The 72,089-nt window shown below is 40.6% G+C and overlaps 4 protein-coding genes across 17 annotated transcripts in view; 2 read left to right on the top strand and 2 right to left on the bottom strand.

Annotated features, from left to right (window-relative positions):
- The first annotated feature begins 18,686 nt into the window (after positions 1 to 18,686).
- Positions 18,687 to 20,690, top strand: LOC139471034 (melatonin-related receptor-like). Its single transcript, XM_071253336.1, has 2 exons — positions 18,687 to 18,693; positions 20,332 to 20,690. Exons 1-2 carry the CDS (start codon positions 18,687 to 18,689, stop codon positions 20,688 to 20,690), a joined length of 366 nt encoding a protein of 121 aa, XP_071109437.1.
- A 3,231-nt stretch (positions 20,691 to 23,921) lies between these two features.
- LOC139470878 (uncharacterized) lies at positions 23,922 to 26,127 on the top strand. Its single transcript, XM_071253198.1, has 3 exons — positions 23,922 to 23,946; positions 24,054 to 24,133; positions 25,735 to 26,127. The coding sequence occupies exons 1-3, from the start codon at positions 23,922 to 23,924 to the stop codon at positions 26,125 to 26,127; spliced, it is 498 nt and encodes a 165-aa protein (XP_071109299.1).
- Positions 26,128 to 26,500: 373 nt separating this feature from the next.
- On the bottom strand, positions 26,501 to 52,653 carry LOC139470776 (uncharacterized). The gene is made up of 12 exons (XM_071253066.1): positions 52,546 to 52,653; positions 45,854 to 45,977; positions 45,018 to 45,145; positions 44,606 to 44,725; positions 42,990 to 43,069; positions 41,354 to 41,954; positions 40,585 to 40,658; positions 39,914 to 39,997; positions 37,439 to 37,571; positions 36,590 to 36,712; positions 35,529 to 35,659; positions 26,501 to 34,725 (listed from the first exon to the last, which is right to left on the bottom strand). Exons 1-12 carry the CDS (start codon positions 52,622 to 52,624, stop codon positions 34,612 to 34,614), a joined length of 1,791 nt encoding a protein of 596 aa, XP_071109167.1. The 5' UTR covers positions 52,625 to 52,653; the 3' UTR covers positions 26,501 to 34,611.
- A 3,053-nt stretch (positions 52,654 to 55,706) lies between these two features.
- The window catches only part of LOC139470697 (chromodomain-helicase-DNA-binding protein 4-like), a 47,281-nt gene continuing 30,898 nt past the window's right edge, over positions 55,707 to 72,089 (bottom strand). For 5 of the 14 annotated variants that reach the window (XM_071252939.1, XM_071252940.1, XM_071252945.1 and 2 more), the window contains 12 exons: positions 71,514 to 71,879; positions 70,989 to 71,157; positions 70,423 to 70,632; positions 69,986 to 70,244; positions 69,420 to 69,552; positions 68,829 to 68,929; positions 68,187 to 68,281; positions 67,155 to 67,508; positions 64,625 to 64,660; positions 61,783 to 61,863; positions 59,371 to 59,478; positions 55,707 to 57,643 (listed from right to left, as the gene is read on the bottom strand). In XM_071252939.1, the coding sequence (XP_071109040.1) occupies positions 57,522 to 57,643; positions 59,371 to 59,478; positions 61,783 to 61,863; positions 64,625 to 64,660; positions 67,155 to 67,508; positions 68,187 to 68,281; positions 68,829 to 68,929; positions 69,420 to 69,552; positions 69,986 to 70,244; positions 70,423 to 70,632; positions 70,989 to 71,157; positions 71,514 to 71,879 (2,034 nt within the window). In that variant the 3' untranslated portion in view covers positions 55,707 to 57,521. Of the gene's footprint in view, positions 57,644 to 58,243; positions 58,275 to 59,370; positions 59,479 to 61,782; positions 61,864 to 64,624; positions 64,661 to 67,154; positions 67,509 to 68,186; positions 68,282 to 68,828; positions 68,930 to 69,419; positions 69,553 to 69,985; positions 70,245 to 70,422; positions 70,633 to 70,988; positions 71,158 to 71,513; positions 71,880 to 72,089 lie in introns of all 14 variants that reach the window. The other 9 variants (XM_071252947.1, XM_071252949.1, XM_071252951.1 and 6 more) reach the window with 9 other exon arrangements.

Here is a 72,089-nt window from a genome sequence, read left to right as displayed (position 1 = left end):
GGTCACTGGGCATCCCGTGTCAACCTCAAACGTCACTGGTGTGCCATTAACATCCACTGTAATGTAGTAGGGGTTTGGGTAGTTTGAATCACCTTTAGCCGAAGGCTGAGTACTAACATGAAATAGCGAGTTCTCAAACAAGTCTTCCACACTAGCACTGCAGTTACCTGGGCCACACGAGTTCACCTCACTCACTACAGCATTCACTTTCTGTCTTCCCTTGAATTTAGCCTTAGAATTCTGTTTCTGCGGAATTGATTCCTCTGACCTGCAGACTCTCACAATATGGCCACGTTTTCCACACTTATGACACTTCTCATTCTTATAAAAACACATGTGTGGAGCATGAGTAGTTTTTCCACATCTAAAACAAGGTTTGTTATTTCCAGATCCAACATGAGGCCTCTGGTCTTTGGTACATTGTGCTGATGGCTTACTGTGAAACTTGTGTACCGAATGTCCCACAGTTTTATCACCGTGAAGATCCTGTAGATTCTTGTCTGCCGCCTCAATTGCGTTAGCAATTTTCAATGCACTACTAAATGTTAGAGCAGTCTCTGACAACAACTTTTTTTGAATATTGTCATCACAAATACCACACACTAACCTGTCTCTCAACATGGCCTGTAAAGACGTTCCAAAATCACACCCGTCAGTCAACTTTCTTAATTCGGCGACATAAGCAGCTACACTTTCACCAGCCTTCCTATTTCGTGAATGAAATTTAAATCTCTGTACAATTTCCGATGGTTTTGGCGTGAAATGCTCTTTCAATAAAACCACCAGCTGGTCAAACGTTTTCTCGCTAGGTTTCACGGGCTAACCAATGCTCTTATCAACTGGTAAGTTTCAGTTCCACATGACGCTAACAGTATGCTTTTCTGTTTGTCTTCGTCTGTAATTCCGTTTGCCACGAAAACATGTGTCAGTATCTCACACCATTCCTCCCATGTCGACTTCTTTGGATTAAATTCAAACAATCCACAAACTAAACCCGTGGTAGCCATAATCTCTGAGCTGAAGATAGTGACGGTTATAATGCCTCAAGAAGAGCGAAACAAAAGTCAATGTTCATCTATACCGCTTCTCCTACTTCACACTGACGGGTGAAACAAAGGTCAGCAGACCACGTGCTCTTGGCTAACACACTCGTCGCAACGAACACACCTCGCCAATGTACCGTCAAACAGCCAGATAACCGTACAACAATTCCTTTACATATACTTCATAGCTACCTTGGATCCCATCCTCGTCGCCAAAATGTTGGGTTCTCAGGGAGGAACGACAAACGCGGGAGTAGGGAGACGAGCCTGCCACTTGACCGGCTGTTTATTCCGACTGTCGCATGTTACATAACAGCACGTGATTGCGCTTACCTGCAACTAATCACATTACAAGAGCGGACATCTGTTGGCCTTTCATAATATAATACACTAGCTAGTTTAAAGCTACTGCGTTTCAATTACAGATATTACAGTGCACAAAGCTGTAGTAGGCATAGGTACAATAGCTATGACACTCCAGGCTCCAGCACTAATATCAGCACTGTAGAGTGGGTGCACAAAGCTGTAGTAGGCATAGGTACAATAGCCATGACACTCCAGGCTCCAGCAATAATATCAGCAATGTAGAGTGGGTGCACAAAGCTGCAGTAGGCCTAGGTACAATAGCCATGACTCTCCAGGCTCCAGCACTAATATCAGCACTGTAGAGTGTGTGCACAAAGCTGTAGTAGGCATAGGTACAATAGCCATGACACTCCAGGCTCCAGCACTAATACCAACAATGTAGAGAGTGCATGGACAAAGTTGCAGGTGATATAGGTACAATAGCCATGTCGCTCCAGGCTCCAGGCTCCAGGCTCCAGGCTTCTGTATGCGCAACCAAAGCTCTCCAGACTCCAATAGGGACAGGAAAAGCATGACCCAGGGACTGTCTAGACACGCCTCAGCACAGACAACACAGGCTTCTACAAGCACAAACACTTCACTGCTGTGGCAGCCATGTTGAAAATCAGATTCAAACCTCTTGAACGAATTGGGGTGTCATCATTGTGAGAACAAGTATGTGATTTTTCAGCTTCATTGGTCCAGCGCTTTCTGAGATGTTGACTAGGGACAACAGATGATGAACGATGGGCGATAGACAAACAGGCCATGACATGACCTCACTTGACTTTCTATCAAACTGACACAAAACCCAACTCCCCCAAACAATATAACCATGCATGTATCATCACCAACAACAACACTGTTGTGAACCATCCAATATATCAGAATATGTTTCCATAGGAATATTATTTTTATTTTGGTGTGTGAGACACTGTCACAGACACTATTTGTTTCAAATTATATAAACTAAGTTTTGAATAAATACAAGATGTGAATCAAAGGTTTATATTGACATCATTTCACAAATATATATCCATTTCCAAATAAACAATTTCTTTAGTAACTAAGCACCAGCCATAAACCTATACAAAACATCTGATGATTCATGCAGATTGATTAAAAAAACCTTCAGCTTCCTTCCTTTTTTCATGTACTAATTGAATAAAATGTCTCACAAACAACAATTAATGCAAAAACTCAGAAAAGCACCAGATATCTACCATATTAAGAAATCAGGGTATTTAATTACCCATGCACAGTCTCTTCCAACTTTTTCTTACCAAAACACTTGAAAACAACAGATACACCTTGGCGCTTCCATTCCTAAGGTTAGTGTATGGTGGCCAGACTTCAGTTATCAAGTCAGCGGCAAGCAAGATGGCTTTGAGGTTATGTCCGTTGCTGCAACTTCTTGTGTATGATGTTATGTAAAGAACTTTTTGTGCAGTTCTTGGGTGTAAAATCTTGTGAAACAGAGTGGAATCTCTCTTGGGACTATTGCAATGAGTTAGGCCTTGAGTAAAAGCATTAGTCTGCACTTGGGCAGTTCTTGGGTGTAAAATCTTGTGAAACAGAGTGGAATCTCTCTTGGGACTATTGCAATGAGTTAGGCCTTGAGTAAAAGCATTAGTCTGCACTTGGGCAGTGAAGTGGTACTTTATCATTGCGACACCCTTACGCAATTAAGTGTTCAACTTGCAAAAAACAACAACTGTGATTTAACATTTACAAATGACAGTGAACAGAAAAACAGAGTGCCTGACGTCCTTTTGTAATCTTTCCAAAAGTTACTTTGTTGATTTTGTATTGAAACAGTATGTTCAATTGTTTTCAAATCTTTGTTTTCATATTGAGATCTTTTTGTAATGAGACTACTTTTAAATACAATTTTAGTCATTTTCATTTCTTTAAAAATACAAAAAGACAAAACAGAATATACATATGTTAAAATAACAAAATATAAGGTAAAAAATAATACCAGATTATTCAATGAAATAAAACAATTTAATTCAACATAAATCAAACAAATCTTGCAAATGTTCATGAACCCACAAGAATTATTAAAAGAAAACTTGCCATGACTTTCAAATATTTTAATGAAGTGTATGAAGATAACTGTTTGATTGGCATTCTTGAAGTTGGTGAGTAAGTAAGAAAACGTAAAACTTTATGGATAACAACTTTGGTTTATTGCATCTGTGATGTTTCAAATAGATACTTACACCGCCTCTTTCCAGCTGGATAACAGTGTAAGAATCTACATCAACACATCGCTACCGCAATAAACCAGAAGTTGTTATCCATAAAGTTTTTACGTTGCCTTATATATAAAAATAGTTTACATAAAGGTACATAAGTAAGAAAAAATTAAAATTTTGCAAAAGACTGACAATATTTCATGTATATGTTGAATGCATACTACTTGGCTTCTGTCTAAAGGAACACTGAGCTTTGATGGAGATGAACTCAAATCACTGTTACACAAAGGCTTTAACAAAACTCTGGAAACAATGACAAATTAGGTTCTTGGTTTGGTAGCACATACTCAAGTTGACAGCACACAGGTCACAAATCAGCCAAAGTTCGTTTGTTTGTTCACTGTTTAACGCCGCACTCAGAAATATTCCAGCTACATGACTGGTCTGTAAATAATCGAGTCTGGACCAGACAATCATGTGATTGACATCATGAGCATTGATCTATGCAATTGGGATAGGATGACATGCATCACCCAAGTCAGCAAGCCTGACCACCTGATCCTGTTAGTCCCCTCTTACGACAAGCAAAGTTAATATTGTTGCTAGCGGAGAGTTGGTGGATAGGGTAATTGTTTTATTCATTTCAGAAGGATGTGACTGTTCCACATGGTTAGGTATATTTATTGTCACGTACATTGTCAGCATGAGTTTGTGGTAGTGTGATACAGTCAGACAAATTAAGTGCAAGTGTCTCACAGAAAAATAGTCATATTTCTTGACATATTGATAAGGCATGTATATTGGGCAGAGCATGAATATAAATGCATGTATTTACATACCTAGCAACTATTTCTTACTTAAATATTGCAGTACATGTAGTTGCATCGGCAATTTTCTTCAAACTTTGCAATACAGCTGCACTTTCTGGCAATGAAGTGCTCCTGATGGTGTCTAGGGCTTCAGTCCTGCCCCACACTGTTGTGACATCATCATCATCATCGTCGTCGTCGTCTTCATCATCATCATCATCATCATCATCATCGTCATTATTATAAATTGTTCGGCAACATTTGTTTATTATGAATATGATGCCCTCTATCACCCTCAAAGTATGATCCAAATGTCCTTGACAAATGCTATTGAAAATGATCTGAACTGATTTTGACAACTTCAGCTTATTGCGGCATAAGAATAACACAAATTATTACCCTGACTCTTGATGAACACTGCACGTTGTGATTCAGTGCAGCTGCAGGGAGGAAAGTTGTAGACCACACTTGTCTGACCCATTCCAGCAGCAAATATGTCCCTCCGTCAATTGATAAGAAAATTTGCAAAATTAATTATTTTCGACATGTTTATAAAATATTTTGTCACATACACATACAAATGGACGCAAATAAGCCACAGTGGACGGGATGCAACAATATTTGGCTGCTTGCATCAGATAAACGGATGTTGCAGATTGCACGTCACATATTACTGCCACTACTTCTACTCTGGTAAGTGTTCAGAGGCCAGTGGTGGATCTTCTTCAATCCAACACTGAAACCTTCTCGACTAAAGGCTTCTGAGCACTAGCGATGACATGACAATCAGGGAGGGGAATGCAGTATCCTTTCAGGTGAAGAAGGCATTGCTGTTGCGAACTGGAGAGAACAAACTTGTCAAAATGTCAATGTTGCTCTACAATTTAAGTTTTTAAATGGTTAGACACATTTATTTATTTATTTATTTATTTATTTATTTATTTATTTATTTATTTATTTATTTATTTATTTATTTATTTATTTATTTATTTATTTATTTATTTAAATTTACTTTTTCTCTTCTTTTTATTTGTGTGTGTGTGTGTAAATAGATCAAATGTGACTTTCAAATTTCTTACATCATAATTAGTTTGGTCAGCCCTAATGACAACTTCACTGAAAAATCTAGGGAACACTACATTTTCCTCTATTGATAATAATCTGAAGAAAATTCAAGTTTGGTCCAATAGTTTTAAGCACTTTCAATCTCTACGGCCTTTGTTTCTATTTAAGTCTAAAAATTAAAAGTAAATCTAGATTTCACATTTTACTAAGGCCAACCACAAATCCTTCTTTTCTAAACAATTGAAAGAAAAATTAGAAAGGAATTTGGATTTTCTTATGTTTACTCCAATTAACAAAATAAATACTTCATGTTCCCCGAGGGACAGTTTTGGTATTCCAAGGTTTATTTGCAAATCCTGAAAACAGGGAGTCAAGAAAAAGATTTGACAGCAAAAAGGTAAGAGACATCTCTGTGAAGGAATACTGTTGATGTGTGATTGCATTATTTTTGTCCAAAAATAAAAAATACAAATTATTTTTGCAATCATTTGTGTTGTGACTATTTTATTTTTTAATTTATATTTACGTTTCAACTGCAGGTCCCACCTGAATAAGTCAGTGATCCAAGAAATGGTTGGAAATGTAGCAAGAGAGTTGAGTGTTGTATTGGACAAAAGGAAGAAATGAATTCTTGTTAATCTTCAGAATATAATGCATGTATAAAGCTAAAGTATAAAGTCAACTAGGAAATTTTGGGATCCTATGAATTTCTACACTGGTCATATGAGGAAATGATATGAACATCAATGAATTTTGGTCAATCATATTCACATGAAGCATGAGAAAATATATCAGTTATGATATTTGGGGATTTATGACTTTGGACGCTGGTCATATCAGAACCCAGAATGTATCGCTACAATAATGAAAAGTCCTCCTGACTTTTATACAAGAACAAAATCACAACTTCTACGCAAGTTAGAAATCTACCATATTTCAAATAAGAAAACTTGTAATAAGAATTGACACATTTATAACTTAATTTCCAGTAAAACAGACATATAACAGATGGTTTCATATTATTCTAAAATATTGTGTAAAATAAATGTTTTTAAAAAAAATATATCAAAATTTCAAATTATAAAAAGAAAAATTGAAGAAATCTTATAAACAAATCCAGACATTTTCGAAACATGAGTTTACATATACATCAATGTTTCTATACATTTAAACAATCTCAGAAGTTGCTATATCTTGATAAAAACCACATGTTTTTTTTTACATTAATCAAATTCTCCTTCCAACTTAAAAAGGATATTAAAATTACATTTTTGGTGCAAGGCAGTCCTAACTTTGAGGTAAAGTTCCATGAGGCAAGTGACACACTGTTGAGCTATCCTCCAGTGCAATACCCCTCCTGCTGACAATTTTATCTGAATGTACCCCAGTGTTACTAGTGAAGATGTTATCAGCGTCATTTAAAAAGTCGTTTGTGAAATGTTAGCCAAATGCACTGTAGGAAGTTGTTGTGAGATGGAAACTTTGTGGAAAAATAAACATACATCGGCTAAACTCACAAAGTTTGACGTCTTCGCTGGTGATAATGGACTGGCGCTGCCAATCGTCAGTTCGTGGAAAATCACACTGGTTGGAGAATAAATTTTAATCAAAAGTATGTCATATGTTCGAAGAACCATAACAAATCGTTTTTTAAAATGATTTGTGAAGATTATAAAAATGTTGAGATAAAAATTGGATATATATCCATTTCATCAGGTACATAAACTTTTTAAACGTGGGAGTTTTTGTGGCAGAGCGAGTTGAACTTTAGGTGTTCTACAGTTCATTACACAGTAATGAGAATATATTTGCCAGTTCTTCCCAACCTGCTGAAAAATGATAATATATGAGTTAGTGAAATTTAACATACAGACAACATTTGATACAAACAAATTCAGAAAAAAACTCCAACTGTATTAAAGAAGACTGTGATAGGACACCACAAAATTCACAGTGTCAGAAGGTGATTTTATAATTAAGTAATTTTTAATATTGATGTGGTTGTCATGCTAACTCTTTTGAGAGTCATCACAAAATGTTCCATCATTGTGTTAACTGAAACTGAATTATTAATTATTTCACTTTCAAACCTGAGAATACATCTTGAAAGTTACTAATGTATGTTTCAGAAAATAATACCAATGCTCTCCTTCTATGGGGGACAACAGGGTCTGACCTGAACAATTTTGATGAAATATTTAGAATATTGTACAGGGATTTATCTAGACCTGCTTTGAGGCTGATATTTGGCATCAAGTCTCCAGCAAATGTCAATAAAATTCCCAATTTGGAACTAAACATTTCCCATTTCATATAATTTCATGGTACAATGTGTTAATATATAACTAACAACTAATATTATGGCTTTGTACAGGTAGCCTGTATTCACTTACAAGAAGACCAATGAAAAGGAACTGGTTATAATGCATTATTTTATATTATTGCATTAAATGCAATCTCAAATACCTCTGAATTTATGAAAATGTGACTTTCTTAAAAATCCCAATTTTGAACAAAATAACAATTTTTCCAAATTTGCCCGTCGGGGCACTGAGCTAAGAGTCCTAGATAAATTCCTGCATTGCCTTATGTGAGCATATATCTGGCACCAGACACCAGATTGAAGTGTGTGAGGGTGGGTGATTCTGGTGAAACAGCAAACTGTGGCACCTGTAGACAACGACCCACCCACCCTTCTGTCACAACCAGAACTAAATGTATTTCAAGGAACATATCGTCATGGTTACCAGATTTATGTCACGCTGTATACAAAATACAGTTTTACATGTCAGTCAAAAAGCTATACTCTCAACCTCATTATTAAGGAAACCTCACATTGATAACCTCAATCATAAACTTTTGAAAAACATGAAATAACAATAAATCCTGGATTAACAAGATTTCACCTTAACTGCCATCTAAATATATTAATTTAGACCCAAAAACTGAACAATGTGTTACAGGGCCTCTATAGTTGATGAGGAAGTTAGAACTAGTTTATGGGAACATATTTATCTTAACAGTTAAAACATTGAAGGACCGACCCACTTGATAGGTAATTACAACATTTTAAAGAAAGGGAAAGAACTCATAATTTATCCCCATTCATACCTCTACAGAAAAAATATTGATGGAAACATCACCAAAAACTATTCCAATAAGATAAAATGAACATAATTATAAAAAAACATAAGTTATGTAGCATATCAATGATATTCAAAAACTTCAGTTTTTATATTTATTATCCAATTTCCAAAATAACATCCACGTGTATCATCAATATTTATGATCGTAATAGAAGCATTTTTCACACATATCATGTAGCACATAATCAAGTTTACAGCTAGTTGTGTTGTGTGGAGACAAGACACTTTGGTCGACCTCAGATATACACTGTTCATCCTCACTGCATCAACTCGTTACTCTGGAACCGATCGATATGCTCTGAGATATCACAAACAGTTCATCATATTAACATGTATTTTGTGAGCCACCCATTATTAGCCTCTCCTTTTTTGCATATATCTATGTAATCTTAATTAAACCACCCCTGGTACATACTCTTATTATTAATTACTCTCATTTGTCTCAATATTCACAAAATATATGAACTGACAGTTCTTTAAGAAACTTTGCCGCAACATGGTAAGGGAGGTAACTCCATATAACAGCCACACAATCATTTTACAGCCTCATATTTCAATAAGCTTGTATATAAGATTGTTAGTCTATTATTCAATTCAAATTGAAATATATCCAAAATAAATACATTCACCATTATTCTGTTAACAGAGGGGAATGTTAACCGACATATCTACAGCCCACGAAATGAGCACAAGTTTAACAAAATGGTGTCCATCATTTCAGAAGAACTTCAAACATTCAAAACATCTTTCGTACAAACTTTAAATATATTTTTTATGAATCTCAACCATTATCTAAAGGCCCCACTTATAATCCTTAACAGTCGCTTTTTTCTGGATCATTAAAATCAAGCTTAAATTGATGAAAGTGTATGACCCTTCAAAAACAACTTAAAATCTTTATAAAAGCTTTGCTTAATTGAAAATTTACAAGCTGCATGATATTCATGTTTCTATGCAAAATTGATGTCTAATACATTTTTTCAATGACGTCAAATAGTCTGTATACCGTATTTGTCCCAATGGCTGCCGCCATGTAAACCCGCTACTATTAACAATTGTAAAATGAATGGGAGTGAATGGTTAAACTAACTCCAAAGTGATACTGGTTATAGAATATTCAATAGCACCTGCAAATCTGGAATGTTGGTCTTGTTTTTGTTGTAGGATTTCATCATCTTACGATTTAATCTTCGTATCTGGATTAATTGTTTTGTATGTTTGTTTGTTGTTTAATGCCACACTCAGTAATATTCCAGCTATATGACTACGGTCTGTAAATAACTGAATTTGGACCAGACAAGGCAGTGATTAACATCATGTGCATCGATCTACGCAATTGGGTTGCAATGACATGCATCAACCAAGTCAGCGAGCCTGACCACCCGGTCCAGTTACTTGCCACTTACAACAAGCATAGTCACCTTTTACAGCAAGCATGGGTTGCTGAAGACCTAGTCTACCTCGGATCTTCACAAACCCTCGGTAAAACCTCCTCCCATAAGTTGCTAACCCTGTCTTGAATCCTTAAAACATTATAACCCCTGGCTGGATTGGGTTGGTGTTGGGGTTGTGGTTGGGGTTGGTGTTGGGGTTAAGGTTGTGGTTGGGGGTTGAAGCAGGGGACAGTTGGAAATCTTTCCAGGCCCACTTCTCAACCAATGAAATGACTACATACTTCGTTTGAGGTAAGCAAGGCAGATATTTATGCATTCAATAAGCAAAATAAGATTTAACATTGAAATCATATTCTTACACAAATTGATGTAATTCTCATCCTTAAGAAACACAATTTCCCCAAGTTGGTACATTCATAGTTAGTAAATTGATAAAAACTGTTAAGTTGCACTTAGAGAAAGTTCAGTTTTCAGCATGAAAAATGGTCAAACGTCACGGCAACCACTAAAGAAGGATCAGAGCCCTGACGTCATGACAAAAGAACAGAGTGGTTCAACATGCAATTGCTTTCGACATAAAAAACATTGTCATCCAAAGCAATTAGGTTACTTGTCTTTCATGATCTTATTCTTATTTTTTATAATTCCTGGTACATAAATCAATGATGTGTCGACAACGTTTCCTTGTGGGGCATGTGGGTTGGAATAGTCACTACTCGACTGGTTATAACAAATGACTGCAATGTGGATTAGGTGGTCAGGCTTAGTGACCTTCTGATTGCTTGTTATCATACCCCAACAGCTTGGGAGGTTGCTCATAATATCAATTATCGGTTTGCCTGGTCCGGACTGGATTATTTACAGGCCACGGTGATATAGCTGGAACATTGCTTCCTGCACCTTTAAAAACAAACTTCACATAGGTTGTGTTGATTATTATATAAACAGTGGTTAAATTTGTGCAGAAACCTGCATATCAAAACAAATACTGACTCAAATATTACAAATTGTCTACATATTTCTATTCCATAAATAAACACAAAAATATTTTCTTTGTGACTTTGTATACAATAAATAAATCATTTAAGAAATTACACAAATATCTAATCTATAGTTTATTGCATTTTATCCTACAAATATTGTTTTAGTCTCAGTGAATTTTCAAGATCCATGTGATTACACAGGGAATGGATTAACATATACATTAAAGAAATGCCATTGCAACTTTTTCTCAATAATTCTATAAAGAAACAATGTTTAAAAGACTTTCCTGTGCCATCTTTTTACATTGCATCACGATTCTATATGTAATAGTTTTTCATATTACGAAGGTGAGGTGATTTTAATTGAGATTAAGCGAGCATTTGACATACCTGGGTCATAAACACTGTTAGCATTTGATACAATACAGCTACCAGCTGTGAACAAATTAGGCCCATAAAATTTAACTATCCTAAAAAGACCACTCCACTCAAAATGGCCACAGTTGCACTCAATTCATTGCGGCCTGCATGCCTGCATGCTCTCTGTCGTTGCGTGACCCATTACGGGGGCTCCCATACCACACACAGTCGATAAATCTGCTTGACTTTTGACAATGCTATCGCAATGACATACTAACATTAGAGAACCCTATTGATCATAAATTACCTGCTCGTTAATTTGCTTAACGAGATAACAGAAACACCACCTGTTGGCCAGGTATCCTGCCGAGAATTGCGATGAGCCAACTAGCTTCTATATGGACATACAGCCCACACCTGAGTCTCGTAATTTCAAACAGGTAAAAAGTTAAAACATCAGATAATCCAGTAAGTGTATCACTACTATGAATGTCCCACAGCGATCTCCTGGCATCGTCTATTAGAAAGAATAAAATCATGGGGTGATTTTTATCATTTCTTTAAAATTTAATCAGAAATAATTATCTTTCAATGAGTAAAACATTTGTATTCTGTTTTGAGGCTCTGGAATCATCAGCTGGTGTCATCAGTTGGGTTAGTTTGATGTTATTATAACCATTTATTTTGTCCATTTAGTTATAGGAATGAGAGTGAACATTATTTTCACAGCTACTCTGGAATATGTGTATCAATTTCTCTTGTCTATAAATGATAATAACTAGGACAAGAAGCAAAATGTCAATAAATATGAGCTTTTTACTTATTATTTTCATGTTAACCCTTTGACATTCAAGTCAAGTTAAGTACACTGAGCATCTCTATACAGTATCATGTCATGGTAAGAGGTACAGTATGTCATGGTCAGAGGTACAGTATGTCATGGTAAGAGGTACAGTATGTCATGGTCAGAGGTACGGTATGTCATGGTAAGAGGTACAGTATGTCTTGGTCAGAGGTACTGTATGTCATGGTCAGATGTACTGTATGTCATGGTCAGATGTACTGTATGTCATGGTCAGAGGTACAGTATGTCATGGTCAGAGGTACAGTATGTCATGGTCAGATGTACTGTATGTCATGTGAGAGATACAGTATGTCTTGGTCAGAGGTATAGTATGTCATGTCAGAGGTACGGTATGTCTTGGTCAGAGGTATAGTATGTCATGTCAGAGGTACGGTATGTCATGGACAGAGGTACAGTATGTCATGGTCAGAGGTACAGTATGTCATGGTCAGATGTATAGTATGTCATGTCAGAGGTACGGTATGTCTTGGTCAGAGGTATAGTATGTCATGTCAGAGGTACGGTATGTCATGGACAGAGGTACAGTATGTCTTGGTCAGAGGTACAGTGTGTCATGTCAGAGGTACAGTATGCCATGGGCAGAGGTACAGTGTGTCATGGTCAGAGGTACAGTATGTCATGGTCAGATGTACTGTATGTCATGGTCAGAGGTACAGTATGTCATGGTCAGAGGTACAGTGTGTCATGTCAGAGGTACAGTGTGTCATGTCAGAGGTACAGTATGTCTTGGTCAGAGGTACAGTGTGTCATGGTCAGAGGTACAGTATGTCATGTGAGAGGTACAGTATGTCTTGGTCAGAGGTACAGTGTGTCATGGTCAGAGGTACAATATGTCATGGTCAGAGGTACAGTGTGTCATGTGAGAGGTACAGTATGTCTTGGTCAGAGGTACAGTGTGTCATGGTCAGAGGTACAATATGTCATGGTCAGAGGTACAGTATGTCTTGGTCAGAGGTACAGTATGTCATGTCAGAGGTACAGTATGTCATGTCAGAGGTACAGTATGCCATGTCAGAGGTACAGTATGTCATGTCAGAGGTACAGTATGTCATGTCAGAGGTACAGTATGTCATGTCAGAGGTACAGTATGTCTTGGTCAGATGTACAGTATGTCATGGTCAGAGGTACAGTATGTCTTGGTCAGAGGTACAGTGTGTCATGGTCAGAGGTACAGTGTGTCATGTCAGAGGTACAGTGTGTCATGTCAGAGGTACAGTATGTCATGGTCAGAGGTACAGTATGTCATGGTCAGAGGTACAGTATGTCATGTGAGAGGTACAGTATGTCTTGGTCAGAGGTACAGTGTGTCATGTCAGAGGTACAGTATGCCATGGGCAGAGGTACAGTGTGTCATGGTCAGAGGTACAGTATGTCATGGTCAGATGTACTGTATGTCATGGTCAGAGGTACAGTATGTCATGGTCAGAGGTACAGTATGTCATGGTCAGAGGTACAGTGTGTCATGGTCAGAGGTACAGTGTGTCATGTCAGAGGTACAGTGTGTCATGTCAGAGGTACAGTATGTCATGGTCAGAGGTACAGTGTGTCATGGTCAGAGGTACAGTATGTCATGTTCAGAGGTACAGTATATCATGTCAGAGGTACAGTATGTCATGGTCAGAGGTACAGTGTGTCATGGTCAGAGGTACAGTATGTCATGGACAGATGTACAGTATGTCATGGTCAGAGGTACAGTATGTCTTGGTCAGAGGTACAGTGTGTCATGGTCAGAGGTACAGTGTGTCATGGTCAGAGGTACAGTGTGTCATGTCAGAGGTACAGTATGTCTTGGTCAGAGGTACAGTATATCATGGTCAGAGGTACAGTATGTCATGGTCAGAGGTACAGTGTGTCTTGGTCAGGTGTACAGTATGTCATGGTCAGGTACATGGAAATTGTCCATGTGGGGAATGTTCATGTGGGAATGTCCATGTGGGAATGTCCATGTGGGAATTGTCCATGTGGGAATTGTCCATGTGAGAAATATATGTGAGAAATTTCCTGAGGGGAAATGTCCATGTTGGAATTGTCCATGTGAGAAATGTCCATTTGAGAAATGTCTTGTGGGAAATTGTCCTTGTGGGGAATTGTCTGTGGCAAAGTGTCCATGTGGGTAATTGTTTGTTGGGAATTGTCCTTGTGGGGAATTTTCTGTATTAATTATTGTTTCAACACTAACACTGGTCCGCTGGTCCGAGTCTAGCATATTTTCTTAAGGACCAGTAAAGTTAGATAGATGCTGGTCCAGTGTACTAGTGCTATTTTGGAGATGAACAAGTAATTTTAGTTTGTATGTTTTTTTAAATCAGCAACAGATCAACTCTAAACTCTACACAACACCAGCAACCTAAACAACCCTGTGTGGTACAATTGGTTCTCATTACACAAAGAAATCATACCTTTTAATATATTTTTTGGTCAGCACCATTGTGTCCAGTAGAGATCCAACAGGACCAGTAGATGTTTCTGATATGCTGGTCCTTTGGATCACTGATGGTTTATGGTCCATGTTAAACACTGTTTATATTTAACATGATGTTACTTGGGGATAGTTCTCTTTGACATTATTACATATTATAGCTAAATGGATACAATTATCATTAAATCGCCCACCTGTTATCAGAAATGAGTGGGCCACTGTAACATGATATTGACGACGGGCCATTATCACGCCCATTGTTAGGTGACGTCATAGGATAGGGATAGATGACGTCACATTCAATAGTGACGTCATCTGATTTGTTCTGTGACGTTTCCATATTTGTAAAAATGGGTCAGTGACATTCGTGTTGATTGCAGTAAATGTTTCAAAAGCAATATTGTTGTTTCTTTTTATTTGATAAGAAATTCCATCCATGTTAGCTATAATAACGGTAACGCTATTTTTCAGGGCATTATCATTTGCAGAAGCCCTCGGTCTTTTCAAAAACCCTCTTTCGTTAGGCAGTTAAGAGAAGACCTAAGGCTTCTTCAATTGATTATGCCCTGAAAAATAGTGTTACCCTTATAACAGGAGCTACACTGAGCCAAACATTTTTTAATATAGATTAACTGTATAAATAATTTCCTTTCTCAAATATTCATAAAGTTTGTGTGCAATACGTAAAGGTTATCAGTTTGTTGCCAGGGATTTGATTTTCCAGATACGTTTGCTTCATTCTAGGTACAGAATTAAGTTGCTTCATTCTAGGGCTGCAACGATACAGGAAGGTCACGATACGATACGCATCTCGATATTCTGGTCACGATACGATACGCATCTCGATATTCTGGTCACGATACGATACGCATCTCGATATTCTGGTCACGATACGATACGTATCTCGATACGCAATGATAAAAAAAGAAGACTTAAAGCATGTCAAGAGTGAGCCTTTCATGATTTTGGAACAGTCAAAATTATTTTATAATAACAAGACTACTGAAGTTGTTAAGCTTCAATGTGGAACTTTCCCTAACTTTCCTTCAAAACATTTCAAAGTTCAAACACCAGAAAATAATTAATGTACTTCACCAGTGATACAACTTCAAAGAATTTTGATGCAATGGTCGAAGAAATTGTATGAATTTTAAGGGGTCAAAGTATAGCATTTTTAATATATGTATCCATTCTCTAGCAAATGAAGTTCGTTTCAATGCATCAAAACCGGTAATCTGACCGTGGCTGCTGGTATTTCCTCACACCCGATTTCACCTAACTTAATGAAAACAATATTAAATGAAATTTTGAATAAAATTAATAAAACATATTACAAACACAAGTCCTTATATACAATGAACACGTTTTAATAACAAGATAGTATAATAATGGTATTGAATTGCGTACTTCAGTTCGGATTTGCTGACTGGTATTTCCGGTGTTATGTGCTTGCGGAGATCAGCTGATAATGTTTTTTGAGATGGGAAAAAACATCTGTCAGTGTAAAATCTGAGCTTATTAAAAATGTAACTACGATTTTGGGAGCCATGCGTTACCGCGCGCTATAACTAAGTTAGCGGTTTATTGAAAGGCGCAATAGCGAGGAAATGCTGTACTTGAGATTTGCGTTCCGTATCGTGGCGTATCGATAAATGGGTCCACGTCTATCGTATATCTTATCGTGGGTCAAGTATCGCGATGCATCGGAATATCGGTGTATCGTTTCACCCTTACTTCATTCTGGCATCAAAGTTGAAAAATTTAAATGGCTGACATCTCAAAATGATGTCATTGTGGCTTGGCATCTATGGTTTCAAGCATTATAATCCTGCTTTGATGTCATCCCATTGTTCTCCAAGAGGGTTAGATCTGTAACAGGATGTAACAATATCATAACATTGTGTCAATTCCCCAGGATTTTATATAACATCATTGGGATGTCATCTTTTCACTAACTGTTCTCAAAAACATTTCCAATGCTGTGATTTGAACCCTACATCACATGACATTTCACTGATGACTCCCAACCAGCCACCATTTTGGCCACTGGGGCCTCATGAACAAGGGGAAATGTCATATTGTGGAGCAATATAAATTTTAACAGGCAGTGTGTGATCAAATATGTTGTCTTTCTAATTACTGATATGTGCAATGGTGTCAGATTTAAAACTGTACATTGTTGAAAGCAGATATTAAGAGAGTCTTGTGTCGCACATGCAACATTGACAATGGCGCCAGTCGACTCCAATCCTGTACTGACGACCAACAACTCAACTCTCGACCACTGCATGGAGCTTGTGTATTGTATGCAGGGGATTGTTTTTCGGGAACAAAAGTGTGAACATGGTACAAAGACATCCTTCAAGTACATCTAAAAGTATTTTTTAAAGTCGGTTTATTCGGTGGATAAAGCACTTTCCCTCTTCATTTTATGACATTTAAAACCCTCATATTCTTCAAATAAAACATGTGTCAGTTTCTCATAGCTGTGGCTGAAGTGTTTCTTCTTCTCCTTACACTTATTTTGTATTTTGTATGCATTTCATGTTCTATTTCAGTTCTGTCCAAAGATTTTATTGATGTCTCGGGTTCACTCGGAATCTAATCATCCCAGTTGCCAGAAATGTGGTCACCTCAGCTGACCGATCTTCACTCCTGGTTCATCATCAAACACAAAATAACCATGAACTTGCCCCAAGAGATTTTACTACTACTTCTTCTACTAACAGGGGGACGTATATTTCATCCATTCACACAGGTAAACATGTCTCTCTGTCACACACGTTTCTAACCTCTGCAGTGGGGTTCAACAAGTAAGCAGGTTTCTGGAAATGACCTTGTGATTATTTTGCAAGTCCCTTTGGACGATGGTGCTCTGTTCGAAGAAGGAAGTATGTTATCAATCCTGCCATTGTCAGGAACTTAGCACATAACAATTTGCGTTTCTTGCCAAACACTTGTCTTTATTGAAAAGGTTTCACTACATGATTTTGAGGTTTGTTTTTTATTCGCCAGCAACGTATTATCATGATATTAGTATGCTTCAAGAGTGGGGAGGGCGTGCGTATGTCCAAAGGTCCAAAGCTCTTTCAAAATGTGTCAAATAGCGACCTTGTTCTGCTAACTTGGTGTGGTGTAACGTGGGCATGGCCGGGGAGCGCCCAATAGTTCTCTCGTGTTCTTAAATATTTAGTTATCCACTTACCTGGCTGTGGAAGTCACAAGATCCAGTATGAATGCGAGGTTCTTCACGTCGCGAAGCAGTGCACCCACATGCATCACGACTTGTGGTCAGTCAAAGAGTTACGACAATGTCGAAAACATACCTAACCTGGGCAAGATTCTTGTTGATGTGTGGTGCTTCCAAACTTTCTCAAAGCGCTACTCAATCAGAGATTCTCATTAAAATCATACAATCATACACACGGCCATTAACTCATTAATCGTAAAAAACACACCCGCACGAAACATGGAAACGACAAGCTTTGCACATTTGCTTCAAGCTACCGCGCTCTTTTGACAGGCATCATTTACCATCAGAATAATTTTCTTCTCTATTCCCCCATTGTGTTGACATATGAGGCCGAAGGCAAGTATTTGTCAAACTTTAATGCCATGAAGAATATATTTATGAATGTATTATTTTGATCTTCTTGAAATTATTCATATGTTAACGTACTCATCGATTAATTACAAAGTTTTGAGTTGATTATGTCTGTAGGTACTGAGTAAGTGTTTGTTTGTTGTTTAACGCCGCACTCAGCAATATTCCAGCTATATGACGGCGGTCTGTTAATAATCGAGTCTGGACCAGACAATCCAGTGATTGACATTATGAACATCGATCCATACAATTGGGATCCATGACATGCATCAACCATGTCAGCGAGCCTGACCACCCGAACCCGTTAGACGCCTCTTACAACAAGCATAGTCGCTTTTTACGGCAAGCATGCGTTGCTGAAGACCTCTTCTACCCAGGATCTTCATGGGTTTATTGAGTGAGTGAATTTGATTGAATAATATTTCAATTTTATGACGGCGTGTCAGCTTGATATGAGAGGTAAGCCCAAAGATTTAGACGTTTACTACCTAAACTGACGTACAAAAGAAAATACACTTATTTTTTATTGTGGCTAAAAATTGGTTTCATAGTTGTGTTTTGGACCTTATGTTTGCAGCGTTCCGACGACTGTTTTACAGCCCAGAAACGTTTTGATAACGTTTGTATTTTGGAGGTCAAATCCAATTTTCAAGTGTTAACTTTTTTTTGCCCTGCAGTTTTGTTAGTTGTTAACAGAGTTCGCTCTTCACGACCAGGTTTCGATTCCACCCATTGTGTGTGGTCATGTCTGGCGTCCTGTCGTGGAATATTGCTCAAAGTGGCTTGAAGCCCAACTTGCAACCACGGGTATGGTGGGAAAAAAACTGGAAACATTACCAGGGCGAACTGGGATTTGAACACACGAGCGAAGGACTCTGGAGTCCACGAATTCATTTTAGAGAGCTGGGGCAATCTAGACTTGCTCAATCATTCTAGACGCCTTTTAAAAATTTATTCTCTAGGGTCTGGGAGACGGACTTCCATGCCATAAACCCGCACACTTAACTCTTGAGATAAATCTTTCGCCAAAGCTGTGAAATGCATTCGTCACCACTCGCCCCTTTCCGTAACCTGCAAGAAGACTCGTCCCCACATCGATGAATGTTATGTGCGAAAATACGACAAACCAATCAGAATGTGCGTATGATTTCAGGTTCTTCTTCAAAGAATCCCTCAGATATGATTTATGATTTTACATATGTATAAAAATATACCCAAGACACAGTTAAATGTGTTCAATCATACTGTATAATACCTTAAGTCCTGATGTGTCTTAAATAGCATCTGGAATTTATATGACCTATGGGAAATTTGCGTGAATCATTACGCAACGAGTTGACAATTTATTTAGGTATGCCCGTTTGCGCTTAGACGGAACCCAGTCGCAAAAAATGGCCACGAGAGGGGCACGAGTCGCTATTCGGCTTGTCCCGGAATACCACGAGTTGGTCACGAATGCTGTGAAATGGACTTCCGAGTCACATTCAAAACATCTCAGACAGCCCAACGTTCAAGAAAAATTTCGGTGGCACGGGTGGCCCTGGCGCTGCTATACGCTGTGCAGAGTTGCGTCCCATGGATATGCCAGAAAGCTATGATTTGGGGTTCGAATCCCGGTTCGCCCCGATTGTGTTTCTAGGTTTGTCAGCACCAAACCCGTGCTCCTGGGTTTCACCGAAGTGGTAAACGTCGGAGACCTGCATCACTTCGGGCTTTCCTCCCACATTAAGCTGACACGCCGTGATATAACTGGAATACTGTTAAAAGCAGCGCTAAACCCAACTAACTCATTTACTCAAGAAAGATCTCAAAACACTTCTCTTCTGCACAGCCTTTGACCAAGCAGCTTTTTCCGGGTGTTTCCTACCGTGATATTGCTGAAAAATTGCTAAAAGCGGCGTGAAACTATACTTACTCACTCACCCAAGCACCTTTGAACAAATGTTAGAACAATACGCTTTATAACAATGAAATCTATTTTATCTATAATGTGAGCAGCACATTTTAGAAATCGTTGTCAACGTTATAACACTTTGTTCGTTTAAAAATGTCCAATCTATTCACTATGATTTATGTCACTAACTTTTCCCACACCAGGACTCTACCGCCCCACACCAGGACACTACCGCCCCACACCAGGACACTACCGCCCAACGCCAGGACACTACCACCCCACACCAGGACACTACCACCCCACACCAGGACACTACCGCCCCACACCAGGACACTACCACCCCACACCAGGACACTACCACCCCACACCAGGACACTACCACCCCACGCCAGGACACTACCACCCCACACCAGGACACTACCGCCCCACACCAGGACACTACCGCCCCACACCAGGACACTACCACCCCACACCAGGACACTACCGCCCCACTCCAGGACACTACCGCCCCACTCCAGGACACTACCGCCCCACTCCAGGACACTACCACCCCACACCATGACACTACCGCCCCACTCCAGGACACTACCACCCCACACCAGGACACTACCGCCCCACACCAGGACACTACCACCCCACACCAGGACACTACCACCCCACACCATGACACTACCACCCCACACCAGCACAATACCACCCCACACCAGGACACTACCGCCCCACACCAGGACACTACCACCCCACACCATGACACTACCGCCCCACACCAGGACACTACCACCCCACACCATGACACTACCGCCCCACTCCAGGACACTACCACCCCACACCAGGACACTACCACCCCACACCAGGACTCTACCGCCCCACACCAGGACACTACCGCCCAACGCCAGGACACTACCACCCCACACCAGGACACTACCGCCCCACGCCAGGACACTACCGCCCCACACCAGGACACTACCGCCCCACACCAGGACACTACCGCCCCACACCAGGACACTACCGCCCCACACCAGGACACTACCGCCCCACACCAGGACTCTACCGCCCCACACCAGGACACTACCGCCTCACACCAGGACACTACCGCCCCACACCAGGACTCTACCACCCCACACCAGGACACTACCACCCCACACCAGGACACTACCGCCCCACACCAGGACACTACCGTCCCACACCAGGACACTACCGCCCCACACCAGGACACTACCACCCCACACCAGGACACTACCGCCCCACACCAGGACTCTACCGCCCCACACCAGGACACTACCACCCCACACCAGGACACTACCGCCCCACACCAGGACTCTACCGCCCCACACCAGGACACTACCACCCCACACCAGGACACTACCGCCCCACACCAGGACACTACCGCCCCACACCAGGACACTACCGCCCCACACCAGGACACTACCGCCCCACACCAGGACACTACCGCCCCACACCAGGACACTACCGCCCCACACCAGGACACTACCGCCCCACACCAGGACTCTACCGCCCCACACCAGGACACTACCGCCCAACGCCAGGACACTACCACCCCACACCAGGACACTACCGCCCCACACCAGGACACTACCGCCCAACGCCAGGACACTACCACCCCACACCAGGACACTACCACCCCACACCAGGACACTACCGCCCAACGCCAGGACACTACCGCCCAACGCCAGGACACTACCACCCCACACCAGGACACTACCACCCCACACCAGGACACTACCACCCCACACCATGACACTACCGCCCCACACCAGGACACTACCACCCCACACCATGACACTACCGACCCACTCCAGGACACTACCACCCCACACCAGGACACTACCACCCCACACCAGGACTCTACCGCCCCACACCAGGACTCTACCGCCCCACACCAGGACACTACCGCCCCACACAGGACGCTACCACCCCACACCGGGACAGTACCGCCCCCATACCGATCTTGGTCATGAATAGTTCCCTATCAAACTGCTCGCTGCTACAGATTTGAATCTATTGGGTTGTGCAATTAATGTAATGATATAATATTGATGCCACACGTACCAAATGAACTTGTGGGCAAGTCTTACAAGGTACCGAATGGGGCAAAAGAAACAAGAATTGACTTTCACTGTGTGCGAGTGATTGGTTTTACGTCGCTTTTAGCAATATTCCAGCAATATTGGAGACGCCGGGAAATGGGCTCCCCACCTTGAACCCATGTGGGGAAACGAACCCGGGTCTTGAGAGTGACGAGTCCTTAACCCTAGGTTGTGCGAATTCATTGCAGTGAGAGCATTCATAAATAGGGGATACACATTGTTTGAACATCGCTATTTTGTGGTAATACCCAGATACATATAACAAAGCAAGTCATTTAGCCCGAGAAAGAATCAAACATGGCTGCAACTGGTAGCTACAGTCCTCTTATAACCAAATTCAAGATCAGACGGACGTAATAAATATTCAAACCTGAAAACGAGTCGCAATTAGTAGACTTAATTTGTATGAGCCTCATGAGAAATATCAAAACTTTCGTTTCTGGTAACTTTTAAATATGTATTCAGTGGAGGAATATTGTCAGACATGTTCAAATGGCGGATAACTAGGATGTATTTTTCTTTCTTAACTTGATTTGGTTTTGCGAGTTTGGGACATTTTTGACATGACTAAATATATAGTCAGTGAAAAATGATTGTGCGATTTTCGTGAGAATATAGGGGGCAGATCAAAACGGCATCATGTCAGAACGGCCTCAAAAGGTGGGGGTGTAGACTTCTGTCCGTATTTCGATTCTGAAGCGTAACTTGAAAACCGTGAAAGATTATTCATCAAACTTGTTACATGTACTAACCTGGGGCTGAAGTGGTGCCTTTTGCTATTTTGGATTTTTTCAAAATTTGATTTTCCCCTCTTTCATCTAAACTTGATACATGTATTAATCAGGGGCTGGAGCGGTGCTCTTTCATAAAACTGTGCACACAAAGACCTGTTGCTATTTAGGTATTTTCAGAATATATATTCCGTTTCCACGGCAACAATTTTTACTTTGACTCTGTTCACATTGGTGTGTACCTGATATAAAAATACGAAGTTCAGAATCCAAATTCCTTGTCATTGTTTTGATAGGTCAACAACTACTCACGTGTTCGGACAGACAAACTAGATAGAAATTCTCTCAACTTTGACAAAAGGTAACAGTCATATGATTTGTTTTTTCGAATTTGTTGGGGGATTTGTCATCTTCTGATAATTTACCTCGTCCTTTGTGTAGTTGGAATACAGCCGAGTGCGGCGTTAAACACCACACAACAAACGTGTTCCTTTGTCTCATTTTGTCTCTCTTTTCGTGTGGTAACATTGCTATCTTTGGTTGGAAGTGAAACAGATACTATTATTCGTGATCACCAATACTGCGACATATCAAATGTATAAAAACATATTCATTGAATAGCTTGTAATGAATGCATGTGTACCAATGTGCAAATGCGTGTGAATGACTTTTTTCCCTCTTAACTTTTGACATAATGTTTGATTTAAACAGATACATCGATATGTTTAGTACATGGGAACAAGAAAAGCGAAACGCCAGCTGGGCTCGGTCTCTTCATATCACGAACTTGCGCAAACTGCAGGGGTAACCATGAACTTGTTAACGTGTTGTCTTCTCTTACGTCCGCGCGTTTGTCAGGTGTGACGTCACAACACATCAGCTTGAAGACATCATATTGGGTTATTACGTCACAATATTGTGACGTCACAGAACGAATCCAAGCTGTCTTTAGCCATGCTAGAAAATCCCTCAGCAGATGGTAAGTGACTTACTTTGAATTATTTGGCGTGTACGTATTTCTTTCCATCCACTTTACTCAATCGTGAAATGTTGGCCTGTTTGTGTATTTATTTTATTTTCGTTTAGTTCGGCAAGAAATTGTTGATTTTTGGGACCGTCTTCTGCATACAGATAAAGACTCTGGTATAGCCATCCAAACAGGCAAGGTAGGACTTTTATTAAATATATTGTGAATGAAGATAGCATCAATATTCAAGCTATATCACGGCGACGATAAGCCCCTCCGTCGAATGTCGTAATAATGTTGCAGTCAACGAAAGATGCATGAAGTATTTGCAGGATTATGTTCCAGAGGCAAGGGAGTTAACTGTCTATAAAATCCACTGGCATCCTCAGGAATTTGTTGCAGGATCTCCTTCAAATAAAAGAACCACACTATGTGTGGTCTAGTCAAGACACGATTATTTTCAGGCAGCCGTGATATAGCTGGAATATTGTTGAGTGCAGCCTTACACAACAAACTTTACGACTCACATGGTCAACTAACCTGGATAACATTCAGAAATGTTACACACGGGTTTCTTAGGTGGCGATAAACTTGTTCACATGTTATGGCACAATTTCCAGTACGAATCCGTGCTAAGTAAAACTATTTTGTTAAATGCCAGGATTGTTTTAGAGTTTAAACCATTAAAAGAATCAACACATGCATTCAGTTTCGATGCATTTCTCATTTTGTTTGTCCCATTTAACATGACGAAGAAAGAATTTTCTAAAATCAATTTTATATAAATTCCAAAATTCATAATTGTTAATTTCATGAAGCGAATATTATATTACAAAGTTTGAAGTGTTGCAAAGTGAGGAAAGTGTTTTGGTCCCATAAAATATTGTAAACCATGTATGAGTGAGTGGTTTTACGCCACCATTGACAATATTCCAGCAATATTATGTGTTACAGGTTGTAAAGTTTATGTAGTCGATTTATAGCCTGCTTTGTAATCATGTAAAAATTCCCGTTGCCTTTAAGTGAGAAGATAAAACATTACATTATCACAGCGGTCTGTATAATTTGCCTCTTTGCAAACCAGTGGTTGATAGCATGAGCACAATCCACAAATCCCATGCTTTAACTATGACTTAAAATAATCGTGGTTGTAACATCACTTTGTGAACATGGTCCGGGAGCCCGTTTCATAAAGCCAGTTTACCTCAAACTCGTAGAGCTAAGACTGCTTTGAAGACCCTGGACACACATTGTGTCGACTCTTATTGGTCGGTTCCAACAAGAACGGGATCTGCTTTGGGACATCAGATTAGAGTTTATCCCTGTCGCGACTAAGGATTGACTCTCTTCCTCATATTTATAGATATGAACATGGAAGCACTTAATATTTTAACCCCACCCGACACTAATTGCAATGTTCATCCCTAATCAACACTTGAGTTAACATTAAGTTCATCTCTCTAATGAGCTGTTAGCGTAATAAACAAAGGTGTGTTGGGCGCACCAGAAACCTATGATTGTGGGTTCGAATCCCGGTTCGCCCCGATTATGTTTCAAGGGTAGACTAAAAACCTCATATGGGTGCAATTTGTGGTGTCGCTAAAATTGACTTAAAACCATACTCACTCAAATATGTTTATTTAGGGTAAAATATAAACTTGAACTTTAGATTGTAAAACTCATGATTAATATTTTAGTTTTGTCTCTCGTAGCAATTTACGTCTGTAAAAGTAGGAGATATTTTTCAGCTTATCGGGGTTTCACTGAAAGACTAACACTCTTATATCGTTTCTTTTACAGGGCTACAAGTCACTCTCGCAGTCACTGCACACGGCTCCTGTCACTATTGGTCAGACAGTGGCCAGATCCACTGACCACAAGCGAAATGCAAGGGAATGCTTCCATCAAGACACTCGGAGACCATGTAACGTTCCCCATCAATCACAAAGCAACGAAACGTTTACTGCTGCGTCTTCGACTCGCCTACGACCACCTACCCCGATCTGGATCGAGGGTAGATACACCCCAGTATTCAACACCTCCCCAAAAGAGGTCAAGCTGGAGACCCCAACACGGGTGGTAGTCTCGAAACCAAAGCCAAAGAAGGCATCGAAATTGACCAGATTTTTCAACTGCGTTAGCCGCCATTTTCATGTGAGCCGCCAGGCCAGGAAGGGATGGACCCAGCTGTAGCCACCCTGGAACTTATGCGCCAAATTGATATGAAGTATATTTTCTGTTATTGTCTCAAAAGACAAATGATACAAATTGTTATCGAGTTTTCAGATCATTAAACTTTGTATGAAAAGAAATTGTTCAGTCATCATTGTGGGGACCCTTGAAGATCCAGGTTAGATATTGTACATTTCTTTTGCTAGCTGGAAATTGCTTTTGCGGGTCAACTAACGGGTGGTCAGGCTCGCTGACTTGGTTGATGCATGTCATCGCTCATGTCATTCCCAACACAGACCACAATCAAAGCGTGGTGTGGAATTCTGCCACATTGATCCACAGCTTGTTAATGCAACCTGGTAGAATCCACAACACAAGGTTTAAAGCATTTTATTAGTGATTGACTCACCTGAATACGTTCGTAATAATGTACACACGTTTCAACCTCACTAACAAGAGTTCCGCGTGTGGCAGGCAGCACAAATAGGTTTTCCTTGATAAACCGTCTGTATGAATATTTGAATCCGACATTTCTAAGTACAGATAATATGGATAAAAGTACACAAAATATAAAAATATACATACGGAAAGAACATTGTTTCTGAGTTAACAAACCAATATATAATACATTCTGAAAATATCACAGAACATCAGGCAATCATTACACTTTGTGTGACTGACAAAAATGGAAATAAGGTTAAGTGGTCATACATAGATTCAATGTCTGCTTGCCCGATAGGCTCAGGGCGATTACGTTGACATACATGCCTGCAAATTATTGGGCCCTACTTAATAAATGGTGTAGTACACTCAACCACTCGTACAGTTTCTAAACATGACATTTATACAACGTGTGATAGATATTTATTAACCTCGTGTTTCTCTATTGTTAATAAAAAAAAAGGGCACATTATACTATGGCCGCCTATATAAGTGAAATAATTTTGACTCGCATAACTTTTATTCCCAATATATTTACAAAATGAAAACTAATCCTTATATTTCATCGCCACTGTTTTAATTCACACATGTCCAAAGTGGTAGTAAAACACTGGTGTTTCACACGTTCAGAGTGAGTGAGTGAGTTGGGTTTGACGCCGTTTTTAACATTGTGCCAGTTATATCACGGCGTGTCAGCTTAACGTGGGAGTTAAGCCCGAAGTGATGCAGGTCTCGGACGTTTACCACTTCGGTGAAACCCACGAGCACGGGTATGGTGCTGACAAACCTTGAAACATAATCGGGGCGAACCGGGATTCGAACCCACAATCATGGGTTTCTGGTGCGCCCAAGGGACACAACTCTGCACGGCGCCTTGGACGACTTGGCCACCCGTGCCCCCCGTGTAATTATTACCACGTGTGAAACTGAATCAGTTTGTTTAATTGGGGACAGTAACTATTAAAGTGGTACATATAAAATGTGCACTAGCTTACAAAGAAAGTGAAGTTTGAGCGATGCATGTCTCTGACGTTAACCAGGAACCCAGGACCACAGTATGAAACTACCAAATGCTTCCAGAGAACCGAATTGGAGTTTAGGCCAAGGGATAAAACTGATGTCATCATACCCTGATGAACCACCACCACCAACGCCTTCAATCGCCGGACCTTGATTATTTACTGGCCACTGCGACAGAGCCAGAATATTGCTGAGAGCAGCGTAAAACAACATTTACTGTAACTAAATTTGGGGTGGGGGGAGTAATTTTATACAGATCTCCTTTGGCCATGAAAGACTGAAAATAATTCATCAATCAAAATGGCAGGATAAAAGTAAGCTGAAACATGTTTTTGAAAATGTTATACACATTCTTGGTTCACCAAAAAGGTATCAGAACTACATTTCAGAGTCCCATAGTTTTCTTGTTTTGGGAATCAGTCTGCTGTTTGTTGAAGGAAACGGTTTAAAATACATTTAAAATATGGCCTGCATTGTGCAAAGAAGTAAACAAAATTCTAAAAATAGTCTCCACACATTTGCTAATGTAAGAAATACAACACCTGAGGCACTACACTTGTCAGACATGGCATATAACTTCTATACAGTTTAAAGTATTCTCCATTATCCAGTGTATAATATCTCATTTATTTAGTGATGAACACCTGTGACACATTCGCTTTCATATCTTTGTTTTGAGCCTCGTTTGAATGACAGACACGTGAAAATAGCCATCCAATCAAATTACATTATTGTTTCAGAATAAAACAGGAGACGATGGATGTGACTACTACTCGACTTATCATGTATACTGAGTCGCATATAATTCGGAAAGTCGGAAGCATAAAGACTTCCCTCAGAATAGAATATTTTCCATTTACAAAAAAACAAGTTCCTTCTGTCTCAGGTTACACATATGGAGAACTTGCATATACAAGACCGACATTTTGAAAGTAGGATCACTTGAAAAGTTGAAAAGTTGGTAAAAAGAGCGAAGGGGCTGTTGACTGCACATGCGCCAAAGCCCAAGTGGCGAAATTGTCCATGGTTTTCATCAATCTCGCGTTCGGCTATTTCCGTAAAGCTCGGAAAAAAGACGGTTGGCAGATTGAGTTTTCATCAGTATAAGTGAGTGAGTGAGTTGGATTTAACGCCGCTTTTAACAGTATTACAGTTATATCACGGCGTGTCAGCTTAATGTGGGAGGAAAGCCCGAAGTGATACAGTTCATCAGTATAAAATGGATATATAATACACTGGATAGTCAAAGATGCGTTAAAACAGTGTTACACTGTTACACATCTCACCACGCATAAAATTACTATTTTAAAAAGATTTGCACTGAGTCCAACACGACAGGTGAGATCTGAAACGGTACTGGTAAATATATTCCAGCCAACAATAACAGTAACATGATTTTCATCAACAGATATCTCCTTGCTTAAAATATTTCTCAAACTGAGACATATTCATGTATGTAAGTATATTGTGAATCTAAACTAAGAGTCAAATTAAAGGCTGTTTGCTCGGACTGGGACAAACTGTTGTACTGTTGCCTAAAACATGAGGATTTCATTGTGCAAGTGTTGCTTCTTATCTGAAACCTGTCACTGTGGCAGCGCTCAGGTAACATATGGGTGTACAGACATATTGCGCATACATATTGCTCTGAATAATAAATAAATGCAATTACAAAAAAACGCTCGCAAGTATCAAAGTAATAACACAATTACTTCTACTGGTCATTAGTTGTTAAGGAAATATAACCTACATTAGCCAGTAGTTGTCAGGGAAATATTACCTACATTAGCCAATAGTTATCAGGGAAATATTACCTACATTTACCAGCAGTTGTCAGGGAAATATTACCTATATTAGCCAATAGTTATCAGGGAAATATTACCTACATTAGCCAGTAGTTGTCAGGGAAATATTACCTACATTAGCCAATAGTTATCAGGGAAATATTACCTACATTAGCCAGTAGTTGTCAGGGAAATATTACCTACATTAGCCAGTAGTAGTCAGGGAAATATTACCTACATTAGCCAGTAGTAGTCAGGGAAATATTACCTACGTTAGCCAGTAGTAGTCAGGGAAATATTACCTACGTTAGCCAGTTATAGTCAGGCAAAATACTACATAAATCAACCAGTAGCAGTCTGCGAAATGTCACCTGTACCATTAAATAGTAGACAGCGAAATATATATATACTACTTGGGGGTTCAACAGCATAGGTTTGTCATGGTTTGATGAAAGACATGCATACCATTGATATGCCGTTTGGGTAATCTCAATTCAAATTTGAACATAAGGTGCAGAGATTGGAACATTCTGTGGCAAACAAGAACTGTGTGAAAGTTATTCATGGAGCTGGTGGGACTGCATGTAAATTCATGTGTGATAGTGAGTGAGTGAGTGAGTATGGTTTTACACCGCTTTTAGAAATATTTCAGCAATATCACAGCGGGGGACACCAGAAATGGGCTTCACACATTTTACCCATGTCGGGAATCGAACCCGGGTCTTCCGTGTGACGAGCGAACGCTTTAACCGCAAGGCTACCCGACCGCCCCTCATGTGTGATAGGTTTACACAATTAAATCTATGTTGTCAATTTCAGTATTAACTGTTGATGGCATCTTAAAAACTAAATGATGTTTGTTACTTGTTTCAGTCCGCACTCAGCAATATTCCAGCTATATGACATCGGTCTGTAAATAATCGAGTCTGGACCAGACAATCCAGTGACTGACATCATGAGCATTGGTCCACGTAACTGGGATACGATGACATGCATGAACCAAGTCAGCGAGCCTGACCACCCGATCCCATTAGTTGCCTCTTACAAGCATAGTCGCTTTTTACTGCAAGCATGGGTTGCCTAGTCTACTGGTCGAAAACAATCTGATTTATGACACCCTTAAAGCACATGTAGAGTGAGGGAAAGTGAACGATTTAACAGCAGGCAATGTGTATGACTTGTTCACTTATCAAGCATGGACCAGACAAACTGGTGGCTGACACCATGAGCATCGATCCATGCAACCACGGCACACTCATTTGGCTTCCCTTCCAAACTCAAACTCATACCATGCAGCCAGTGCTGTTTCAAAAGCAGGCAAGCACAGGTGTTGGGTTGGATGTAGTCTGTTTCAGTCCCTGAACAGTATTCTAGCCCTAAATAAAGCAAGTCTAGATTTCCACAGGAAACTTCCATCTCTTTGGGGCTCCTTTACAATTTAATGAAGATGATTGTTTCTATCAAAATTATATATTTTTAGAGACTAAGCATTATGAAACTCCAGGCTCTCAGATATACTTAAAAACGTTTAAAATGTTTTCAATCAGATAAAAAGGCAGAGCTGTAAGCTGAATTTTCATTACTGCTGATCGATTCCAATCGATACTTTACCAATCCCTGAAATTAGAAACACAAGTTTCGAAAAATATTTACAAAACCGTTGATCAGTGAGGGAACACAGTACAGTATTGTCTGACTGTCACAGGGTATGTGTGCAATGTTTGAAATGACAGTATCATGTTTGACTTATGGCACAGGGTGTCAAGATCACACTGCACAACCTCTTAATTTGGGTTGACTGTAGACATTAAAGTGGGACTGTGTGTCAGCTGTAATGCCTGAATGTGTAGAGATTATGTAAGTGGCAAGGAGTTGGAGTGAAAGGCTTTGTTGGATGTGCTGATTGAGTGGGGAAAAGACAGACTGTGAGTGAGTGAGTTGGGTTTAACTCTGCTTTTAACAGTGTTCTGGTTAAATCACGGCATGTCAGCTTAATGTGATAAGAAACCCTGAAGTGATGCAAGTCTCAGATGTTTTCCACTTCGGTGAAACCCACGACCACGGGTATGGTGCTGGCAACATCAAGAAATATAATCAGGGCGAACCGGGATTCGAACCCACAATCATACGTTTCCGGCGTGCCCAAGGGACGCAACTCTGCACAGCGAATCACGGCGCCTTAGACGACTGGGCCCCCAAAGACAGACTGTGAAATCTAATGCAGTTTACATGAGTTGGTTTGTGATTGTTTCCCAACATGGTGGTGTGAGTAAAACGTTCATGTAAGTATTTTCATGTCCATGTTCTTTCATATTGAACATTCAATGTTGTGTATGTATTATTTGTATAGTGTGTGTATCTGTGTGCAGTGATAGGATATTATGCAGAGGTATGGATATTTTTGCAGTCACATATATGGCATAACTATACCTCGGATCTCTCACACAAATGAACTATAAGTGGCATATCTCACTAAAGGTGATATGAATGGCCATGTTATAAGCAAGATGTGGTTCCCAGAGTGTTAAAGATGCTATGGAACTTATACACGTAATATCATAACCTTAACTTGACATCAGTCAAAACATTGTTCCAATTATATGAAAACATTTTCACGTTGTTTGGAAGACATTGTCACCTGAAGGCTGGCTCAAAGACCATAAACTGATATATCATATCATTGATTGGTATATGATAAATGACCTTATATGCATTGTTGTATTGCCATGATGAAGTATTAAAATGATGACATAATGTATTAGTTCCGGTATGTATTGGTGGCAAGTCATCCTTCCGAGGCAAGGGAGTTAACTGACTGTATAAGTCCAGTTTCAACGCTTGCTGAACTTGGCTGGAATATCTGGGCTCCATCGTAATGCCACAACGTGCAATGTTTGAAATTACAGTTTGGCTGGTGTCACAGGGTATGCATGATAATAATTCCATAATCAAGGTCTATAACAAAAAACAAAACAAGCTTGTTGGGCAATAAGCTCACTGTGATAAGGTGTAAATCTACTTTCTCTTAAATAACAACTTTCCCAAACAATATCCATTGAATTCTACTTGGGACTGTTCTCAAGACATGACAAATATGGATCCTGACTCCCTTGTTGAACATATGACAACACAAAACAGCACTAACAAATAAACAACATTGTCATAGTATCTGCAACTGACTATGCATTCAAACACACACAGTACATGGAATGTAAATATCAGGTACATATGTACTGTACATCACTGTTCATCTGGCCTTTTGTGACTGCGATATAAAAATATTAAAATCAAGAATATCGGAACAAGGACATTTCAGATGGAAAAAACCTGCAATAAATACAAGTAAATTTAGTTATGGCTAATTGATAGCCATTAGTCATACCCCCATTAGTTATAGCTAATTGAGGGCCTTTCGTCATACCCCAATTAAATATAGCACATTGATAGCCGTTAGTCATAACCCCATTAGTTATGGCTAATTGATAGCCGTTAGTCATAACGCCATTAGTTATAGCTAATTGAGGGCCTTTCGTCATACGCTAATTAAATATAGCACATTGATGGCCGTTAGTCATAACCACATTAGTTATGGCTAATTGACGGCCTTTCGTCATACCCCAATTAAATATAGCACATTGATAGCCGTTAGTCATACCCCATTAGTTATAGCTAATTGAGGGCCTTTCGTCATACCCCAATTAAATATAGCACATTGATAGCCGTTAGTCATAACCCCATTAGTTATGGCTAATTGATGGTCTTTCGTCATACCCCAATTAAATATAGCACATTGATAGCCGTTAGTCACACCCCCATTAGTTATAGCTAATTGATGGCCTTTCGTCATACCCCAATTAAATATAGCACATTGATAGCCGTTAGTCATACCCCATTAGTTATGGCTAATTGATGGCCTTTCTTCATACACCAATTATATATAGCACATTGATAGCCGTTAGTCATACCCCCATTAGTTATGGCTAACTGAGGGCCTTTCGTCATACCCCAATTAAATATAGCACATTGATAGCCGTTAGTCATACCCCATTAGTTATGGCTAATTGATGGCCTTTCATCGTACACCAATTAAATATAGCACATTGATAGCCGTTAGTCATACCCCCATTAGTTATGGCTAACTGATGGCCTTTCGTCATACACCAATTAAATATAGCACATTGATAGCCGTTAGTCATACCCCCATTAGTTATGGCTAATTGATGGCCTTTCGTCATACCCCATTTAAATATAGCACATTGATAGCCATAAGTTACATAGTGACACCTCATTGGTCCCGTAAAAATCGTCCGGAACAAGCAAATATCATGATTAACAAACCCATAAAAATGTGAACTATTTTAGCGCCTATTACACTCTACCAAATTCTGATTCCCATGCAAATAAGCCACTGATCCAAGAAAGATAAGTGAATATCTGCTTCTCTTTTGATAAAAGTGTGGTTTGGTGGAGAGTCAAACCCCAGGTGGCAGGTATACGTCGTGAAGGACTGTCAATGGACCGCCTCTGTGATAGTGTCGTGACACTGTTCCATGGCTAGTGAGACTTGCTGTCTGACAAGCATTATCTAAGCAGGGGTGTTCAATTATTATGCCTGACTTGCCTGACTCTTGAAAATAAAGTGCAGGCAAGACGGAAAATATAATTGAGTTGCCCTCAGGCAAGTATAAAAACTGGTAGAATAAACTTGGAAACATAGAAGATGCATCGTGTGTTTGTCAACTGCAAAGGAACTGGACAAAATTGTTCTATTCTGCACATCTTCCATGAGCTGTTGCTTCAGTTAAAGAAGTTTTTTCTTAAAATTAATGTTTTCTTCTCTTCTCTGATTTAGTAGTGAGTGAGTGAGTTTGGTTTAACACCCCTTTTAACAGTATTCCAGTTTTTTTGAAAGCTTAATGTGGGAGGAAAGGCCGAAGTGATGCAGGTCTCAGACGTTTACCACTTTGGTGAAACCCACGAGCATGGGTATGGCACTGACAAACCTAGAAACATAATCGGGGCGAACTGGGAATCAAACCCACAATCACAGGCGCCTTAGACGATTATAGTAGGATTTAGTAGGAGTGTTAGTTGAAAATCAGACTGGGCAAACAGAAGTTTATTTGCCCTTCGACAAATGGGAAATTTTGGTATTTGAAGACCCCTGATCTAAATTCCTCCCATTAATGGCCGCCTCAGTGACAGTGTTGTGACCCCTGTAGCATGGCTTGAGATCTCTGACAAGTCCTGACATATGAGTTCATCCAATCAATGGCTGCCTCTCCGTGGCGTTGGCTCCAGGGTTGGATGCTGGTGGGGATGAGGGAGCTGACTGGGGCGGCTTCAACCTCTTGAAGGACAACCACAGCATCACCTGTGAAGCAAATGATGTGCATGAATCACTCGTTACCCACAGGTTTACACTGATTTCTTTGTTTGTTGTGTAATGCTGAACTCAGCAATATTCAAACTATATGACATCGGTCTGTAAACAACCAAGTCTGGACCTAACAATCCAGTGATTGATGTCATGAACATCGATCTACGCAATTGGGATATGATGACGTGCATCAACCAAGTCAGCGAGTCAGATCACCTGATCCCGTTAGTTGCCTCTTACGACAAGCATTGTCGCCTCGTACGGCAAGATTGGGTGCAGGAAAATTGACAAAGGGATATGCTTTGTGAAAAAACATATGCCACGACTTAAATTTGTTCTCAGTAATTGAGTGGAACTGAACAAACTTCGTACAAACAACATTTAAAATGAACCTTTTTCCACAATAGTTACTACAGTAAACTACTGTTATATCGAACTGAAAGGGACCACTATTTTTAATTTGTTATAACCGTTGTTCATTACAAGCATATATAAGGCATATATAAAGTAAATGGCTGGGACAAAAAATAAATTCTTAATATCCGTCAGTTTGTTATAAGTGTGTTCGTTATGAACATAGTTTACTGTAGTCAGTTATATACCCCTTCTACGATGCTGTTTTCTGTCAAACATCTGTAATATACACCAGAAGTATGGACTGTCATGTTTATATTCGGTCCCAGTAGGGGACTTACTTAAGAACTTACCTGTGATATAAAAAGTATAGCCACTAGCACCCCTACATTGAGGTACAGCATGGAGATGGTAGACCCCGCCCATATGTAGAAAGTACTTACCTGTGATATAAACAGTATAGCCACTAGCACCCCCACATTGAGGTACAGCATGGAGATGGTAGACCCCGCCCACAGCGGCGCCATGATGGTGCCGATACCCGTCACACTACGTCGTATACCCTGGCTCAAACCTAAACAAACACATGGAAATATTCAGAGAAATATTTTTATTCAGAAATAATTCCTACAAATTAAAACAGTGAACTTAGTTGTTTTTACAAATCATTTGAATTATGACTGGGTTCAAAGGTCAATCTATGTAATCCAACCAACGGAGAACTAAACAATGAAAGCGTATGACCATCTCCCATAGTCCAATCAAAATCGCAGTGCAGTACAGATTTCGGTCGATTGCCGGATTTGCAAAGCATGTGTACATGTCCATGTTAATTAATCAGACATTACATCTAAATTATTCATCAATTTATACATCAATTATTATATAAACAGTTATAAGTCTGAAAATGGGACTTTGCAGAAAATGAGTCCAAATGTTGGATGCCATGTATCTCTGTAACAAATATGAATTGAAGGTATGAATTGTATTTTTGGGTTCCTAAGATACCGTAGTTTCAAAACATAATGAGAAGTCAAAATGTGATTTTTCACCTATAAGGTCCCTCATTTCATGGTTGGTCATATATGGTGACACATATGTCATGTCAAACAAAAACCTGAAATAATCACGAATGGTTCTGTGAAAACATTATTTGCAAGTACACTATGTCAACGTTTACATGTACATGTTTCCAAGTGAGTAAGTATGGTTTTACTCTTCCCACCAGCAATATTCCAGCAATATCACAGCGGGGGACACCCGAAATGGGCTTCACACATTTTGCCCATGTGGGGAATTGAACCCGGGTCTTCAGCATGACAAGCGAACACTTCAACCACCAGGCTACTCCCATTGGCCCACATGTTTCCGTGTGGGGAAAAAGATCATTTAAGGGATAATTCCATTGTGGGTTGGTGGGATGGTGTGTTAGACAGTGGGTGAGGTAGAGAGGGAGCATGTCCAAATATTCACACTTCCATCTATTGTAGTGAAGACAACATACCCTGAGTTTCCTTGCGTGTGAGTTTAGAATACAGTGACACCCCACACACCAACAGGAAAGGCAGACCGGCCACATCTAGGATAGTGCCAGCAATAAAACCTGGTAACGTCCAGCCCGGGTTATCTGAAACATTTAGAGCACCAACATCAAGTATAGCGCCAGCGATAAAACCTGGTAACCTCCAGCCCGGGTTATCTGAAACATTTAGAGCAAAATACTTTCTGAAACGACCATCCCTCCTGCTGTATCACAATATGCAGGTAATAGACTATTGGTTGGAATTATTGGTACACATGATATATGAGGACTAGGGATGTCTAAGACAGAGTTGTGTCCCTTAGCCCCCAGGTTCTGCTGACTGTGTTCAGCTCTCCCACCACATCATCACAACCACACCTATTCTATGTTGAGAATGTCTATGCTTTGTTATCATACCTCCATGTCAGAATGATGCGATCTGATTGGTCCATGTGATCTTGTTAAAAATACTGTGTAACTCACCTTTGAGGGTAATAAATCTCTTATACCCCGCGACAAGCACTACATGCTGCACGTGCATTTCTGAGAGACAGAATAAATCCTTTATATCCCGCTTCAAGAAAAAGCTGCATGCTTTTTCCCCCGAGCCAATGGATATCAAGTGACATGGCGCAAGCTAACCACAGCTATTTTCTATCAATTTGGAATTTATCTGAACTATTTTACATGTATAAATAGTTAAACATGTCAGTAGGATATATTTGTTGTAGCAGGATCACTCAGGGTACAAACCCCTTTCAGCATCAAACAGCATCAAACTGACCTGACTCTCAACTGGCCGTAGTTTCACTGTCTGCAATGGGTACTCACCTGGGGTACAGGAAGGCAGGAAGTATAGGTACCACACGTTGGCCGACGTCAGAATGAAGCCGCCTATCGCAATCAAATAACGATCTTCGATCTTTCGACTCAACCAGCTTGTCAGAACAAATATTAAGATGATCTGAAAAGTAAAATGTAATGGCTATGAAATAAATAAACTGAACTGAATCAAATAAGTACTGAAAAAAAGAATTCAAAAAAAGAATTCAAAACCAAAACCAAAATACCAAAGGACACTGCTGAATAATAGTTCAAAGAACATGCTTGTATGCCGACTAACATTCTTGTTTAAATGTTGAAAATCCAGTCGCAATTACAAAAAAAGGCCTTGCAGAAATGGTTCTACAGTAAGCCGTGACCAGTTGTTCCTCGCCAGTTAGGACGTGGGAAAGAATACACGCCCGCCCCACAGTACAGGAAGCTGTTGCTGGACACTCACCTCTTCACCCACCCCACAGTACAGGAAGCTGTTGCTGGACACTCACCTCCACGCCTGCCCCACAGTACAGGAAGCTGTTGCCTGACACTCACCTCCACGCCCGCCCCACAGTACAGGAAGCTGTTGCTGGACACTCACCTCCACGCCCGCCCCACAGTACAGGAAGCTGTTGCTTGACACTCACCTCCACGCCCGCCCCACAGTACAGGAAGCTGTTGCTGGACACTCACCTCCACACCCGCCCCACAGTACAGGAAGCTGTTGCTGGACACTCACCTCCACACCCGCCCCACAGTACAGGAAGCTGTTGCTGGACACTCACCTCCACACCCGCCCCACAGTACAGGAAGCTGTTGCTTGACACTCACCTCCACGCCCGCCCCACAGTACAGGAAGCTGTTGCTGGACACTCACCTCCACGCCTGCCCCACAGTACAGGAAGCTGTTGCTGGACACTCACCTCCACGCCTGCCCCACAGTACAGGAAGCCGTTGCTGGACATTCACCTCTTCACCCACCCCACAGTACAGGAAGCTGTTGCTTGACACTCACCTCCATGCCCGCCCCACAGTACAGGAAGCTGTTGCTGGACACTCACCTCCACACCCGCCCCACAGTACAGGAAGCTGTTGCTGGACACTCACCTCCACGCCCGCCCCACAGTACAGGAAGCTGTTGCTGGACACTCACCTCCACGCCCGCCCCACAGTACAGGAAGCTGTTGCTGGACACTCACCTCTTCACCCGCCCCACAGTACAGGAAGCTGTTGCGGGACACTCACCTCTTCACCCGCCCCACAGTACAGGAAGCCGTTGCTGGACACTCACCTCTTCACCCGCCCCACAGTACAGGAAGCTGTTGCTGGACACTCACCTCCACGCCCGCCCCACAGTACAGGAAGCTGTTGCTTGACACTCACCTCCACGCCCGCCCCACAGTACAGGAAGCTGTTGTTTGACACTCACCTCCACGCCCGCCCCACAGTACAGGAAGCTGTTGCCTGACACTCACCTCCACACCTGCCCCACAGTACAGGAAGCTGTTGCTTGACTCTCACCTCCACGCCCGCCCCACAGTACAGGAAGCTGTTGCTTGACACTCACCTCCACGCCCGCCCCACAGTACAGGAAGCTGTTGCTTGACACTCACCTCCACGCCCACCCCACAGTACAGGAAGCTGTTGCTTGACACTCACCTCCACGCCCGCCCCACAGTACAGGAAGCCGTTGCTTGACACTCACCTCCACGCCCGCCCCACAGTACAGGAAGCTGTTGCTGGACACTCACCTCCACGCCCGCCCCACAGTACAGGAAGCTGTTGCTGGACACTCACCTCCACACCCGCCCCACAGTACAGGAAGCCGTTGCTGGACATTCACCTCCACGCCCGCCCCACAGTACAGGAAGCTGTTGCTTGACACTCACCTCCACGCCCGCCCCACAGTACAGGAAGCTGTTGCTTGACACTCACCTCCACGCCCGCCCCACAGTACAGGAAGCTGTTGCTGGACACTCACCTCCACGCCCGCCCCACAGTACAGGAAGCTGTTGCTGGACACTCACCTCCACACCCGCCCCACAGTACAGGAAGCCGTTGCTGGACATTCACCTCCACGCCCGCCCCACAGTACAGGAAGCCGTTGCTTGACACTCACCTCCACGCCCGCCCCACAGTACAGGAAGCCGTTGCTTGACACTCACCTCTTCACCCACCCCACAGTACAGGAAGCCGTTGCTGGACATTCACCTCCACGCCCGCCCCACAGTACAGGAAGCCGTTGCTTGACACTCACCTCTTCACCCGCCCCACAGTACAGGAAGCTGTTGCGGGACACTCACCTCTTCACCCGCCCCACAGTACAGGAAGCTGTTGCGGGACACTCACTTCTTCACCCGCCCCACAGTACAGGAAGCCGTTGCTGGACACTCACCTCTTCACCCGCCCCACAGTACAGGAAGCCGTTGCTGGACACTCACCTCCACGCCCACCCCACAGTACAGGAAGCTGGTGCTGGACACTCACCTCCACGCCCGCCCCACAGTACAGGAAGCTGTTCTGAAGTTCATTCCAGTGCAGCAACTTGTCTGTCAACGGAGTTAACATAGTCTGAAATACACAAGGGAGTTAAACATCTTGTAATAGTTGTATGCAAAGGAAAACATTGCATTCAGAATATAGGGCTAACAGAGACTTATGTAGACCTAGTTCGAGCCCGTTATTCGTCCCCAAGTCTGCAGCAAATGTCTGGAATTCTAAAAATCTCAATTCATGTTTGAAAATTACGATGTAATATCTTGTGACTTGTATGCATCTGAGAACAGGACCAACAAAGAGGAAGAGGCCTAAACATTCACTTTTACATTATTGCATTAAATGCAATGTTTAAATACTTTTGAATTTAAGAAGATAAATACTAAAAAAAATAACACTTATTTCCTAATTAGCCTGCCAAGGGAATCCTAGATAAATCCCTGTAGAGTCAGAATGACATAATGAGCTCTTTGATTTGACAGGGCATGACATGAGAGAGCATGATATAGGGGGGCACAATTTGAGAGGTCACGGCATGGGAGGGGATTTGGGGTCGTGACATGAGAGGTCGCTATTTGAGAGGTCACGACTTGAGAGGTCGCGACTTGAGAGGTCACGAGTTCAGAGGGCACAACATGCAGTAATGTTGAGAAGCTACTTACCTCTAGTGTCACCTGAGCAAATATAGTTATAAACTGTAATCCTAACAGTACAACTATTTCTTCTCGAATATATTCTGAAACAAAACATAAAATCAAATATCAGTCAACCAATCCTCTTGCTAGCACAATCAGGGCGAAATACTAAGTTATTATTCAAAAGAACTTAAGGGGCACAGGTGGCCCAGTTGTCTAAGGTGCTACAATTTGCTGTGCAGAGTTGCGTCCCTTTGGCATGCAAGAAACCTGATCATGATTTCGGATCCTGGTTCACCATGATAATGTTCCAAACCCATGCTATATTTGCAATGTTTGTCAAAATATTTTTGAAAGCATAGGCTGGAATGAAAGTCGCCAGTTTGAAACTAAAGCTGTAAACCTTGAGAAACCAGCTTTCTGATTGAAGATCCCGGGTAGAATAGGTCTTCAGCAACCCATGCTTTGCATAAAAGGCGACTATGATTGTCGCATGAGGCGACTAACAGGGTCGTGTGGTCAGGCTCGCTGACTCGATTATTTACAGACCGCTGTCATATAGCTGGAATATTGCTGAGTGCAGTGTTAAACAAGAAACAAACAAACATTTCATTGGCCGGTAAAAGTTCATGGAAGGTTGTAGCCATCACCAAGATCTGATTTTAATTAAATCGTGTCATGCCCCAACAGCGTGGGTCACTGCTCATGCAAGCAACCAGTCCATCCAGTCACAGTCCATCCAACCAAACATGCAGAGATATTTCCCTTTCGATTTTAAGTTATTTTATTTGCTTACCATCATATAGGAACTTAAGTCTTCCTTCGCTGAAAGGGTCCTTCACATCGGAGACACTTTCTATTCTTGGCAACACTGAATGTTCCTTGGAGTCTAAAAGTGCTTTTAGTTTTCTACTGCGACTGTTCTGTCGACTTGTTTCTTTGCCCTTCTCACTGAACCCCGAAGAGTCACTTTGCATAAGTCTTTCTGCAGACTCAATAAGTTCAGAGGAATTTCCAATAGATACAGTGCCTAGCGATTCATTACCAACAGACCCGTAGCTTGCTACCGATATATCGGATATTGATGCGTTGCCAATAGAGCCATACATGTTTGGTGTCGCGGTGCTTGTACCACCATTAGGAACACACTCAGTGCTCTGAATGGCTGCAGGGATGGCACTGGCGGTGGTGTTGCAAGTCAAGTCTGGGTACACGTCGTCGTACGTGACGGTTTGAGGGGGGATCTCTGTGTACTGTTCCTCCTCTTCGTCTGGCAGCGGTGTGTACGCTGTCTCCACTTGATTCATCACGCGCACCTGCCGGAATATCACTCCCGGTTCCGTGAAGAGAAGCAGCAACAGCAGCTCCATTATCACCCACATCAAGGCCATAAGAAGCTGTAAAGGTGAAGGTCAGGGCTACAGCAGGGTACGAAGGTGAAGGTCAGGGCTACAGCAAGGTACGAAGGTGAAGGTCAGGGCTACAGCAGGGTACGAAGGTGAAGGTCAGGGCTACAGCAGGGTACGAAGGTGAAGGTCAAGGCTACAGCAGGGTATGAAGGTGAAGGTCAGGGCTACAGCAGGGTACGAAGGTGATTGTCAGGGCTACAGCAGGGTACGAAGGTGAAGGTCAGGGCTACAGCAGGGTAGGAAGGTGAAGGTCAGGGCTACAGCAGGGTACTAACATGAAGGTCAGGGCTACAGCAGGGTAGGAAGGTGAAGGTCAGGGCTAGAGCAGGGTACGAAGATGAAGGTCAGGGCACATAAGTGAAGATTAGGGAAAGATAGCATAAGAAGGTGAACGTCACTGCCATAACAAGGTATGAAGATCACAGCCAAAACACAGCATGGAAGTCAAATTCAAATCTATAAACACATAATAAAAGGGTAAGGGGTGATGTGAAAACATCTATGAAGCTCACATTTCTCAATTCCAGGTTTGATTCCGAACTCTCAGGAGTTTGAATTTTCCGATTTTCAGGTCACTGAAATTACCTATCTCCCTCCAAGATAGCTTGTTGAAGCATCTTATGTCTTAAGGAATTGATTGTGTGAATATTTTACATCCTCTTCGGATACTATTATCATTTCGAATATAACATAAAATTGATAAAGTCAAGGAGAGTTCTTATTCCCCAGTGGGGTACACATAGCTTATACTCTGCAAGGAATATCATCCAAAACACCAAGCTCTCTTCGTAGGTCAAACACCTCAAGGTCACATTATGAAACAGTAGGTGTACTTGCCGAAACACCTCAAGGTCACATTATGAAACCGTAGGTGTACTGGATGATAAACCACATATGGGTATAACTCATCACATCTCTTTTACCAAGTACCCGGGATGTGTAGGAGGAAATTTGAATGTCTCTCCAGTTGTTGAAGAGATACTGAAACCTGGTTTCATTTCACTTAACTAAGGTATGACCTACCCCTGGTGATGAAAACCTGTCCACTCGGAATGGTCCAATGTAGAAGTCTACCAGTGACAGGAAGAAGTTGAAGCCAGGGCCTGTGAACAATGCAAGTAAACTCAGTGGCATGGATGTATCTTGTTACATGTTTATCTGAGAAATAAACAACGGGTGGGAGTGTCCCTGCAGCGTTTTTTTGTACCATAAACAAAAGTTGTTTATTTCTCATAAACATGTACAGCCTCTTTTAGCATGTTGTTTCTTTGTTATTTGTATTTAAATAATGATGACTCCCTAAATACGATCCAACCTCGGCAATGTCAGACAGGGTTAAGTATGATATTTCCTGGAAATTCTCATAATTTTCACATTGATTATCTGTACTTTTTCTCCCAATACCGATTGTCATCTCTCCGACTTTAGGGAGCAATCGTTTTAACCAATTTTGGTGATTTTCAAAGCTTTTCAAGGTTGGAACCTGAAAATCAAGGCTTTTCAAGAGGGACCTTAACATTCAAGGCCTTTTCAAGCCTGTGTGAACCTTGTAGAGCTTCTTAAATGGGAAGAAGGGGGCGGTGGGGTAGTCTAGTGGATAAAAGCTTTCACTCAACACGCCAAAGTCCCGGGTTCAATTCCCCACATGGGTACAATGTGTGAAACCCATAGTCCCGGCCATGATAAAACCATACTCGCTTACTCACTCACTCACTCTCACTCTGAACCAATGTTTGCTATCTTACATTATCCTCTTCCAACAGCAGACTGACAAAAAAAAAGTGATGCCTCAGAGTCTGCGATGTTCGCCACTACTGGCCTTAATACTGGTGTGAATCACTGTGAAGGTAATGTGTTCAACTAACTGAATTGATAGATACAGATGACCGATGTCCTACCTGGAAGCAGCCAAAACTGACGGATAGCTACAAGTATTGAGATGGCCCCCATCCTACCAAGCAGCAGCCCACACTGACAGACAGCTACAAGTATTGAGATGGCCCCCATCCTACCAAGCAACAGCCCACACTGACAGACAGCTTCAAGTATTGAGATGGCCCCCATCCTACCTAGCAGCAGCCCACACTGACGGACAGCTATAAGTATTGAGATAACTAATGTCCTACCTAGCAGCAGCCCACACTGACGGACAGCTATAAGTATTGAGATAACTAATGTCCTACCTAGCAGCAGCCCACACTGACGGACAGCTATAAGTATTGAGATAACTAATGTCCTACCTAGCAGTAGCCCACACTGACGGACAGCTTCAAGTATTGAGATAACCGATGTCCTACCTAGCAGTAGCCCACACTGACGGACAGCTTCAAGTATTGAGATAACCGATGTCCTACCTAGCAGCAGCCCACACTGACAGACAGCTACAAGTATTGAGATAACTAATGTCCTACCTAGCAGCAGCCCACACTGACAGACAGCTATAAGTATTGAGATAACTAATGTCCTACCTAGCAGTAGCCCACACTGACGGACAGCTTCAAGTATTGAGATAACCGATGTCCTACCTAGCAGCAGCCCACACTGACAGACAGCTACAAGTATTGAGATAACTAATGTCCTACCTAGCAGCAGCCCACACTGACAGACAGCTATAAGTATTGAGATAACCGATGTCCTACCTAGAAGCAGCCCACACTGACGGACAGCTATAAGTATTGAGATGACCGATGTCCTCTCTTGTTCTGTGGTGAAGCGGGCAATCTCTGCCAAAATCACAGCCTCACCGCCAACGCCAACACCTGCACAAAGAAATGCAGAATTTCATACAAAACTAAAACAGATCAAAATCTTCTCAGTCCTACATTATATTTCCCTTACCATAACTTGAGAGCAATATTTTAACTGAAAGAACACAGGTCATCTGCCTACACATTATGCTGCTCGAGAACTGTCAGCTCAAACAATATTTTATGCATTTATTACCCATCCTTAACTCAGGAAACATGATAGGCTGGAACTTCAGCCATTGGTTGGCTGTTGGCTAACCCTGGTAAGAAGTTGACGTGCATGCACCGGGTCTGCTGAACTCACCTGCCACCAGTCGACTGGCAACCAGGAACCACTTGGACATTCCTATGAAGTACATGAAGCTGCCTCCGATCTCGAACAGGGCAGCAAAAATCAGTATAAACCTCACTCGGCGTGACTTGTCTGCCCATCTACAGACACAAACAAGAACATATTTTTTAAATTTTAAGAAGAAAAAATTTCAAAATATTAATTCTCCAACAGCATCATCTTTAGCATCACAATGGCATCGTGTATTGTCTAAAATACTTTTAGGAAGGCAACACATTTTGGGGGCTTACAGATTGTCTTACTGCAGCTAAAACAATACAAAAAAATGTAAAATCATTTATATTCAGGCATTTATCAAGTCTGAGGCACAAGATTTCCAAATTCCTAAGAATTTATGAAAATATGAACATTAAAATATTCAAAATTTGAACAATATGATTTTGTCCCAATTTGCTTGCAAGAGAGTTGGGAGTGCTTCTGCCCAATAGCTCTCGGGCGTTGTTTGATATTGTTATGCAGCCGTTCCCCAACTTTCCTACAAAGTAATCACGGTTTCAATATACCGGGGAAACATGTAATAATGATTCCCGAGAGAGAAACGATATTTCATAGAAAACACAGCACTCGTGCGAAACAACCTATCAGAGCTAATCATTAACGTTAAATATCTAATCACAGCAAATTAAAAGAACCAATAACTTAAACAACTGTTTGGTAACCTGAACTCGCTCAAGGGACACGATGTAATTTTGTTTTGGTGAATAATACTCAAATTCTCTTCTTTGTCGCCCTGAACATGCTGCCACTCATCAATGCGAGCGGATGAGTGGCCACATAGCATTCCCTACCTGCCCATCAGGGGCCCAGCAAACATCCCTGAGAAGCTGAAGGCGGACAGCATGAGACCCAGGAAGTACTCCTCCGCACTGAAGCGGTTGTGGAGGTACAACCAGGCACTGGGCAGGATCACAGCTGGAACATGAAGGCACATAGATCAGGGTCGAGTGAGTGAGTGAGTGAGTGAGTGAGTGAGTGAGTGAGTGAGTGAGTGAGTGAGTGAGTGAGTGAGTGAGTGAGTGAGTGAGTGAGTGAGTGAGTGAATGAGTGAGTGAGTGGGGGTGTGAGTGAGTGAGCGAGTGAGTGAGTGAGTGGGAGGGAATGGGTGTGAGTGAGTGAGTGAGTGAGTGAGTGAGTGAGTGAGTGGGAATGGGTGTGAGTGAGTGAGTGAGTGAGTGAGTGAGTGGGAATGGGTGTGAGTGAGTGAGTGAGTGAGTGGGAATGGGTGTGAGTGAGTGAGTGAGCGAGCGGGGGTGGGTGTGAGTGAGTGAGCGAGCAAGCTGGGGTGGGTGTGAGTGAGTGAGTGAGTGAGTGAGTGTGTGAGCGAGCGAGCGTTTTGATGCTGGTTTTAACAGTATTCCAGTTATATCATGGCATGTCAGCTTAATGTGGGAGGAAAGTCCAGAGTGATGCAGGTCTTAAATCAAAAGATTCATTTCGAGGTCAACAATTTTGTCAGGGGTTTGCAATAAATGCCTATCAACAATACTGAAATCAAATGATTTCACATTATTTATCTATATTTGCATAACTGAACAATCTTCAAGTTAACATCAGACACATTAAACAAGCTCACCAAGACACACTGAAACTGTTCTAGAGGAGTGGGAGATGGGTTTTACGTTGCTTTAAACAGTATTCCAGTTCTATCACAGTGTGTCAGCTTTATGTGGGAGGAAAGCTTGACACTTAGTGATGCCTGTCTCAGATGTTGAGCACTTTGGTGAAACCCATGAGAACAGGTATGGTGCTGACAAACCAAAAACATAATCTGGGCAAACTAGGAGTTGAACCCACAATTATAGGTTTCTGGTGTGCCCATGCTCATATTGATGATGATGATGATGATGATGATGATGATTTAATTGAATCATTATCATATTTATACTTCACCTCACAATGTTACTGCCAAACCTGCATATATGTATCACCAGTATATGCAACTTGAGTAACAAAGCCATCTAGATTCACTATATCTGCACATGTTCCGTGAAAACTAATTTGAATTGTTTGTCCTGTTTCCATGGTAACATTTGGCCTAACTACTTTTTTTATTGTTGTTTAACACTGCAATTAGCAATAATCTAGTTATATCAATCGCCTATAAATAATCAAGATTGGACGAAACAATCCAGTAATTGATAGTACGTTTGTTGCTTAATGCCGTACTCAGAAATATTCCAGCTATATGAGGGCGGTCTGTAAATAATCGAGTCTGGACCAGACAATCCAGTGATTGACAACATGAGCATCGATCCAAGCGATTGGGATCGATGACATGCATCAACCAAGTCAGTGAACCAGACCACCCGATCCCATCAGTCGCCTCTAACCACAAGCATACTCGCCTTTTACGGCAAGCATGGGTTGCTTAAGACCAGTTTTACCCCAATTGATATTATGAGCAACATTTATTCCCCTGTGACTCCATGCAACAGACAAGGCCTGTGTTCCCCCTAAGGATAAAACCAGTGCAATATATCATCATATTGTGACAGATACAACCATTGTACATACTTATTTTATTCATCTTCAGTGTCTGCATTTTAGTGTTCAACTTGCACAAACATATCAGTGTCACAACAGGGAAGGAAGACACCTTTGTTGATGGACTTATTGTAAACAGACACATTTAGATTCAACCACCTTGTGTGTCCTCAGAACATGTATAATCTACATATTATTAATGTGACATCCGTTTGTAGCGTGCTCAACGCGCTCCTGAAATAATCATATTTGCTCATAGTTCTCCTTAAAAATCAAAGTTACTGATACAGTAAACTATACAAACAGAATATTCAAATCAACAGAAAAAAATGGCAATAACTGGTCCGTAGCCAGAAAAATATATCATTTCTTTGTTTGTTTTGTTGTTGTTTAACGCCGCCTCCAGCAATATTCCAGCTATATGACGGCGGTCTGGAAATAATCGAGTCTGGAACAGACAATCCAGTGATTAATATCATGAGCATCGATCCATGCAATTGGGATCGATGACATGCATCAACAAAGTCAGCGAGCCTGACCACCCAATCTCGTTAGTCGCCTTTTACGACAAGCAGAGTCATCTATTAGGGCAAGCATGGGTTGCTGAAGACCTATTCTACCCCGGAATTTTCACGGGTTGAAAAATATATCAACACTAATGGGGTCACTTTCTACTACATGTATGTACTTGTGTACTTTTGAGTGAATGATTACACTTATATTAGCTTAAAACAAAAGCCACAATTAGAACCATACATCTGAAAGATTAACATACAGAAAAACATGCTGTCACAAAATCTAGACTATAACTCAGATTTTACAAGAGTTTCAAAACATATATTCTGCATGTGATAACCATCCATTAAAACATAACGTTGCTCCTAAACTAATCAGATAACACTGTTTTCCCTCATATTTGAACTTGAGAGCTGTTGGCTGTGAGTGACAAGCCAAACTTGCTGCCATGCTTGCTTCTTGCTTCTGTGTGTATGACAAGCACAGGTTCTATAGGCTATAACCCTAATTATCTCCCTTAGCTTAATAGAGTATAGTGTAACTTAAAGAGACATCAAACTAGGTTACTCAGGCCTGAGCTAAAATTAGGACAACACAGCAAACAGATTAACCCTTGTTACTCTGACCACTTTCATTTTAACCCTTCTAATCCAAACTGAAAAAAAATAAATCTTGTTTTTGGTCATTACATTAATATTTCTAAATAATTTTAGTAAAATCTAAATATTTTTTTACATTTGTATATTTAACCTGCATTACTCCTTAATGCATTTACTGCTTTACTTTTGACAGAAAAACAAATATGTGTGAGGTCCAGCTGAAGCAATAGTTGTTCCAACTTGTTGTGAGGCAGACCTCATCGCACAGTGCCCATGTGACCACAGAAGTGAATTGTAACATCTGCAGTTATCGTCAGGATGGTGAAAGACCGGTCAGGCTGGCCTGGTGAGTGAATGAGTGAGTGAGTTGGGATTAACGCTGTTTTTTAACAGTATTCCAGTTATATCACTGCGTGTCAGCTTAATGTGGGAGGAAAGCCTGAAGTGATACATGAGATGTTAACCACTTCGGTGAAACCCACGAGCACGAGTGTGGTGCTGACAAACCTAGAAACATAATCGGAGTGACCCAGGATTCGAACTCACAATCATAGGTTTCTGGCTCGCTCAAGGGACGCAACTCTGCACAGTGAATAGCGGCGCCTTAGGCCACTGGGCCACCCACGCCTCCTCAGGCTGTCCTGGGAGTTGATTCATGGCAATGAAGTCCCAAGCACAGCCCAAGGTGAACTGCTCCCTGTGCCCTGTGCTCAAAATGGACATGGGTAATGTAGAGCGTGTGTAGCTCGCTGACCCTTGTCGCCATAGCTAACACCAAGAGGAATGTTCCGCCGATGGAGGTAGGAAGCCACTGACTTGATGATGCAGGGTAAATAGCCATGGGGCTGCTGAAATGCCAAATGGTAGGTCGACCAATTGGTAGTGGACACCAATGAATTGGAACCCGAGGAATTTGCGGTTGCTGGGATGGATAGGTATATGCAGATATATCCTGTAGGTCGAGACTGATCTGGGCAGAGTTGGATTCGATTCTGGTCCTGAGCAGTCTCAAGGTTGTCTTTCCGCGTGTATGGAGGATGCTCCCCTCCAAAAGTTATATATGTATGCATTGCCGCTCAATCCTTATAATCATAGAGCGGAGGCGGGTATTACCGATATGGTAAGGGGGAAACCCTATGCAAATAAGAACATAGAGCATTTGGGCAACGAGTTCTCTCAAATGTGTTTTCGGTCGACTCTATTACCACAATATGCAGTGTGGCCTTGTTTTTTTATGTTGTGGGTTCGTAACACGGCACGAAAACGCAAACCCGGAAGCATTTACCGATGAAGGGTGGGTCTGCCGATAACTTCAGTCGGCAATTACCGATAATTTAAATTGAACTCACACTTTAGATAATTAGTACCTGTGTGTAGTGCTAAAGATATATTTATGAAATCCTAACCATGTAAGACCCAAAACAATACCAATGTGGTGATGTGACGAGAAGACTTTGATGGACTATAGCTTGTTTCAAAATTCCTTAGATTACTTTGGACACACTTTTTTCTTCTACGTTTTACTCAAATTCGTGTGTTAATAACACACACAGGCATATTTGTCTTTGTTTGGTAGACCTGATTTGGCGATTCCTTGTTTCCTGAAATAAGATTACTGTTTGAAGATCGCCTTTTAAAAAAGAGATTTACTCTACTAAATGCTGTAATTATAACATTATTCGTTAATTTTTATCAGTGTGAAATTAAGATTTTTCATCATATTTTTGGTGAAAATACTTCACATTACAATATATATTATATGTTATATATATATATATATATAAAAATATATTTATACTAGATCTATTATATATTTTATTTTGTTTTTTAAATGTATTCACATTAGCGCTTTACTTAGGTATGTGAATAATTTCATCTATTGTAAATCGAGTGAACACGGCTTTCTTGTGTATTTTGCATTCTATTTTATTTAGGGCAAATGTTGTATATTATTTATGTATAAATTTCATATATGTTAATTTTAGATGAAGGAAACATAAATATCAGTCGTTTCAATTCACTGAATATTTGCATATACAACCAGGACTATCAGTTGTTGAGTTATCGGTAAATGCCTCACTCACGTTTCAAGTGGATGCCTTTACCGATACAGACTATTACGGCCGCCAATGTGGCGGGACGACTGCATTGTGGGACAGAAATACGACATCGAGTCCGCGGTTGACTTGTCTATAAATATCTGGTGGAAACCCAACTTCAGCAAGATATGATTGGCTTAGGGGCAATGTAGGTCATGAATATTCATGTCACTTAGTGGGTTAGAGTTCAAGGAGGCTGTGTCGCACATCGATTGTTACGGATTGACAGCACGTTCTTTTGGGCAATCGAAGGTTCATTCCGGCAGAGAAAGTATACGAACTTATGACATGCGCATTTATGATGGGTAAATGTGTATGTTTAAAGCGTTTGCGATGGGATTTATAAATCCATCGGTGAATGCCACATCATCGGGCCTCCGCTCTATATATTTTTAAGGGGGGATACGGGCGGAAGTCTTACTAAGACATTTATACATATGTACATATTTGATTCAGGTCTACAAGCATTTAGATTCTTTGACTGACATAAAAAGCGTTCCTAGAATTATTCTGAATTCATAACGGCAATGTTGGTTTGTGTGGATGTGCACCTGTCAAGTTTGCCCTACATCAATTCCCCACAGAATTAGTCCCATCTGGACAGTGTAAATGTATCTTTGAAAGATTTCCAAGTAAAATATGTTCCATGGGAATACCTCCCCTTGAGAAAAATAGGCCCAGTTCAAAGTATCAATTTCACTACAGGACACACTTTCCACAAGAGTATATAGCAACTGCTAGGCCTACGGTAAGTCGCATCTTGGAAATAATTAGGAGATAAACATATTGTGTTTTCAATGTAGAGCTAAGTTACCTGTAGATTTAACCCCGCTAAATTGAATTTGGAACCGAACGCGCATGACTAAATAAAACGCGAACTCTTTGGTGTTAGCAAATATACTGGGTGAAGCGGCATGGGTTGAGTTCAGTGTTGTGAGTGGGTTATCGATCTGAATTGCGGAATCACCGAACAAAATATGGTGCTGTATATACGCAAGCAGTTTGTTTACACCGTAATACTTCGCTCGAAAATATGACAGGCATGGAAAGTATATAATCACGGCAACTTGGTAAGCTAACATGAGGTGGGCATCCCTAAAGAAAACAAAGCAAGCTTTGCAAGGCTTTCGCTCTACATCGCACGTCACCATTATGACGTCATATCGCTCATTGTGACGCAAAAGATATCACGTCACAGTCGTATGTAGAAAAGCGCCAAAATTCCAAGCTCTCTGCTGTCTCCAAAACGTAAATACATTCCCTTTGTTGATTTCTGTCGAATTTTTCTGCACGAAATGTATTGCCACACATCCTTTGAATATTGTAGTAACCGCATCTGTGCATTTTGTAACCTGTAATTGTAGATATAATTATTTAAATGTGCCTACCGACAATGACTGAAAATAGTACTATTCTATCAATTTTAGCTTCCGCGGTGATGCGGCCGTCAAACCAGCTGTTTCAATCAGAGGGGGTTTATTGTGATTTAATAGCCTCTGATTGACCAATCAGAATCGAGTAAATTCCAAATTCATGGTAGAATGCAGTATAATACTGACGAAACGTTTTGTGAAAATGCAATATCTGCCATGTTTAAACCATGATGTGTTACTTTTTGTGTAAGGCATAGCAGGCAATCATAGCTTGCATCAGCGAGAGTGGTTTATGATCTTCAGTCATCTTCACTTGTATACATACATAGTGGTACGGATGGTCGTCAGTACACAAAAGCAGGAGGAAGTTCTCACTCCGCCGAACTGTCAACTCTGTCAACGAACTTACCATATTCGACTCCTCCCATGAAAAAGTATGTACCTATTGTAAAATAAGTCAACCTTTTCTTAGCTTTCAGCGACACCATTTTCCTATGGTCTTTTCGTCACATCACGAGAAACTGTCACCTTTCTTTCCATGCAGTCTATTCCCAGTGAATTTAGAGTTACGTGCCCTTGATAATCTAGACTTGCCAAAGCTCGCCGTTTCGTGGTTTACGTCAGGCCTTATTATTGAGCGTTTCGACTGGGGTGTCTGTGGCCCTTTCGACCTTGCCTTTCAGCATCATTCTGACATGTTCATTGCTTACTGTCTTTATAAATGCTCTTTAGAAAAACTCACAACATTAAGCAGAAATATTTATTCGATATCCATGTCTAATTTAGAAACAATGGTTTAGAGAATCACCAATGTGATACGAGGAGGGTTTCTGTATGGAACTACATGTATGATGCCGAAACTGATGGGCAATGTTTTGGATACATGTTCTCTGAGATAACGAAGTATGACTATACTTACTGTATGTGGGACAGGTGAGATGGAATGGTGAAGATCTTATGGGTGCAGACTAAGACGGCACCTCAGCAGTTACCAACTTCATATATACTGAAGGTCAAGCGAAAATGGAAACTTATATTTATAATGAAGATACAAATTATTGATGCAGTAGTATTTATTTTTTTTATTGGTAACATTGGTAATAATTTTGTCACTATTTCCAGATCTTTTATGGTAAAGGTTTACCCTGTAGGGTTTTCTTTGGACAATTTCAAAAACGTTTTTCACCTTTTTTTGTCAAATGTATCAAATCAAGTCTGATTTATGTCAGGAAACTGAAATATATGTACTGTTACTGTAATTTCATTCAAAATGGTTGTTTGAGATTTATGTGCTAGTTTCAAGTTGGAATCACAAGTGTATGCATCAATTTAATAATATAATATTTGAGTGACTTTAAGGAGGGATATCAAAGAGTGGGTGCCTTCGAGTTCACTGGTTGAACTGTTTCAAAGGTGATATCGTTCAATGTATGAACTGTTTCAAAGGTGATATCGTTCACTGGGTGAAATGTTTCAAAGGTGATATCACTCACTGGATGAACTGTTTCAAAGGTGATATCATTCTATGGTTAAAATTTTCTAAGGTGATATCATTCACTGGGTGAACTGTTTAAAACGTGATATTGCTCACTGGGTGAACTGTTTCAAAGGTGATATCGCTCACTGGATGAACTGTTTCAAATGTGATATCGCTCACTGGATGAACTGTTTCAAATGTGATATCGCTCACTGGGTGAACTGTTTCAAAAGTGATATTGGTCTAAGTATGAACTGTTTCAAAGGTGATATCCCTCACTGGGTGAACTGTTTCAAAGGTGATATTGTTCTATGGTTGAAATGATTCAAAGGTGATATCATTCACTGGGTGAACTGTTTAAAACGTGATATCGCTCACGAGGTGAACTGTTTCAAACATGATATTGCTCACTGGGTGAACCGTTCCAAATGTGATATCTCTTACTGGGTTAACTGTTTCAAAAGTGATATCGTTCTATGGTTGAAATGATTCAAAGGTGATATCGTTCACTGGGTAAAATGTTTCAAAGGTGGTATCATTCACTGGGTGAACTGTTTAAAGCGTGATATCGCTCACGAGGTGAACTGTTTCAAACGTGATATTGTTCACTGGGTGAACTGTTTCAAATGTGATATCGCTCACTGGATGAACTGTTTCAAAGGTGATATCCCATACTGGGAGAACTGTTTCAAAAGTGATATAGGTCTATGTATGAACTGTTTCAAAGGTGATATCCCTCACTGGGTGAACTGTTTCAAAGGTGATATTGTTTCTCTGGTTGAAATGATTCAAAGGTGATATCGTTCACTGGGTGAAATGTTTCAAAAGGTCATATCATTCACTGGGTGAACTGTTTAAAACGTGATATCGCTCACGAGGTAAACTGTTTCAAACATGATATTGCTCACTGGGTGAACCGTTTCAAATGTGATATCTCTTACTGGGTTAACTGTTTCAAAGGTGATATCGTTCAATGTATGAACTGTTTCAAGGGTGATATATCATTCACTGAGTGAAATGTTTCAAAGGTGATATCACTCACTTGATGAACTGTTTCAAAGGTGTTATCATTCTATGGTTAAAATTTTCTAAGGTGGTATCATTCACTGGGTGAACTGTTTAAAACGTGATATCGCTCACTAGGTGAACTGTTTAAAACGTGATATCGCTCACTAGGTGAACTATTTCAAAGGTGATATCGTTCAATGTATGAACTGTTTCAAGGGTGATATATCATTCACTGGGTGAAATGTTTCAAAGGTGATATCACTCACTTGATGAACTGTTTCAAAGGTGTTATCATTCTATGGTTAAAATTTTCTAAGGTGGTATCATTCACTGGGTGAACTGTTTAAAGCGTGATATCGCTCATGAGGTGAACTGTTTCAAACCTGATATTGCTCATTGGGTGAACTGTTTCAAAGGTGATATCGCTCACTGGATGAACTGTTTCAAATGTGATATCTCTTACTGGGTTAACTGTTTCAAAAGTGATATCGGTCGAAGTATGAACTGTTTCAAAGGTGATATCGTTCACTTGGTAAAATGTTTCAAAGGTGGTATCATTCACTGGGTGAACTGTTTAAAGCGTGATATCGCTCACGAGGTGAACTGTTTCAAAGGTGGTATCATTCACTGTGTGAACTGTTTAAAGCATGATATCGCTCACGAGGTGAACTGTTTCAAAGGTGATATCGTTCACTAGGTGAAATGTTTCAAAAGGTCATATCATTCACTAGGTGCACTGTTTCAAACTTGATATTGCTCACTGGGTGAACTGTTTCAAAGGTGATATTGCTCACTGGTTGATCTGTTCCAAAGGTGATATCGTTCTATGGTAGAAATGTTCCAAAGGTGATATCGTTCACTGGTGAAATGTTTCAAAGGTGATATCCTTCTCTGTATGAAATTTTTTTTTCCATTGTTTGAAAGACAAAGCAATATATTTAGTGTGGCAGCCCAGTGGTTGTGGGTCACTTCAGTGTCATGGGTAACAATCCACATCAGGGTACAAGGTACTGGGGAATCCCGACAGTGGGGTGCAAACATTGTAGCCATCGCTCCATGGAAGAATATATCACAAGCCATTGATGTAAGTGTTACATGTTTTTAATAGACAAAGAGACTGATATTTCAGCTTTCACATTTTGGCCATAGAACACTTGTTGCTACAACCTGCATAAACAGGTTAAAACACACTTCTTTATTTACAGTTTGCAATCTGAAAATTTCTAAATTGTCAAAATGGAGATGATAAACTTTCTATATATCTGAAAATGAAACTTCACACATACTGATTTCCCACAATTAGCTGAGCCACGTATAAACTCTGCGGGCTCTAGTTGTCTATGGAATGCCTACATCTGAACTCATTCATCAGATCCATAAATAATAAAAATGCTACTGGTAGTTGTACAAATTAAAGCTATAACAGGTTGAATTTGAATAATCACAATCACTGCAAATACACATCTTCTTTTACTGATAGAATATACCTCTGACAACAAAAATACCAATACTGGACAATAGATTTTTTCTTCTTCAGATATTTGCCATGACATTTATTCTTCATCAAACGGTCATCCAGGACAAAAGTGAGATCTGTAACTTGGTAAATAACAACAATATTTGTGGCATTCCCATCCCTTGCATATGCCTTTTCGAAAATGCTTCATTCACACAATATGACAAAACTATATATTGCCCACTAATTTGACACATCATTCACTCAGGACAATTTTGAGCCTACTGCAGGGACCAACAGAAGCACCACTAATTCTGGCAACCTTGTCATTTAATGACCCTGCTGAACATCTGGGGAAAAAAGTCTCCATTTTCCATATGGCTGCCATAGCCACTGTAGTTTAAGAGATGTAAAATGTAAAAAATTATGGATATAAAAAAAAAGGCAAAAAAACCTACATCTATCTTGTCTATTCAATATGGCAATCATTGATTATTATTCTGCAAGCACTTTTTGAAACAACTGTTGGGACCTTATACTTAATATTCAGTGGTTTGGAGATGGATCAGGTCAAAGGAAAGCACAAAACTCGAAAAAAAAAGAAAGAATTCTGCTGGCATTGCATATAAAATAATCACCAATAACAGGTTCAGAAGTAACCACTGCTGTTTCATACGCCTTATGACGGACAGATATTTTTTATGTTTCTTACGTCACTTATGACTAATGTGGACCGATTTGCCATTTATTCACTTAGCTGCTCCTACAGTACTTATTGTCCAATTAATTTTACTTTGGGCTTCTCTTTGAGATGCTGATGTTTCAGGCAATATATTGGTCTCTTAACATATGTCATTGTGGACAGAAAAAATACAAAAGAAAAAAACATCTATGCATGGTACATTTCAGATATATACATCAAACAACTGTGTATAATTCTGAGAATACTACCTCTCTTACACCACAGCCATAAATTCCTACATTTTTAGATTTTCAACAGACAGTTTTGAGGTAAACCCTATATACAGGTTTAAGGCTTAATTTGCACATTCTTTCCTGTGTGCTGGTGTCAACAGCTATTATTTGTTGATGTAATAGAGGTAGGGCATTCAAAGGAATTATAAACATATATGCTTAAAAAAAACATATTTGACATTTACACCAACTATTTATTGCACAGTTATACAAACAGTTTTGCAAGCTTCGTCACCTTCGGGATCCACTGATGTTTATTTTACCAGAACATGAGATAAGCTGTTTCACAGTAAAGCATTTATAAAAAGCAAAAATATTTGAATTTTTGTGTGCATGGTCAGAATAATGATGTGTATTCACAAGATGAGATGATATATGTGCACTGTAAAGTTTGACTTTCAAAGTTGACCAGAAAAAACAGCTGTACATGATGTGACATGAAGACGAGGCTGGGTCATGACCTTGACCTCTAATCGTCATCAATACATATAACGTCCTTCTTCCCATTGACTTTGGCAGTTTCCAGTTTACTGTCCATCTTGCTGGGGCCACTTTCCTTCTTAGTCAGGTCCTCAGCTTGTCCAGTTGAACCTGCCAACAAACACCACCTGCATTCAAACCGTCAACATCTAAGGTTCACAAACCAATTTTCTCCAGTTTAAACATGACTGTCTTTAGAGTTCATCCACTCCAAACTGTACTGACATGGTGATTACTTAGTCAAAGCCCTTCTTATTTGCAAAGCGCACATTTTGATACAATCAAATCTTTTTAAAAACTGATCATTATCTCCTCACAGCTTGGTTCTCTAAAAGTAAAAGTATATGCTCCTAAAGAGGTGCAAATCAAGCAGATAATTTCAAACAAACATCTACTGCCCTTGTTTCGAACACAGCAAGTTCAAAATCTTTAGTGACACAAAACAACAGCCTACAATGCTTCCACAAAGGCCATTTTCAAGTGGAACCGGGTGTCAGCATGTGCCTACAACTTAAGTGCATTGTATTCGACCTCATTGACACACAGCACAATTAATAAAAGGCTTTACAGACAAGTTCTTGTAGCAATGACAGGCTAATTAGAAATCAGCTCACTTGTGATTCAATAAGTAAACGATTTTCATCATCCAACTTGTGAATGCCCTATCCTGTGTGTTAATATAGTCGAATACAAGAATACATATCAACCAACCTAGCTCACTTTGAGGACTTTGATGGGGCATCTGTGGGGAAAGAAAAATATGTGATGAACATCTGTGAAGTTCTTGTGAAAGAAGTCTATTCTAGTTTTGAAAGTTCATTTTTCCAACGGGCAAATTATCATGATCATAAGATTTAGGTCATTGGGGAAGAAAGAAAATAATTACAGGCTCTCCTCCAAAATTGGTCTGCCATATTGAGCAATCTACATTTGCAGCAAAGGCAACCAGAAATATTCCAGTTAACTAGAACTCTTTATGAAAAACTCCAAGGGTGTGTGATCGCTATGAACAAAGATGACACTGTCTAGCATTGGAAACTAATGTTGTTGCAACTGTTCAAAATCCTTTGCAAGTGTGGCAAGTGTTTTGAAGTGGGGAGATTTATTATTTGATCACAGGTCTGGCTCCACATGAAAATGGCCAAAGCTACAGTTTTATGATAACTTTGAATTATGCAACATGACAAATGAAGTAAACTTGTGACGACACGCCATAACTATACTGTCAGCCTTCGACAAACACGAAGCCACGTCTAAACAAAACACCAATCAGGAAGAAACATGCAAGTTGGGGATCAAAGAATTTGTCCTCATGTCCTAGCATTGGCAAGCAGCCATATTTGTTTGACCTCAAGTGCTCCATTCACTAATGTCTGCCAAATATTTAACCAATCCCATAAACACAAGGACAACTTCGTCGGTTGTAACTAGGAACTTTTGATCTAAGCAATAATTCAAACAGACTGTCTGACATGAAACAATTTCAATCATATTGACTTGACAAACAAAACAAGTGGCAAACATTCACCATTTTGTTAATCACGTCAACTACATGGACGGTCAAGTGCAAGCAAAAACATTAAGAAAAAATATATTTTAAAACATCAGACACAAGTTCTGAAAAAAGACTAACATCCATCGCAGATATGAATTGATGACATAACACTGCATAATGCACGACTTGTGTTCAGGCCAGACACTCAGAATTTAAGTAAAGGCCAGCAATTTCCAAAATGCTTTACAAGTTTTTTTCTGGCGTCAACACGGACACTAGATGACTGCAACAGGGTGGAACTACGAGCAATAGCCCATGCAGATACGAGTGTTACACAACATACGCAGTGGTAGAAACTGGTCCAAACCAGCTGGTGGCAGATTGTCCGGTTTCATCTGCCAAGAAAAGGGCTCAGCGGGCCCAAGAAAAGGATTGGGTGGATCAATAGGAACTGTTTGTGAGAGAGAATGAGATAAGGTGTTACAACGGGTTGGAGAAAATGAGATAAGGTGTTGCACGGGGGCAGGACATGAGTGAGTGAGTTGGGTTTAACGCCGCTTTTAACGTTATTCAAGTTATATCATGGTGCGTCAGCTTAATGTGGGAAGAAAGCCTGAAGTGATGCAACACTAGCAAGGGTATGGTGCTGACAAACCTAGAAACGTAATTGGGGTGAACCAGGATTCGAACCCACAATCATAGGTTTCTGGCGTGTCCAGGGGACGCAACTCTGTACAGCAAATTGCGCCGCCTTAGACGACTGGGCCTCCCATGCCCCCGGGGCCAGGACATGGGTTGTAGAGAATGAGATAAGGTGTTGCAGGGGGCCAATACGTGGGTTGGAGGGAATGAGATAAGGTGTTGCTGGGGCCAAGAAACGGGTGGAGAGATTGATATAAGGTGTGGCACGGGGGCCAAGACATGGGTTGGAGAGAATGAGAAAAGGTGTTGCAGGGGGCCAGGACATGGGGCGGAGAGAATGAGATAAGGTATTGCAGGGGGCCAGGACATGGGTTGGAGAGAATGAGATAAGATATTGCAGGGGGCCAGGACATGGGTTGGAGAGAATGAGATAAGGTATTGCAGGGGGCCAGGACATGGGGCGGAGAGAATGAGATAAGGTATTGCAGGGGGCCAGGACATGGGTTGGGGAGAATGAGATAAGGTATTGCAGGGGGCCAGACATGGGTTGGAGAGAATAAGATAAGGTATTGCAGGGGGCCAGGACATGGGTTGGAGAGAATGAGATAAGGTATTGCAAGGGGCCAGGACATGGGTTGGAGAGAATGAGATAAGGTATTGCAGGGGGCCAGGACATGGGTTGGAGAGAATGAGATAAGGTATTGCAGGGGGCCAGGACATGGATTGGAGAGAATGAGATAAGGTATTGCAGGGGGCCAGGACATGGGTTGGAGAGAATGAGATAAGTTGTTGCACAGGGAGATAAGGTTTAAACAGGGCGAATACATGGGACAGAGTCTGACTTGAAATCAAGACATAGTTTCTGGTATTTGTAAATTATTAAGGGGTGATTCGAAAGTTATTCACAACACTCTCAACTTTATTGATCCGTACCTTTGTAAAATAATTATCACACTGAAACACAAATTTAAGATGTCGCAAAATAACTGAAACTTCTTAGATTGCTTAAAAAGTTTGTTTAAAAACAGCAACTGTTATATTTCAACAAAAGCATGTGAGCCAGTGAAATATTGAAGCTGTATCTCGCGAGAGGGTTTTACCGGAAATAGGCTGAGTTTTTAGATCAAAAAGGAATAATAAAAAAAAGCAAAAAAAAGCTCATAATCAAAGCTTTTTAATTTGTTTTGTGAAAGACATATGTATGAACTTTGAGAAAGTTTAAAAATGTAAACAACCAATGATAGTGTTCAACCATGTTTACAAAAACTTTGAAACATTTAAACAGTTAAATTTGATAAGTATAGAAGTAAATATGACTTCAAAGATTAAATCTTTACTTTTAACGCAAAAATACCTCTGCTTGTCATGTGACCTCTCACTTCCATGAAATGAATATCAAGTAATGCCAATCAGTCATAATCAAATGAGACAGTACAGGTAAAAGGGCGATGACTGAGATTTCCAGATTTCCGAGTTGGTATGATCTTTCGAACCTAAATATTCACTGTTAGTTATCTGTTAATTGAGCTGAGGCACGTCTGCTGTCACATTACTAGGCAGCATCATTGCATGGATTTGCAGTTGTCTGATGATTTGTCGGCCTAGCTAGATAAAACACACAGGTGATGTGCAACATGTTTATATATCAGCCATACCCTGAGGTTGTTCATTTTGTGGGATTGATCTTTTTCCAAGGCATTTCATTCAGGTAGTGTTTTCAAGGGTCAACCTATATAAGGTGTTGGCCAATACCCATCAATATACATATTCCATGTGTTTTGGTTTTGGCCAGTGTACACTTTCCCTGTGCAGAAAGTACCCGGGGTGTTCTCCATGACAAGGACCCTTCCATCCCAAATTACAGTTACTTGCTACATCGTCCTTCGGCGAAAGTTTTCTCTTGGTACACAATGCTGTGACTATAAACTTGATTCAGGGCATTGAAACATCACCTAATTTGTCTCAATCTGACCCCATCCTAAAAACCTGGAAGTTGAGGCACAGAGCGAGATATCAGATCTCCATTGCTAAGAGAATCTGTGGTGTGAATTCACTGTACACTGCCACATCCAAGAACCATGAAGCAGCAGACCTTCTACATGCATCTACTCACCAGATGATGGGGCTGGAGAGCGATGGGAGGGGCTGGGCGTTGCCGATGGCAACCGTACACTCTGGCCACCAGGGACTGCACCTGTAGAGAATGGCAAAACTTTATAGAAGGTTAGGTATATATGTGTGTCAGTGTGGGTAGCTGAAAAATTGAATACCTTGGTGCATTGTGAGCTTGATATTTGTTACCTTAAGTGAAATCTGGGTGTGAAGCCAAGTCAAGATCTTGCATCTGACCACAAAAAATTAGTTTCCACCCATGCCGAACTACGCTGGCATTTTGTGACTTGATCGTAGCACCACCAGTGGCTATTACGAGTTAAGAACATCCGACTGACCAATCGGATTCCATGCCCAGTCAAGACGATCTGATCGATTATCAAGATCTATATCGAAAAAACCCCACAGGTATTACCTCACAAAGTGCATCAGATCATTTGAGAACCTTGATTAAAAACATGAAAAGATTTGCAAAATATCTGTCGATGTTTTGCAAATCCTGCAGTTGACGGAAATCTTACGTTGAAATCCATGTTGTTACGAACCAGATGTCAGAACTATGCATAGACTTGTCAGTCCAGCCAAAATGTAACTCCGGAATTCCATCTTAGTTCGGCAAGAGTAGAAACTGGACTTTTACAGTCAGGTAACTCCCATGCCTCAGGATTATGAGATCTTGACAAGTGTGAAATTGAAAACTTTACAACCTGTAGCCTCACTGCATCAACAAGAAATTTCAATGTTTACCTTACAGTTACCATATTTTCTGAGTATAGTCCACACTCCTCCCCCCCCCCCCCCCCAAAAAAAAACAAACAAAAACAAAACACAGTTGTGTAGAAGGGGGATGTGCATTTACACGCCATAATGAGTTTTGATGCCCCCTCCCCCCCAAAGAAAGACATTACCGTCAGCATGTAACACCGGAAATACCATGTCAACAAATCCATACTGAAGTACTCAAATTAATCATGTAATTACATTGTCTGGCTATAAAAAGTGTATATCTGGACTTATGTTATTGTAACTTATTTCATTAACTTTATGGAATTTTTTTTTAAAATATTGATTTAATTAATTTCGGCGAAATTGTGTGTGAAGCAATCGGAAGATCAAACAACTCACCATTTTTAAAAACAACCACAAACTTTAGTTGACAGAGAATGGATACATATATCATAAATGCCATACTTTGACTAGTTATAGTTTGACAATTCTATGTCAACACGTAGTTCTCGCGATCAGGTGCACGAGAGCCTCGAAGGTGACTGGTCAAACTGCATGTGAAAAATAATAACCGGCAAAAGCGATCAGCTGCTACGCTTAGGGTTATCATTTTAAATAAATTTAGTAAACGCGGCAACTAAATTAACAAGATATTGGAATATATTATTCCTGATAAAAAGATAGTTTCAGATACAATTTTTGCCGATCCTTGCAAAGTGTGTCTTGACAGAATCACCTGTAGATTCCAAGAAAACTGTGTACAGCTATTTGCTGTTTCCGGCTTAGTTTTCAAGAAAATATACCTGGGTGTAAAACAATGCCTAGCAGAATGAAAAATACAATTTAAACAGTAAATCAACATGTCTGGTGTTTTTTTATCTCAAATTTCAATTTAGTACTGACCATGTTTCTCAGCATCCATTCGTTTACCAAAATTCGCTGAAAGGGTACAGTTTAATTTTTTCCCCCAAAAAAATACTGAATCCGATAGAGAGAGGGTGCGAACTATACTCTAGAAAATACAGTATTCTGTCGCTCTGTCTGCCACAAAAAGGGCAACTTAGTTAAACCTATCGCCCGATTCAACAAGATTCCATCTGTATAACAGTAGCCTGTAAATAATCCGGTCTGGACCAGACAATCCATCAGAGAATGACGACACTTAAACTACCCAGTCACTGAACTTGATCCATGCCGCATCATAACCATAGATGCCTAGGGACAAATCCTAAACAGGAAACTTCGGCCGACTTGAGTAACTTGACTAAGTACTTGAAACATACTTGAACAATGAGGTCAAAATGAGATGACCAGCTGCTGCCTTTAGCTTGACAATAGAATAACAGGTTTTTTTGTTTCTGGTGAAGGTTCACCCAAACTCGCTTATTTCTTCAAGGCAACAATGGATCAATCTTAATTACTAATTACTGCTCAGTCCACACTGATGAATCATTTTATAGGTACTATATTTAAAGTGGTTCTAATGATGGCAAATGTTATCACAATAACAAATTCAATATGAAATATATAATCAAATAAGGATTTCACACAAAAACAAATGTATCAAAATGTAAAACAAAAACATCCAAGGCCAGCTACTGCCGAAAATGTAGTGAACTCATTAAATTACTGACATTAATATTCAGCATATTAGGAAATCACTGCACAAAAAGCTGAAACAGAACAGCAGATGAAGTAGGATGAACTCTTTCACCAAATGCTTTTTTTAATCAAAATGAAAAGTTAAATTTAATGATCGCCAAAATAAGTGAAATCATTCCAAAATGATGTGTTTCAAAAATGCACATTTTTCCTTTTGATGTCAAGAATTGTAAGTATAACTTAGTGTAATTACTTACTAAATAAAAAAACAAAAAAAACATAAGCATTAAGGTAATCAAGAACATCGAAGTAAACATCACTTGAGGAAACAGTACCGGAAATGTTGTCTGTGATCAGCTTTACCCAACTAGGCTCAAGAATGTACAGAGAGCTTTTGAACTGTATACTAACTAAAAACATAACTATGTGTTAAATGTTGATTACAATGTGACTAAGTTTTCACGGTACTGTTTCCTCTCTTGGATCTATATCGGCCATCAAATGACAATGCTGACCTGGTAAAAGCGGCATCATGGGAAATCCCATGGGTCCTGAAAGTGAAAGTAGCCAAGGGTTTAATTCAGTTGTAACACATAGAATATAAACTTGTTTCACTTGTGTTTGTACTGTATCACCTTGGAGAAATATTCGTATCAAACTGTCTTGTCACACAAATGGCATTGCAAATTAAGCAGCTACTTTTGAAGAATCACTGTTGTATTTACCATCTTACTTCAAAATGTAGAGAATGTTGTTTGAGCCTCTAAGTTATTTCATTGATATTATTTCTAAATAACATTAACTACAAAACATATTTCATACTCTTTATATTAAATTGTCAGTATTTCTTTAACTTTATAAATTCCACTGAACGAAACATTTGAATTGAGATTTTCATTTACACATGCAGGAGTATAAAACGATGCCGTCTAGCTGTGGTAACCATATCTGTCTGCTTCCAATAAAGGACTTTGATATTAACTTGTCACAACGGAGCTACAGGCTGTGCGATGGTGTTTTCCTAATGGATCCCCAATTCAAATCTGCAGCACACTTCATATGCTTCAGCAAAGTACATGTTTCGTGATGTGAAGACAAATGCAACATGTTTCGCTTCCTAAGACACTTGTTTCAAATACGAGTACTTCTATTTAAGATTGTGCAACAATATATTTACCTATCAAGTTGGAAGCCGGACCGCTTAAGATTGCGTTCAGCAATGGCGGCCAACACTCAATACCCTCTATGATTTCAATCCGATAACTCAGAAAAATGCATGATCTCGTAAATGTAAGTACAAATATATGACGGCAAGTGTCTTAGAAGAAAAACATTTTTGCAGTTTGTGATGTATTACGATTCACATACATCATGGCAGCATTGTTAGTGAGGTATGTTCCAATTAGGGAATCCATCAGGAAAACACCATGGAACAGCCAGAGTGAGTGAGTGAGTATGGTTTAACGCCGCTTTTAGCAATATTCCAGCAATATCACGGCAGGGACATCAGTAATGGGCTTCACACATTGTACCCATGTGGGGAATAGAACCCGGGTCTTCGGCGTGACGAGCGAACACTCTAATCACTAGGCTACCCAATCGCCCCTGGAACAACCAGAAGTTGTGTCATGACAAGTCAATATCATGCCCGTTGACTGGGAGCAGCACAGAGGTATGCTTACTGCAGCTGGAAACCGTCATGCCTACACAGACACGGGTACAGAGATTCAACTAGGCTTGTTTGTACAGCAGAGAGCAGCAAATAAAACACTTATTTGTGTACTACCCATCTTCAAGCCAGACAAGGTCAACCAGCAAATTTACAAAGCAGTCCATACAAAATTAAATAAGCGAAACAAACCAAGTATATTAAGCGCTAGGACATCTAATATGCAGTGGTAGTAGCTGGATATCGAACGTTTGTGAACATAGAACTTTCTTTTCGGGGTATGAGCAGGGAAAATAGGGTAAAACCTCCAATGGGTTCCGGTGTTTTGGGGAAAACATTGGCAAGTTTCATGTTGTTTTTATAGTTTTGTTTCACAAAAAGGGTTTTTGTTCTCATGCATTTTGAAAGCACCAGGAAAAGGTCACAATATAAAAAATGTTGCTTAAGGCATGACCATAGCATCACGACTGTACAAATATATAGCAACCAAATTCAGTGACAAGCCAATCCTCATAATAAGCCAGTGATACGAACACATACTACTGTGAAGTAGGCTGAAAATAAGACAGAAGCTTAGTGACCCAGCTGTCATGCAAAGCTACTTATGACCACATGATTAATTATCTATCTCTCAATTATAAATTCTAAAACAATAGAAAGAAAAATTGTCCAAGACAAGTACAGACTTTTCTATTTCTGATCTTTTTGATATCAAATGCTTAAAGCATAGCTCTTCAATTGAGATTTCAGAGGCACAAAAATTATTACAAATCATTCAGTCCTGATAGGCTTCCAAGAAGAGAAAGATTTTGTTATTGCACCATCAGATAATAGTTCAAACAAGTACCATATTAAAAGTAAGGATGGCAAAAATGGCCAGATAATTGTTAAGCGAGGATCGAGAAGAGTTTGAGATGTCATTAATGCATAGTGGTCTAATGCACATGAATCTACTGAGGCAGCAAAGCACTAAGGATGAGAAACTGACTGGCTTGGAGACGAAACACTCCACATATCAGCAACCCCTATGCACTGTACTCAACCTGGAAGCAAGGTCTTTGATTAATTCTGACAACAGCTAAATCACGAGCGACAAGTATTAACACTGACTTTGTAAAAGGGGGCACCAAATATCCCAAGTAGTTTCAGAAAGTTCCCAAATATATCATTTCACATCCAAAACATGGATTGCTGTTTAAAATTTTAAACATTTGAATTTAATAAACATTAATTCTTTAATATACAATGCAGTGTCAACTTTTGCCACTCATAAAATTTGTCAGTGCATATAAAATACATCCTGGACACAGTACAAAGCATGTGAAGCTTGCCGATTCTTACAACATGCCATGACAAGAAGTCTCCCCGCTACCAACCTTGGTTAAATGATGTAGGGGGGACACCAAACTGCGGTCGGAACCCTGCAAAACTGGAGTTAGAGTATGGTCCAAAGTTGCCTGCAGCTGCTGCTGCCATGAACTGGGAGGACACAGCTGCAGATGATGTAGCTGCGGAGGCTGAAGCAGAACTCGACCCACCAGAGAGTGTTGGTGTTGGAGGGCCCGTCGTGGAGGAAGGCGTGGCTTGATTAGGGTTGACCAATCGGTTCAGGATATTCCTCTCGGACATCTGTAGTCGCTGGGTGACCGGGGGCACGCGGGCGAGGGTGGCCGGCAGACGTGCCACGTCCTGTTTCATGTCACTCAACAGCTCCTCCAGCTGGTTTAGCACTGGAACATGTACAGACACATGGTACACACAGAATACACACACAGGAACAACATTTACACAACTGCTAACCTTCATAGCTTAGTCATGTTGACATAACATCACCAAATAAGTAGCCTTATAAATCAAAAGATTCACTTCCAGGTCAACAATTTTGCATTAAAAAATGTCAGGGGTTTGCAATAAATGCCTTTCAACAATACTGAAATCAAATGATTTCACATTATTTATCTATATTTGCATAACTGAACAATCTTCAAGTTAACATCAGACACATTAAACGAGCTCACCAAGACACACTGAAACTGTTCTAGAGGAGTGGGAGATGGGTTTAACGTTGCTTTAAACAGTATTCCAGTTCTATCACAGTGTGTCAGCTTTATGTGGGAGGAAAGCTTGAAGTGATGCCTGTCTCAGATGTTGAGCACTTTGGTGAAACCCATGAGCACAGGTTGGGTGCTGACAAACCAAGAAACATAATCGGGGCAAACCGAGATTCAGACCCACAATCATAGGTTTCTAGCATGCAACTCTGCACAGAGAAATGCCACACATTAGATGATTGGGCCACTCGTGCCCCCTCAGAAGTATGAGGTACAAGGGTTGATGAAGGGCTTGTCACCACAGCCAGCAAAATGCTGTAATAATGTGAATGTGATTTTGATATGATCCTTGCATACCTTTATGTAGCACAGCATTAGCAGGCTTGTTTCCACCCAGGGATTCTTTAGACAGATGCTGATGACTCTCAGCTAGACACTCAAGTTCAGCAAACCTGAAGTACAAGATATGAGAAATAAAATACCACTGGAAGGTTGGAAAGATATGCTGAACAAAAGAAGTTAGGGATCATGAATACTTTTGGGGATATCTTTTTGTGGTGAAGGCTGAGCAGAAGATTTCATAAAAATATCTCAAAATATTCATGATCTCTGATAACTTTATTTGTTCAGCATACATGTCAAGTGCTAGTTTTACTTTACAACCCACAATTCAACAAATCTGTGACACGTAGTTATATTCCATTCAAATGTTTTTCCATTATATTTATTGTCTGAGAATGAATGCCCCAACAGGAAGTTTCCATTGTTATTCATGATCTACCATAAATAGATCACCAACTGAAAAGAAACCAATGTAATCTCCAGACTTGAGTGAGTGAGCGAGTTGGGTTTTTACACAGCTTTTAGTAATATTCATCAATATCGCGGCAGGGGTCACCCGAAATAGGTGCACACTTGGAACACTTGAGGTACACATACAGGAGAAGTTAGCTACACTTAAGGCACACATACAGGAGAAGTTAGCTACACTTGAGGTACCTTGCATTGAGTGCCATGGCAGGATGTGTTGGGTCCTGAGTGAGGTTGAGGTAAGCTGCACGTCTCAGTTGCTCTTCAATGACCAGGGCCTGTTCAAGGAGCTGCAGCAGAAAGTCCAACATATGGTTACTCATGAACTACATCCATATATTATACAGCATGCACAGCCAGTGAATGGAAAACAATGTCCGTGTCATAGCTGTTGTCGATATCAATTTTGTATATTTCAATATTCCAGCTTTATGATGACCCTCTGTAAAGAATCGAATGTGGACCAGGCAAATCAGTGATTGACATCATGAGCATTGATCTATGCAATTGCAATATGATGACAGGCATCAACCAAATTAGCAAGTCTGACAACCCGATCTCGTTAGTCGCCTCTTATGACAAGCATGTGTTGCTGAAGACCAATTCTAACCTGGAATCTTCACAGGTCAGATAATATGAGTGACCGTCAACCCTGTGACTGCAAAACGAGTTAATGACATGAGAGTTCACAGGGCATACCTACAACTAATTCTACACTCATACAAGTGACAACACCATACATAACATGCCACCTTGATTGAACTTGCCCAACAATATTACCTTAAACCTCCTCGCAAGGAACTTGTTTTTGATCTCCAGGAAGTTTCCTTTGCCTTGTTCACTGATAAAAGGTTCATTGATGATCTGGAAGCGGGGATCATTCTGGATGTCCTGCCATCGACCATAACCAAATCTACAGGTGGTTAAGGGAAAACTCAACACTTTCAATTGAATTCCTGTACATGAGGAAAGAAGAGAAGAATAAAACAAGTTTCAAAAATAGCTTCAAAGATCAATATTTCCTAGTGTGCCTCAGATGTCCATGTGACAAGTCTGTAACTGTAATTTAGACGATGCTGGTGCTTCTAAGAAAAACTGTCATGGTTCTGTGTGGTGTCAAATATAGATGAGATATTGAGATTTTAGACAGATTTTCAGTACAATGTACAAGACCAGTTGCAACTACAACTGGAAACCTTCGTGAATTAGCATCATGATCCTTGCCAAAGCACTATGGCAAATTTCAAAATTAAAATAAAACATAATGTTCGCCAGGAGAGGTGAAAATATCAACAAGGTCCTGTATATTACAATATGCCAACTGGCTAAAGTACATGGAAGGATACGTGACAATGCCTGCAAGAAGCCAGTAGTCATGGCGCCGATGCCAGACCTCATGTTCCCGCCCTGACTGCAGAGCTCGTTGTTCATTTGCCCAGAGTGTGTGCAGCTCCGTGAAGCCACCATCAGCAATATTAAACATAAACTTCTGGAACTGCTCATCACGCTTCTTCTCCTCCTCTGTGCGAGGTACAGATTCTTTCTTGGGTTCTACCTTCTCCTTCTCTTTCTCATCCTTCTCCCCCTTCTCTTTGTCTTCTTCAACTGCAACAACACAACCTTGATTGAGTATGTAGCCACACTGAGCCTGACTTGCAGAAGGACATACTGTCAATCAAGTCTAAGACAAATCATTTTACAATTAATCTCCTGTTAAGTGTTAAGATTCTCAAGATAGTGACAATGATTAATTTCAAGAAACATGATTCCAAGTCCCACTCACCCTCTTTCTTTTCTTCCTTCTTCTCCTCATCCTTTTCTTCCTCTTTCTTTGGATCAGCCTCAGCTTCTTTCTTCTCCTCTCCATCTTCCTTCTTCTCCTCTGACTTCTCTGCTTTCTCTCCTTCCTTGGGGTCATCTTTCACCTTCTCAGCCTCAGCCTCAGCCTCAGCCCCAGCCCCAGCATCAGCCCCTGCAATGATGACAAGAGATGCTGAGAAATTGTTAAAGTGATTTTGAGAAAGCAATATCATACCAACATAATGGTTGCCTGCTAAGAAGGGGCTGAACATGAAACTAATGGTCGACAGCGTGAACATCCTTCACACCATTAAAACTGGTGGGTCTTTTTTTTAGGGTGGTCTTCAAAGGCAGTCACCCATCCACCAACCCAATAGCATGCAGCTCTTATGACAAATATGACCAACTGGGAATACATGCTGGAATCGAAAGTTAATAGATGGCCATTTTCAACAGTAACTTGAAGAAACATCAGCAAAAATGCCTGAAAAACTACAGGTCTTATGAAGTCAAGTCCTTGTGAGTTTATTGCTCTGCATGTGTCCCTACCTTCTGCCTTCTCCTCCTTTTTCTCGGTGGTATCCATGGCGACCTCCTCTTCCTCCTTAGGCTTCTCCTCGGCTGTTGCCTCTTTGGGTTTCTCCTCGACAGCTTCCTCCTTCTTCTCAGTTTCCATTGGTTCTTCCTTCTTCACCTCCTCCTTCTCAGCCTCCTCCTTCTGCAAGGGAACATCGTTCAGGGTTCATAACACAAGGCTTATTTAGTTGAGTTAGTCATGGTCTTTGGCACACAAATCTGTCACTGTTACACTTTAACCTTTACAAGTAAATGTTTATGTCATCTTGTACGCATTTAAGGCTTTTCAAGCTACTTTGGTTATTTTCAAGGCTACAAGGTTGACACTAAAATTCAAGGCTCTTAAAGAGGGACCTTAAAGCATGAGGGCCTGCATGAACCTTGTCTCATTACACTGATGCATCTCAGTCATATTTTAGCCCTCTTACAGAGAATCTGTGTTCACTGAACTGAGTCGGCTGTTACTGCACATGCCAAATGCATGGATCAACAACATACCTCTTCACTCTCTTCCTTCTTGTCCTGAGTATCCTTCTCTTTCTCTTCATCTTCTCCTTCCTTCACCTTGTCAGGTTTGTCTTCCTCCATTTTTTCCTCCTTGTCATCAGTTTTTTCATCCTTCTCTCCTTCTTTGGTTTCCTTCTTCACCTCCTCTTTACCGTCCTCCTTTTTCTCTTCCTTCACCTCTTTGTCATCCTTCTCTGGGGCTGGTGATGCAGCTGTTGCTGCTGCTGCTGCGGCCGCAGCTGCAGCCGCCGCTGCTGCTGCTGCGAGAGCAGCCTCCTTCTTCATCCTTTCAACAGCATCCTCGGCCTTCACATATGGCATGCTGTGTGTTCCATTGATTGCTTCAAATTCTTGAATCTGCATAGGAGGATAAATTTGATGTGACATTTTCCAGTGACAAAAATATGCCTTGTTAGGTACTAAAGTATTTTATTCTATTATTAATTCATAATTGACTGCCTTTTAAGTATAATGTTACTCCAAACAAAGGGAATCTCATATGCATGGATAATGGTTCCCTTTAAAAACTGCAAAGACAACAGGTCATAGTGTAAAACTGTTGACAGA

Source organism: Haliotis cracherodii, unplaced genomic scaffold (genome assembly GCF_022045235.1).
Source record: "Haliotis cracherodii isolate W230 unplaced genomic scaffold, xgHalCrac1.p SCAF_21, whole genome shotgun sequence".
Taxonomy (NCBI): domain Eukaryota; kingdom Metazoa; phylum Mollusca; class Gastropoda; order Lepetellida; family Haliotidae; genus Haliotis; species Haliotis cracherodii.
Note: the sequence above shows the minus strand (reverse complement) of the source record. Positions and strands in the feature narration are given on the sequence as shown.

Excerpts from the sequence above, each read along its gene's own strand:
- LOC139470776 (XM_071253066.1), bottom strand. The coding sequence starts at position 52,624 with ATGGTGTCGCTGAAAGCTAAGAAAAGGTTGACTTATTTTACAATAGGT. Across the intron at positions 39,998-40,584 it reads TTGCTCAGGTGACACTAGAG|ACTATGTTAACTCCGTTGAC; the intron begins GTAAGTAGCTTC and ends TGTGTATTTCAG. Across the intron at positions 37,572-39,913 it reads ACTGTGGGGCGGGCGTGGAG|ATCATCTTAATATTTGTTCT; the intron begins GTGAGTGTCCAG and ends TTTACTTTTCAG.
- LOC139470878 (XM_071253198.1), top strand. The coding sequence starts at position 23,922 with ATGCTAGAAAATCCCTCAGCAGATG. Across the intron at positions 23,947-24,053 it reads AGAAAATCCCTCAGCAGATG|TTCGGCAAGAAATTGTTGAT; the intron begins GTAAGTGACTTA and ends ATTTTCGTTTAG. Across the intron at positions 24,134-25,734 it reads TAGCCATCCAAACAGGCAAG|GGCTACAAGTCACTCTCGCA; the intron begins GTAGGACTTTTA and ends TTTCTTTTACAG.